Below are 69974 nucleotides of genomic sequence, written 5' to 3'. Positions count from 1 at the left end.
AATGTTTGACCATCCACCAAGCGTCAATCAATTTGCAGGTAATGTTTGACCATCCACCAAGGCGTCAATCAATTTGCAGTATTCTCACGGGTGTTACAGTCCATGTATACCATAGTTCGACCGATCCACCCGCGTCACCATTGGACAAACTTTGTGTGTATCCCCTTGTTTTAAAGAGTACTGCAATGACTAGAACTTACGTTGACTCTCCACGTAACGGTCGATTAATATACTATGGTTTTACCATGGTCTTTGGATTCATCAAACAAACACGTAGTTAACTGTTGCAAGCGAAATACTTGCAAAGAATAACTATGAATACTTGGTGATAGTAAGAGAAGCGGTTAAAACAAATCCCGGGAGGACCAGTTACGTTGATGGCTGAGTTATAGTTCAACTGTGTTTCATTCTTAGATTAGCTTATATTTATTTAATACTCGATCGATCATGTTCCCAGAAGGATCAAATTTTTTGAGGTGCAAACTTTTTTTTTGGAGTGTAGAATTTGAGGAAAAGTTTGAGCCTTAAGGGATTTGAACCCTCTTGGCACATGATAGATCTAGTGGTAAAAGGATGTTAAAAGGATCTAAGCTGGTTTCAGTTGATAGTAACAATGTCACATTTTTAGTTCATCATTATTATCTATATGTTTGAGATTAACTTTAAAATTCACAAAATGCTTTCTTTGTTTGGCATGACAATGTCATTATCTTCTTTAATTTAGTCTTTGTTGCTTGAATGGTTTGTACCTCTTTGTTTGTGTGTTTATGTCTTTGAATTTGGATGATAATGTTTTTGAATGGTAGAGTTGTTGTGTTATATTTTTATGTGTATGTAATTGTCTCATAGAAATTAGTTGGTGATGAAGAAGGGAGACAACCATGTCAATAGTTTGTAGGAGGATTGATACTGCACATATATTTCATTTAGTTTTAAGTATCACAACTTATCATAGCTAATTAATTCCCAATAGTGTCCCACGAGGGATTACTAAATATCTCTAGAAGATTGGTTTTAATAATTTATTGTGTCAAGATTACTCTTGGAATTTTTATTTTTTTCTTTGCTAATGTTTAAAATAATTTATTTCCTTCAAGAATATTTTGATGATTTTTTATCTATTATCTATTCAACAAAGTCAAGAAATAATGTATTTTTTTTTTTTTTTTAATGGGTGACTATGTATTTCATTTAATTTTAGGTATCACAACTAATGGATTCTCAATAGTGTTTGTTAGGTCCCTATACTACTAGTGTAACCCCTTATTGTTATTAGTACAACCCCCTTATTATATTGTTGTGCCCATGTAGTTCCCATATTGTTATTATCATGGCCCATAGAAGCCCACTATTGTTATTATTGTGCCCTTACATTACTATTGTTATGTCGGCTCCTATTATATTATGACCCCTTAAAATCCTATATATAGAAAGGATGTCTTGTCATTTGTATCATCCAAGAATTGTTCATCTGTGTAATGTAAAGGAGGTTGCCCCCTCGAAGAGGCTTATTTTGAAGGCGTTTATCTATCTTTTCTATCTTTTTGTGAGTTGGTTTCATAATATTTGGTATCAAAGCTTTGGATTCTCAGGTTTCGCTGCTCCAAACAGGTCATCGTGGAATTTTCACTATAATGTTTTTTTGCGACGTTTCAGAAGTTCAAAAAAAAAAACAATTTGAGACGACGTCTTGCTGAACCTCGGGTCCGAATTTCAGATCTTGTCTCACTATATTTTTGAAGATATGATCTCAGGAAGTTAGGGTTTTTGCAAGCTCCAGAATTTCATCTCAAACAGGTCATCGTGGAATTTTCACTATAATTGTTTTTTTACAAAGTTTCAGACTCTGAAATTAAAACCCATTTGAGCCATAAACATGGTGAAGCTTGGGCCCTAATTTCATACCTTGTTTTGTTATATTTTCTGAGATACAGGGCAAGAAATTTATGGTTTCCCCAGGCTCCCAAATTACATCCCAAATAGTATCAGATTGAAATTTCGTAAGAAGTTACAGAAAGAGGACAGACTGTAGTTCTCGGTGTATCGGTTTCAAGTCCTAAGGTGGAAACAGTGACACATGGTACTTCATACAAGTTCACTCTACTGAATTAGTCTATAATTAGGTCATCGTGGGAAATTTGACATAACTCTTCCTTGAAGAATCCAATCTTGATCAGATTTGCGGGGTTAAAAAGAGGACTCAAAGGGCTACTACAAAACGCAATTTCAGAACTTAGAGATCTGAAATTACAAAGTTACAGTCATTTCAAGATCGAGCTCCTAAAATCAAGAAAAGACAATATGAGGAAGTTTGATGACAATGATTCGTTAAATTGTATATTAGAGGTGGAGCAATATTCTGATCTACATGAGGTGAAATTGTTACAAAAGCTATGTATTTCATCTTTATATTTAGAAGCGAATCAATTTTATGGTATGAAGGGCTTTGTTGTCATAAACCACTTGTCACGTAGTCAATTTTCACGGAGGAAATGATAGCACATTATGAGGATACAAAGAGAAACACCTTCTTTAGCCAATCGATAAATCTCAAACAAAAGTGTTCAATCGTAGAGCACATTGAGGACTTCCAAAAATTGAATATAAGGGAAATGATATTTCAGAGAAGCAAAGGATTGATTTCTTCACAGGGACTTTAAAGGATAACATTCAACATGAGGTTCGTCTTTGAGAACCTGATTCATTGGAGAAGGCATTCAGGTTGGCAAGAAACATTGAAAGCGAAATTATGGAAACAAGGAATCCCACCACTCACGACTATAATTATGGAAGTGTTTTTTCTCCTAATCTTCCACAATCTACAAGGTTTACACCACAACAATTGGAAGAAAAAAAGAAAGAGGGCTTTGTTACAATTGTGATAGAAAATACACTAAAGGTCATAAGTGTGCTGAGAATAAATTATTTTACATAGATTATGAAGAGGAGGGAGAAAAGGATCAAGAAACATCAAAAGAAGAGGATATACACCATGAACCAACCCTAGAGAAAGAAGAAATGAAACCGACCATATCTTATAAAGTATTGGCAAGAATTACCACTCCTCAAACTCTCAAGATAGAAGGACATATCAAGAAGAAAAAGGTTCAAGAAGTGAAAGATCACATCGAGAAAGAAGAAATGAATTCGACTATATCTTGTAATGCATTGGATGGAATTACTACTTCTCAAACTATCAAGATAGAAGGGCATATCAAGAAGAAAAATGTTCAAGAAGTGAAAGATCACATTGAGCATCAAGAAATGAATTTGGCCATATCTTGTAATGCATTGGAAGAAATTACCACTCCTCAAACTCTCAAGATAGAAGGACATATCAAAAATAAAAGGATTCAAGTAGTGAAAGATCAAATTGAGCATCAACAACAAGTTCTACAACTTTTAAAGGATAACGCCACTTGGGTGCAGAATCGAATGAAACAACAGGATATCAACATCGTAGTGAAAGAAGTTTTGATATGGGCGATTGGGTATTTTTACGGCTACATCTCAAGCAAGATATTTATGAGAAGGAAATGTTGGCAATTCTACATGCACTTAATAAATGATGACCTTGTTGGCATTATGACACAGATGTGGCACTATGGCATAAGTGTTGTCCTTGATGGCAACTCACTCAAGTGGAAAATCACTGTTCAGGCTCTCAAAATGATAGAAAATGAGATACCCGCATATGCGCCTAACAAAAGCTGCGGACTCGCAGGTGCTCCGAACAAGAAGTGCAGACATACCCGCAGGTTCTCCGAAAAAAAGGTGCGGATGTCAAATTCACTGACTTTCATGCAGAGAAGCGCGCGCTCATGGGAAATTTTATGATTGATCCATGGTCTTTAGTCCGACGTTTTTGATCATATGGTTTTGGTCTGTGGTAATGCATCTAAAATATTGAACCCTGGTGTTGGGTCCCTTGTATTGACTTTCTATGGTTTTGATCCATGGTTTGAGTAAGGGCTTGCCTATAAAAAGGAAAGGAGATCAATTGGCTAGGCACTCATGTGTTGAATATCTTAAGACGAACAAGATCTGAAATACTTGTAATCGGTTGGTGAGTTATAGTTGAACCTGAGCATGAGAAGACAGATCAATTGAGGGGTCGTGATCTCTTTGGTGCATGATCAGATCTGTGGATCTGACAGTCTGTGGCATATTGGAGGACTGATAATTTGGCTCTATTCGGAGGTCCGCAGGCGATCCACAGCGCAGGTGCGGAGGTACGCAGTTCAGATACGGGTGCAGGTGCGGAGGACCACAGTTCAGACACGGGTGCAGTTGCGGAGGTATGCAGTTTAGCAACAACTGCAGGTGCGAAGGTGCGTAGTTTAGTGACAACTGCAGGTGCGGAGGTACGCAGTTTAGCAACAACTACAGGTGCGGAGGTGCGCAGTTTAGCAACAAATGTAGGTGCGGAGGTGCGCAGTTTAGCAACAACTGCAGGTGCGGAGCTATACAGTTTAGCAACAACTGCAGGTGCGGAGGTAAGCAGTTCAGCGGCAGGTGCAAGTGCGGAGGTCCGCAGGATCGAGTCAGACAAAGTGCGGATATCCGCAGGATTATATTGGTGAAGTTGTGGACTTTTCTTGAAACATATTTTAGCTGCTTTTGTCTATTACTGCAATGTTCTGGGTTCAGAATAGGTGTCTGGTTATTGGTATTGTTTTCTGTAGTCTGAGAAGATAGTGGTTGATTGTGGAAAGGAGATTGGTTGATACACATGTACCTGATGTTTGTTTGATGTTCATGGATCCAGTCTGAAAATTTATGAAACGTGGTCCCTAGAAGAAAAGAGAAGGTTGAAGCCTTCAGTAGGTGAACACCTACGTACTAGTAGTTCAGCTAGTACAAGAGCCAAGGGGGTTGTAGCTCCCTTCCAGGAGAATCTGGAAAACGAGAGAGGGTTGTAGCTCTCTGTAGGTTGCAGCCTGCGTACTAGTAAAGGACTGCACCAGTACAGAATCATTGTAAAAAGAAGTTTCTAATTGAAAGAAGATAGAGACACATTGCAGCAGGTGGTTTTCACCCACATTGGGTTTCCACCTTATGTCTGGTGTTCTTTGGTGTAATTGTCTGTTTTTCTTGTTCCTGTTCATTATTATTCAAATTAATGGTCAACATCTGAAGAATAAATTAAATTATAAATCTAGAGGGTATATAGAAAAGAATTTCATAATACTGATTCACCCCCCCTCTCAGTATTATTTCCAATAATTGGAATCAGAGCAGGTCCTTCAGAAGAAGCTTGATCGCTTGAAGGAAGATCTATCATCATGAGCAACTACGAGAGAGAAGCATCGATCAGGCCACCAATTTTTGATGGGAAAAACTTCGTATATTGGAAGGTAAGAGTCACTGCCTATCTTCAATCTCTTGGTACAGAAGTCTGGGATATCATAGATACAAGGTACACTTTTCCGTCAGCAACACCTACAGATCCAACTGGTAAGAAGCAATATGAAATGAATGCAAAGGTTGTCAATACTCTATTAGGATGTCTATCTCAATCAGAGTTTGTCAAGGTTATGCAGTACAAATCCACAAAAAAAATATGGGATAAGATCGTTCTGAGCTATGAAGGAGATGAACAGGTAAAACGAGCAAAACTTCAAACCCTCAGAATTCAGTATGAAAATCTCAAAATGTACAATGATGAAAGTGTGGCTAACTATTTTCTACGTATAGATGAGATTGTTAATTGTATGAAAAACTTGGGTGAAGAAATAAAAGAGGCTGTTGTGGTTGAAAAGGTACTAAGATCTTTGTCCTCTAAGTTTGAATCAAAAGTTTCTGCAATAGAAGAAAAACAGAATCTACAGCAACTTACCATGTCACAGCTGCACAGGATTCTAACTGCTTACGGAATGAGGAAAGGAGGACCATCAAACAGGAGAGAAGTTGCATCAGGACATATGTCAGAAGAAGAGGAAGAATCAAATTTTGTCAAGAACCTTCAACGGGGTGCTAGAAGATTCAGAGGTAAGTTACCTTTCAAATGCTTTGCTTGTGGAAGAGTTGGTCACTATGCTACCAAGTGTCCTCATAAGGATAAGCTTGACAAAGGTAAGGAACCTGTTAGATGGAACAAGAAACAGAATGTAAATAAGAAAAGCTATTACACTCATGAAGACAATGATGGACTTTCCAATAGTGATGAAGATGAACAAGGTAATAATTATATACTTTTAATGGCCTTTGAAGATGATGATTTCATGGATGCTATAGATGAAGAAGGTATGTATGAAGAAATTTTTAAACTCAAAATTTGTTTAGAAGAGAAAAGTATGATTATTGATACTCTGCAATTCCAACTGGCTGAAAGGGAAAAACATCATAAAAGTTGGAATGTGAAATTGTGGGTCTTAGAAAAGAGATTGAGAAAACAAAAGCGCTTAATCTTAGATTTGTTAAAGGATCTGAAACTCTAGATGAGATTATCAATGTGCAACGTTCTCCTCTAATCAAGACAGGTCTGGGATATAATGAATAAGCATATCAAGTGCAGAAACCATCCACCTCCAAAATTTATCTTGATGCAGCAAGGAGGAGTGAACAAATTGACAATCGACAGTAAAGGCACTATGGAGATCACCAGGTAAATTAGGGACAATTTACCTCAAGAATGAACAAAGACTACCAGGTAAATCGGGGGCAATCTACTTTAAGGATGAACAGAAGCTACAACCAGCCACAGGTAAAACATTCTCAATTTTCCTAAAGAATGGATGTCGATAGAAACTACAATCATTCGGTTGGTAGATTTGATAATCGAAGGAGTTTTTTCAATGGCCAATGTTTCTCTTGTCATAACTTTGGTCACAAAGCAGCTCAAGGTGTTGCCTATAAGACAATCATGACTAGAGATGCTCAAAAACAAAGAAGTATGACTGGGATCACGAAAAGAACCTACAATAACTTTTCTGCCCTTGAGAATGAAATTGAATGTTCTATTTGTAACAACTTCGGTCATGAAGATTTTGAATGTAGGAGCAGGTTTCGGCAAACAAAGGAACAAGCCTCAAATGCCAAAACATGGAGAATGAAAGAATTGCAACCAGAAAGATGTGGTATAGCCTTATATGCGGAAGGGCAAGAAAATCAATGGTACATCGACAGTGGATGTTCGAAACATATGACGGGTGATAAAGGAAAACTTCAGTCATATAGTGCCTTAGAGAAGGAGAAGAAGGTCTCATTTGGAAATGACACCCTTGCGCTCATAAAAGGTAAAGGTTCTATTCAGTTGAAAGAAAAGGTCAAAGCTGGAAATGTTATGTATGTTGATGGCTTAAAGCATAATCTATTGAGTGTCAGTCAGATGTGCGATCAAGGAACGGAGGTAATATTTCGATCAAATGGATGTAGTGTTCGTGATCTTGATACAGGAAAAACAGTGATCAAAGGCATAAGGACTCAAAATAATTTATACATATTCAAAGAAGGACAACATCAATGCTATCTAAGCAAGAACGATGAACACTGGTTATGGCACAGAAGATTGGGGCATCATAGCTTCTCACAGATAAGGAAAGCATGCAAATACCAGGCAGTTCGTGGTCTTCCAGACATAAGAATTCCAGACAATACAATGTGCAAATCGTGTCAGTTTGGTAAGCAAACCAGAACTAACTTCCCTGAGAAGGAAGGATCAGCTAGCAGGCCACTTGAACTTGTCCACACTGATGTATGTGGTCCATTTAGGAAAAGATCACCTCGAGGAGAAGAATATTTTATATTGTTCATTGACGACTTTTCCAGGATGTGTTGGATAGGACTTATGAAGCACAAAGACGAAGCCTTTGAAAAGTTCAAATCATTCAAAGCCTTGGTGGAGAACGAATCAAATCACAAAATCAAATGCCTCAGGTCTGATAGAGGTGGGGAGTTTACCTCAAATGAATTTTTTGATTTTTGTGAAGAACATGGAATAAGAAGGGAATTCTCTACAGCTAGGACTCCTCATCAAAATGGAGTAGTGGAAAGGATGAACAGAATGGTTCAACAAATGGCTCGTTCTATGCTTGATGAGTCTGGAACTCCCTCAACCTTCTAGGGTGAAGCCACATTTGCTGCAGTTGTTATTCTCAACAAGACAAATATCCAGGTGAACAACACTCAAACTCCTCATGAGCTCTGGTATGGTGAGACTCCTTCGGTAAAACATTTCAAAATTTTTGGAAGCAAATGCTATATTAAAAATAATGATGAAAATCTTGGCAAGTTTGAACCTAGAGCAGATGAAGGCATTCTCCTTGGTTATTCTCCTCACAACAAAGCATACAAATGTTACAATAAAAGGCTTGGAAGAATTGTCGACAACATTGATGTAGTGGTGGATGAAGAAGAAATCACTCCCAAACAGGTAAGATCTGAAGACTTCGAAGATGATGAGGACTATCCATCAACATCAAATCAGATTCATGATGAAGAAGAAACCCATGAGGCACCAGAGGAACAAATAAGGATAGAAGAAAAGACTCCATCTAGGTATGTTCAAAAGAATCATCCAGAATCTCAAATTCTGGGGCAAAAGGAGGTAGGTATACAAACAAGAAGAACAATTGGAGAAGCTTCAAGCTATTTGGCATTACTCTCCTCCGCTGAACCAAAAATGTAAAGGAGGCATGCAAAGATGAATGCTGGATCAAGGCAATGGATGAAGAACTTGAGCAGATTGAAAAGAATAACACTTGGGAGTTGGTTCCTAGACCAAAAGATAAGAATGTCATAGGGACAAAATGGATCTTCAAAAACAAGTTGAATGAAAATGGGGAAGTAATTAGAAACAAGGTCAGACTTGTTTGTAAAGGGTATGATCAACAAGAAGGAATAGACTTTGAAGAAACTTTTGCTCCCATTGCTAGACTTAAGGCCATCAGAATGTTCCTTGCTCTCTCTAGCTTTCAGAAGTTCAAAGTATTTCAAATGGATGTGAAATTAGCCTTTCTGAATGGAGACTTAGAAGAAGAAGTGTACATTGAGCAACCAGATGGTTTCATCCTTAGGAATGATCCAAATCTTGTATGCAGACTAAAAAATGCTTTCTATGGTCTTAACAGGCTCCAAGGGCTTGGTATTATCGTTTGGACAAATACCTTCATCAACAAGGTTTTTCAAAAGGATCAACAGATAGCAATCTTTATATAAAAATTGAAAATGACAAATTACTAATACTTGTTGTGTATGTAGATGATATTATCTTTGGCAGCAATGAAGAAGCTATGAGTCAAAACTTTGCCTTGGTAATGCAGAAAGAATTCGAAATGTCATTTCCTGGAGAGCTGACATATTTTCTTGGTCTACAAATCCAACAAAATTGAAGGCATTATCTTTTTATCTCAAATCAAGTACCTCAAGTAGATCTTGAAGAAATATGGCATGGAAGATTCGAAACCAGTATGTACCCCTATGGTTATAGGATGCAGCCTCAATGCAAATGATGAATCAGCAGCAATGCATCAACCAACCTATAGATCCATGATTGGAAGTCTGCTTTATTTGACAGGTACCCGACCAGACATCATGCATGCAGTGGGAATAGTTGGAAGATTTCAGGAAAATCCAAAGGAAACTCATTTTCAAGCAGTTAAGAGAATCTTCAAGTATCTTCAAGGAACTCAAAACTATGGCTTATGGTATCCTAGAGATATAGATCTCACACTTCATGCTTATACAGATACAGATTGGGACGTAAGCGTGGATGACAGAAAAAGCACTAGTGGTGGTGCATTATTCATGGGTTCCAAATTAGTATCTTGGTTTAGCAAGAAACAAAGTTAAATAGCATTATCTACAACTGAAGGAGAGTATGTGGCTGTTGCATCTTGTTGCACTCAACTTCTTTGGATGATGAAAACTTTGCAGGATTTTCAAATCACTTGTACTCCACCTATCTCCATCATGTGTGATAATACAAGTGCTATTAGCATTTCAAAGAACCCATTCATGCATTCAAAGACCATGCATATACCTATCAAATATCATTTTCTTTGGGAACAAGTGCTTGAACAAAAGGTCAAGTTGGAGTATGTTCCCTCTAAGGAACAAGTTGCTGATATACTCACCAAACCTCTGCCCAGGGAGACCTCTGAATACCTCAGACAAAAGCTGGGGGTAGTTGATGCATCATCTTGATGTTGAATCTTGTCTGTTTCAGAGACTGTTGGTTGTACGCGAGTTTCATATGGGGCATATGCGTACATGGATTGGTCAAAGACCAACTGGCACAGGTTCAGGGGGAGCATATATTCTTCTAATAATGCATTGTTGGCATTATTGTAGAAGATCTTGCAAGAGAAAGTATAGAATGAGAACATGGATGCTGATCTAAATAATGTTGCTAATGTTTTGTCTCTATGTCTTATATTTCTTTTGTCAAGGTCATGTAACGGCCTATTTTGGTTTCCCCTCTATGCCTGGGATGAATGATATAATGTACTTGATTTTCATATATAAATGTCTGATGTAACCCCACTTGGTTGGGTGGATGATACCCACTTGGTTGGGTGATGAATGTATGTATAGAGTCTTTTGGTGATGGGAAGGTCATTTATGGTGTATGGTGGATTATGGTTCTTCTTGAAGAAAATTTCTTTTGCAGATCTGCCATATAGTCAGGAGGAGCACGATCAGCACAACAGAGCAGAGTTTTCAGCATGTTCTTAGGGGAAGCACAACCCTTTGCCCTTGATGACAAAGGGGGAGAATGACTTTAAGGATCTTGGGGTTGCCATCAAGTCCAAAGGGGGAGATTGTTGGCATTATGACACAGATGTGGCTTTATGGCATAAGTGTTGTCATTGATGGAAACTCACTGAAGTGGCAAATCACTGTTCAGGCTCTCAAAATGATAGAAAATGAGATACCCGCAGGTGCGCCTAACAAAAGCTGCGGACCCGCAGGTGCTCCGAACAAGAAGTGCGGACATACCCGCAGGTTCTCCGAACAAAAGGTGCGGACGTCAAATTCACTCACTTTCATGCAGAGAAGTGCGTGCTCGTGGGAAATTTTATGATTGATCCATGGTATTTATTCCAACGTTTTTGATCCTATGGTTTTGGTCCGTGGTATTGCATCTAAAATATTGAACCCCGGTGTTGGGTCCCTTGTATTGACTTTCTATGGTTTGAGTAAGGGCTTGCCTATAAAAAGGAAAGGAGATCAATTGGCTAGGCACTCATGTGTTGAATATCTTAAGACAAACAAGATCTTAAATACTTGTAATCGGTTGGTGAGTTATAGTTGAACCTGAGCATGAGAAGACAGATCAATTGAGGGGTCGTGATCTCTTTGGCGCATGATCAGATCTGTGGATCTGACAGTCTGTGGCATATTGGAGGACTGATAATTTGGCTCTATTCGAAGGTCTGCAGGCAATCCACAACGCAGGTACGCGCAGTTCAGATACGGGTGCAGGTGCGGAGGACCGTAGTTCAGACACGGGCGCAGTTGCGGAGGTATGCAGTTTAGCGACAAATGTAGGTGCGGAGGTGCGCAGTTTAGCAACAACTGAAGGTGCGGAGGTACGCAGTTTAGCAACAACTGCAGGTGCAGAGGTGCGCAGTTTAGCGACAACTGCAGGTGTGGAGGTACGCAGTTTAGCAAACAACTACAGGTTCGGAGGTACGCATTTCAGCGACAGGTGCAGGTGCAGAGGTCCGCAGGATCAAGTCAGACAAAGTGCGGATATCCGCAGGATTATATTGGTGAAGTTGCAGACTTTTCTTGAAACTTATTTTAGCTGCTTTTGTCTATTACTGCAGTGTTCTGGGTTCAGAATAGGTGTCTGGTTACTGGTATTGTTTTCTACAGTCTGAGAAGATAGTGGTTGATTCAGTAGTTGATTGTGGAAAGGAGATTGGTTGATACACATGTACTTGATGTTTGTTTGATGTTCATGGATCCAGTCTGAAAATTTATGAAACGTGGTCCCTAGAAGAAAAGAGAAGGTTGAAGCCTTCAGTAGGTGAACACCTACGTACTAGTAGCTCAGCTAGTACAAGAGCCAAGGGGGTTGTAGCTCCCTTCCAGGAGAATCTGGAAAATGAGAGAGGGTTGTAGCTCTCTGCAGGTTGCAGCCTGCGTACTAGTAAAGGACTGCACCAGTACAGAATCATTGTAAAAAGAAGTTTCTAATTGAAAGAAGATAGAGACACATTGCAGCAGGTGGTTTTCACCCACATTGGGTTTCCACCTTATATCTGGTGTTCTTTGGTGTGATTGTTTGTTTTTCTTGTTCCTGTTCATTATTATTCAAATTAATGGTAAACATCTGAAGAATAAATTAAATTATAAATCTAGAGGGTATATAGAAAAGAATTTGATAATACTGATTCACCCCCCCCCCTCTCAATATTATTTCCAACAGACCTTACCTAAGACAATTCAAGGTAAAAATGGATCACGATAGTCTTAAATACTTTTTAGAACAAAGATTATCTTTAGAAGAACAGAAAAAATGGGTCACAGATATGTTGGGTTATGACTTTGAAATCATCTACAAAAAAGGGAAGCAAAATGTTGTTGTATATGCACTCTCAAGAAAGGATGAGGGTGTGGAAGCATTATTTTGTGCTATTTCTATTATCCAACTGGATTGGATAAACGAAGCAAGGGATGAATGGAAGAAGGACAAAGAAGTGTGATCACTCATTCAAAAGTTGCAGAAGATCCTAGTTCAAACAATATTTCTAGAACTTGATGAGGAAGGAAAAATCATATTGGAACCTCGAGCAGTCACAGAAACAAGAACCCGACAGCTACGAAATCAATCAATTTCAGAGTATCTCATCAAGTGGAAGAACTTACCAGCTGAAGATTCCACATGGGAGGACAAGAATTTTATACAAAAGCATCAAGAACTACTCAAGCATTGAGAACAACACTTTTTGAAGGAGAGGGGCTTGTTAGATCCCTATACTACTAGTGTCACCCCTTATGGTTATTAGTAAAACCCCCTTATTATATTGTTGTGCCCATGTAGTCCCCATATTGTTATTATTGTGCCCCATAGAAGCTCACTATTGTTATTATTATGCCCTTACATTATTATTGTTATGTCAGCTCTGATTATATTATGACCCCTTAGACTCCTATATATAGAAAGGAGGTCTTGTCATTTGTGTCATCCAAGAATTGTTCATTTGTGTAATGTAAAGGAGGTTGGCCCCTTGAAGAGGCTTATTTTGAAGGCGTTTATCTATATTTTCTATCTCTTTGTGAGTTGGTTTCATAACAGTGTCCCTAAGGCATTAGTAAATATATCTTGCAGATTAGTTTTAATAATTTATTGCATCAAGATTACTCTTGGAAATATTTTTTTTCTTTGCTAATGTTTGAAATAATTTATTTCCTTTAAGAATATTTTGATGATTTTTTATCTATAGTCTATTCAGCAAAGTCAAGAAATAATGTATTTTTTATTTTATTTTTAATGAGTGATTAGAATTATAAAATCTTTACATTATTTGTTTCTCCAAACAATTACCATATCTCCTTCAAGAATATTTTGATTTGTTTTGAATGCTTATAAATATATATTTTCCTCTTATAGATATTATGAATACATTATTATATGCAATTATCTATTAGTAATTTTAAATATACGAAATTTTGAATATATTTTGAATATATGTAATTGTCTAGTAATAATTAGTTGGTGATGTAGAAGGGGGACAATCTTATCAAGGATTAATTTACACTTTGCAGGAGGATTTATTTTGCACATCTATTTCATTTTAATTCTAGATATCACAACTTTTGACAGCTAATTAATTCTTAACCGTGTCCTTTTAAGAATTACTATATATCTTGAAAATATTTTTTCTTAAAAATCTACAACTTCAAGATTAATAACATCTAATGCAAGAAATCAAATAATATTAGAAAACAACATCTACACTGAAATCAATGCATCTAATGAAAATAATCAAATGTGATTAGAAATCAACATCTACACTAAAATTAATGCATATAGTGAAAGTAATCAAATAGGATTAGAAATCCAACTCTACACTGAAATAAATGCATCTAGTTCAAGAAAGAAAAATGGATTAGAAATCAACATCTACACTGAAATCAGTGCATCTAGAGAAAGCAATCAAATAGGATTAGAAATTAACATCTACACTGAAATCAATGCATCTAGTGCAAAAATATTCTTCCCTCTCTCTCCCCTCCATCTAAACTTGAAAAATATTTTTAATAATTTGAAATCTCAATATTAACAACATCCAATTCATCTCATGCAAGTAATCAAATAAGATTATAAAACAACATCTACTCTGAAATTAATGCGTTTAATGCAACCAACAAAATAACATTAGAAATCAAAATCTACATTGATATCAATGCATCTAATGTAAGCAATCAAATATAATTAGAAATCAACATCTATACTGAAATCAATGCATCTATTGCAAGCAATCAAATAGGATTAGAAATAACCATCTACACTAAAACCAATGCATCTAGAGCAATCAATCAAATAGTATTAGAAATAAACATCTACATTGAATTCAATGCATATAGTGCAAACAATCAAATATAATTAGAAATAAACTTCTACACTAAAATCAACGCATCTAGTGCAAGCAATCAACTAGGATTATAAACCATCATTTACACTGTAATCAATGCATCTTGTGCAAGAATTTTTTTCCTTCTCTCCCTCTACATCTATATCTATATCTCCCTTCATCTCTCCTTCTTTGTCTCTCTATCTCACCCCCCAAAAACACACACACTCTCTCTCTCCATATATATCTATCTCTCCATCCCTCCCTCACTCCCTCCCTCTCTCTATCTCTCTCTTCTTCCCTCTCTTCACCTCCCATCTATATCTCTATCTCCCTTTCCTCTCCTTTGTCTCTCTATAACACCCACGAAGCATACACACTCTTTCTCCATATTTATCTATCTCTCCCTCCCTCCTACTCTCCCTCTCCGTCTCTTCCCATTCTATTTCTCTTCGCTCCTACTCTCCTCTCTCCCTCTCTCCCTTATCACTCCCCCTCTCTCTCTCTCTTCAATTTTCTCTCTTTATGTATTTCTTCTTACCTACCTCTCTCTCCCCCTCCTTTTCTCCTCTCTATCATGTCCATTCTCTCTTCCTTCCTCTCTATCCTTTCCTCTCCCACCTCACTCTATATCCCCACCACCTCTCTCTCTTCGCCCTCTAACTATGTAATTATCTCCCTCCCTCTCTCATTTCCGCTTCTCTCCCACCTTCCTTCCATCTCTGCTTCTTTGTCTCTCTATCTCACCCAAAAACATACACACACTCTCTCCATCTCTCCCTTGTCACTCCCTCTCTCTCTCTCCACTTTTATCTCTCAACATCTTTCTTCTTCACTCCCTCTCTCCCCCTCCAATTCCATCTCTCTATCCCTCCCTCTCTCCTCCTCTCTCTAGTCCTTCCCCTCTCTCCCTTTCTCTCCTACCTCCCTCTCTCCCCCCCTCTCTCTCTGCCCTCTAACCTTGTCATTATCTCCCCCCCCCTCTCTCTCCCTCTATCTTCCCTCCAACCTTGTCAATGTCTCTCCCCCCTCCATCTTTGTGTATCCCCTCTCTCTCTTACCTTTCTCTCCATCTCTCATCCCTCTCTTTCTCTCTCTCTCTTCATTCCTCCTCTTCCCTCTCCTTTATTGTATCCCCTCCTCTCCCTTGTCACCCCCCCATCTCTCCACGTCTATCACTCTATGTTTTTTTCTTCCCTCCTTACATATATAAAGCTAATATATATCATGCTATAGCAATATACATATTATAATATAACAAATTGAATATTATATTAAATTTAATATTGCATTAATCCAAATTTATTAAATTTAATCATACTAATATTATAATATATTAATATTAATATTATAATATCAATATTATATTTAGTGACGTTTTCTACATGGCATGATAACATAATTTATAATAAAACTACATCTAATTAATATTTTCAAATATTACAACTTTGATCTGGAAATATTTGTCTTTAAAGTTTTTAATGTATCCCTAGGATATGGCTTTTTTTTAAAGATTCATTTTGCAAATGTTTAGTTAAAAGAAATATTAAAAGATTCTCGAGGAACTATTATAAGCATGAGATAATTTACTATACATTCAAATACATAGTTATATTTTAATAATTAATATTAGTCCATTAATAAGATTAAAAAGTTATATATAATTTAAGATTGGCCTAAATTAGTGAAAATTATTTTTATTATTTTTTTAGGACGTGACATACTTACACATCGGGGTTATATGAGGCTATAGAATGTGCCTCTCGGCACAATCACCTAACATTTTACTTTTACAGATTTGCAACTCAATTTCTAACAAAATTAGATGGGATATTAAATGATCACATTATATTCCAATCATTCGTGGAAGCAAACAAAACTTAAAATATCCCACAAAAGCATACAAGCTCTATTAATTGATAATAATAGTGATTTCTCAGTTAGTACAATGGATGTTTGTATGTTTTGCGTGCTCATTGGAACATGAAGGAGATACATTTTTAGATTATTTGGCATCAAGTGAAACTGAAGGATTACTTTGGAAAATTCATAGCAAATAGAACATGGAATTTTTGTACAGGAGCATGGTGACACCTCTAGGTCAAAACAGTTGATCAAAACATAATAAGCACAAGGAGCACTTACTTTGTAAACACTAAAATAAACATGGTTGACCATGGTCGATTTTCATATTGAGACGATCCTTGTCACAATGTGACGGACCATGGTTCATTTTCATATTGAGAAAATCATGTCGCAATGCGACATTCAGCCATGGTTGACCATGGTTGGCTATGATTGACCATTGTTGACAATCATTGATATTATAAACCCAAGGGAACAACAAACCCAAGGGATTGGTATGATAAACCCAAGGGATTATGAACCTAAGGGAATAATATTAAACTCAAGGGACTAATATAAAAACCCAAGGTATATAAACTCTAAGATAAATATTATAAATACTAAAATAAGCATGGTTAACCATGGTCAATTTTCATATTGAGAAAATCATTGTCACAATGCGACATTCGACCATGGTTGATCATCATTGATATTATAAACTCAAGGGAATAATAAACCCAAGAGATTGGTATTATAAAGAAAAGAGATTAATACATTATGAACCTAAGGGAATAATATTAAACCCAAGGGACTAATATATAAACCCAAAGTTTATAAATACTAAGATAAATATTATAACACTAAAATAAACATGGTTGACCATTGTTGATTTTCATATTATGACAATCCTTGTCAAAATGTGACCTTTGACTATGGTTGACCATGGTTGACCAAGGTTGACCATGAATGACCATGGTTGACTATGATTATCATATTGAGACAGTGTTTGTTATAATGCAACGTTGGACCATGGTTGAGACAATGATTTATTTTCATATTGAGGCAATCTTTGTCACAATGTGATGTTGGACCATCATTGACCACAATTGATTTTATAAAATATCGTAAACCATAGTTATACATGATTGAATTATAAAATATGGTTGACCATAATTAATAATATAAACCCAAGAGAATAATAAACCCTAGTAATTAATACTAAAAACCAAAACATGATATTATTTAAAAAATTAATTCAAAATTATTAAAAAAATAAAAAATAAAAATACATTTAAATTGAATTATCTCAAATAACTTTAAATTATAAATGATTAATACTTATATAAAAAAATGGATTAACCATTTTTCTAAACACTTCCAGAAATTAATAAATAAAATTAATATTACTAATTTTTTTAAAATGTAACACAATATTCATATACATGATATACCCATCTTATCACAATTAACCACTAAACTAATAATATATTTAATAAACATCTTACAATGAAAAAAAACGGAGTAGTCTACCTACGCGGTAGAATGACCCTTTTTCCGGCACCGGCCGGAAAATCGTTCGGCTTTGGCTGCGGGAGATCTCTCCCTCCACCATCTCTCAATTCCACCACCCTCTTTCTCCGATACCCTCCCTGACCGCCCTGACATTCCCTCACAAAACATCCCTGACGACCGATCGGGATGAGCTGGAATTCATGCGGAGAGTAAAATCGCCGATTCGAAATGGTCACCCGCGCCCCATTCAACCGATACTCACTACCCGCTCTGCGCTGCGCTTCCGCTGTGCTGGCTTACCCCTCTGCGATTCCGCACTGCAGCTCGGAGGCCAGGTACTCCTCGCTCTCCTTAATCGATTCCCTATTGAACACACATAAAACCTTGATCCTGCCTTCCAGTGACGTTATATCAAATTCGAGGAATGTGGAAAATTGCATAAACTGGTGCATTTTTGATTCCATCATCTGTATGTCTCGCTATCTTCTCCTCGACCCATATGGTTTGAGCTCCCCAGGGCCGTAGTTATTGGAGAGGGCTGAAGCTATACCCATGACCATGACAGGAAGACGACCATGGATGGCCATGAAGATTGTCCAATGTTGGACTCAGCAATGGCAATGGGGGCGAAGCATGAGCCAGAAGGCGAATGTGAAAGTGAGGACCAGAGACCACGCCTTTGATGATTACATGGATGTCTATAAGAAGGTGAGAAACGTAGAGAAATTCCAGAAGATAATCCTATCTCAGCCTAACCAATCCATCTGCATCGCAAGGCTCGACACTCTCGCCCGACGACACGGCATGAAGATGTTCGAGTCGGGCGGTTTCGTCCTCAAATTCCCCCACATTTTCGAAATATTCGAGCACCCTGTTCAAAGGCTGCTGTGGTGCAGATTAACCTCGGCTGCTCTCCAGCAGATAGAAGAAGAAAAGGCGGCCTTGGAGGCACAGAAAGAAGAGGCAGTGACCAGGCTCCGAAAGCTTCTGATGATGACCGCTGGTGGCAGAGTCCGGTTGGAGCATGTGCAACACATGAGCCAGGAACTTGGTATGCCCGAAGATTTCGAAAGCTCCATTATTCTGAAAAACCCTCGCTACTTTCGCCTCACAGGCGAGGACACAAAGTATGCCAAGACCAAGTATCTGGAGATTGTTGAGCGTGATCCTCAATTGAGTCTGTGCGCCATAGAGAAACTAAGAGAGCAGGAGTACAGAGAACGCGGTAAGAGTGAAGAAAATATTAGGTTTTCATTTATTGTCAATTTCCCCCCAGGGTTTAAGATCAGCAAGGCTTATAGAATATTTGTATTCAATTGGCAGAGATTGCCCTATTGGTCTCCCTACGAAGACATAAGCAGGCATGATCTCAGGTCCCTCGAAGCCCATAGGCGTTTGGAGAAACGAGTGGTTGCTACAATCCACGAGTTCCTGAATCTCACTGTTGAGAAGAAGATTACATTGGAGAAGATTGCCCATTTGAGGCACTCTTTCTATTTGCCTAATAAGCTGAAGAATTTCCTCCTGCAGTATCAAGGTATTTTCTATATTTCGACTCGCGGCAACAAAGGTAAGCTTCATACCATTTTTCTCAGGGAGGCTTATAAGAAGGGGGAGTTGATAGAGCCCAATCGTCTGTATTTGGCTAGAAGGAAATTGGTAAACTTGATAATGTTGAGTCCTAGAAAGGCTACCTATGATGAGAGCTTGGTGCATTATATGAAGGACAAAGATGATGAGCAAGTCACAAGGGAGTATCTTGAAAGAAGCGTCAGATTGGATGCAAATCTGGCTTCAGAAAAGATTGCCAATTTAAGCCAAAAGACCTCTGAAAGACCTGGACAAGTTTCTTTGGGGCACGGGGCCAATGCATTTGAAGATTCACAGTCCATTGGTAGGTTTAAGGGGGACAATGCATTTGAAGATACACAGTCCATTGGTAGGTCTACGGGGGATATAGACATGCAGTTTTCTAATGGCTCAAGAGAGAATATTGAGGAAATTATGGCGAGAAGAAATCAGTAATATTGGACAGCAGGCATCTTGGTTTTCTCGTTGGGGCAAACAGAGTTGCAAATCAATTTATAAAGAGTGATTAAGGTCAGGCTGCAAATGCATATTTAGAAATTAATCTTCAACTGGCTGCTAATAAATGTCTTAAGTTACAGTATCGGGAAAGTTCCTAGAAGTTTCAAGGCCCAAACAGTGACCATTCGTCAAAATCAAGATATTGGAGAGAACGCGGACATTTTTATGTTGGTTTTTAGGTTCCTCATTTGCGTCAAGTTCTGGTCGCTGCAGCTTGACTTGGAGGTATAATTGTAAGCTTTTGCTGGATGGTTGCAGCTCGCAGCTATATGGACCATGGCTAGGCCGTTTAATTCAGATGATAACAGAGTCTTTGCATTGGCAATCTTGAGATGACATTTGGCTCAAATCCGTTTGAAAGATTGCACCATATTCTGTCATAAATGATTAAAACCTAATATGGTGGACGTTGCAGCTCTCAGCTATATGGAGCATGGCTAGACCGTTTAATTCAGATGAAAACACATTATTTGCGTTGGCAAGATGGGGTTTGGCCCAAATCTGTTAGAAACAATGCGTCATATTGTGTCATAAACTTTTGATTAAAACCTATCGTGCTGTACATTGCTTTGAAAACCCTTGTGACTCAGGCTTGTGGGCAAGAGACACTTCCATTTGATGTTGCAGGCAAACTTTGCTCCATTGTTGACAATCTTGATCGGTGTTGTGTGCCAAGAAGTGATGTAAAGGAGAAAATTGAGTTACACTTATATTTTTTGCCTTTTAACTAATTGACAATGAAGTTTTGTAGTCTTATCCCAGTCAATTGTTGCTCTACAAAATGCGGCTGTGATCTTTAATGTAAAACCAAACTTTAGTTTTTTAATTAACAGGGATTGCCAATTGGAAAACGTGCATATTTTTAATCGATGGTGCTGTCTATGCTTTATAATGTTGAAACAACATTCATTTTCAACATTATATTCAATCTTTGGGACAATCGAAGTTGTTCGTTGAAAAATTTTAGAGCATCACCTTCCTACGCAGACGATTTTCTTTGCTCTGTTACAGGTTCGTTCTGTAGTAAATTCTGTTTGGCTTCATTTTTTTTGCTATTTGGTTTTTGTTTGGCTTTTAGGTTTTTTCCAATTCTGTGTTTCAATAGAGGCCTAGGCTAGTATCCTTTGTGGTAGAATTTAGCATCATTGACTCTGCCATAGTATACATTCCAGACCTTGTGACGCTATTAGTGCCAAAGAGGGTTATTTTCTTTTTGCGTTTCAGGGAATGGTTATTTTCAGAGAAATTGATAGTCTGTATCCGCTTGTACTTTGGGTACCAAACTGATCATCTAGATTTCTGCATGAAAATAAAAGCAGATAGCTTCATGGTATGCTGGAGAGTGACATATCTGATGCCAGGATTCAGGTAAAGCATTCAAAACATGAAATCATGGCTTTGGTTTTGCTAAATTTAGTTACAGTTCAGAGTCACGAGTTCATGGCTGGTGAAAGAGGTCCAAAGGCCCTTTAGAGTTTGTCCAATAAATAGGTAGATTCAGGGTTATACAGCTATATGTAGCATTGGATGACTTAGGAATTTTTCGGCACTTGGCTCTGAAGCCATGTATTGCTACATGCATTTTCCACCATTGCAAAGTAGACAGTCCAATAAATTTCGACGTTGTAAGTTACAAAGATTTCAATAGATCTTTAAGTTGTCTGCTAATATGCTTCATGCTTGACAAATCTGCATTTGTTTGAATTTGGGATAAACAATACCGTTTTCTCTTGTCACATTATATCTTTCATACTTTCCACATTAGAGATGTTTGGGCCTCTTTATTCTTGAGTCTTTCCTTTAGGCTGGTAGTTGCAGTCACTGCTCTTTGTAGCTTTTCAAGGCTCTCAGAAATAGGTTTACTGAAATTCAGAGAAAAATATTTATATATTCTTATAACGAGGCTCACTAGGTTCCAAAACTGATTAAGACCGTGATACCCAGCTGGTGGGTGCTCTCCACATGGTACAGGGAGCCATAATGGCAGAAGATATAAAAGGATATCAGGGCCCCTAGAGGAGAAGTCCAAGAGAATGGAATAAGGGCATCAACCCTGCTTCAGCTCTAGTATGCTCTGTTTGGATTTTAACTTTGACTCAAGGATGCAGCATGCAGGGAAACAATGTTTAAAGTAAATGTCTGCAAATGTTAGTCCTTGATCTAAATTGCATAATTGTTTTTGGCTCTGAGAAACTGAAGGGGCATCTAATTTATGACATTTTCTGTTGCTGCTATTATTTCTAGATTATAAAGACTGAATTTGTCATTTCTTTATTCTTCAAACCAATGAAAAATTCAGTTTCTTAATCTTCCCTTTTTTTCAGGGATCGTCCCGCTCTTCTATTGGATTTCTTACAGTGTCTTAGCCAGAGGCTTCACCCAATATACAGAAGGCTTGCATTTGCTATGGGGTTATAGCGAGTGAATCAAGGCATAGAGAGGCATTGATTCTAAGAACTAACCAAAGTGTTCATTACAAACCCGAGAAAGAACTAAGAAAACAGGATGGCATTCTGGGACCTTCTGACTGTGGCATGTATGCCCATTGTGAACGTTCTTTTCATAAGTGGTCTTGGGGCTGGTCTGTCAACTCAATATGCTGGAGTGCTAACGGAAGAAATTCGGAGAAGTTTAAATAAGGTAAGGGTTAACCTGCTGCATAAATATACTGATGTCTACCTATTAGTTCAGCATACAGGAACTTCAACTTTTACAATGCCATTGGTGTTGTTAACTGTGAATTGGGTTTGCATATTTTAATGTTGTTTGAATCGCAATGTCACCTTCAAGTTTCAACTAGTATAGTGCTGTTGGCCTTTTAGACTATACAAAGCTATTTACTGAGATAATTAGGCATAATTGACTTGTGAAAGAAAACAAAACTAATTGAAATAAAAAAAAGAGAGGGAGGTGCTTGTGCCAGTAAGATATGGTGATGAGAGAAAACAATCGGGAGGATAGATTGAGTACAGAATAGTTTAATTCATTCAGGACCACATAAGTGCTGTCGCCTGTGAGAGTGTTTACTTGCATAATCATGGAATTTTATGTATGTCTCTCAACAGGTCGTATTCACTGTATTTACACCAGCTCTTATGTTTGCAAGCCTGGCACAGTCAGTGACATTCGATGATCTCATTTCCTGGTATGTAATATTTTTAGTTTCTAGGGCATTGATTGCAAGGAGGGCTTCCTTTTATATTAATAAAATTGGTTTTTTAATGAGCATGGAATTGTACCACATACAATCTTTTGATATGAATTTTACTAACAGATAGTGATATAATAGAGATTTCTTATTAGATGAAATTGGTGAAAAGGAAGTCTCTAGGACTGTATCATAGGAATTTTTTTGATAATAAATTTTAATTGGTAATATTGTAATTTTTTTTATTAAAGATCAAATTGACAAAAAGACAAACTAGGAGAACATCAATATGGGAGCAATAATTGAGAAATAGATCTGTCTACAGCAGAGCTATAGCTATGATAGAGACAGATCTGTTTCTCAATTATTTTTAACACCTCCCCCTTAATTGAGGAATACATACCATATCCATTATATCTCTACAAATTAAAATGTTGGTCTTTCCCAAAGGCTTAGCAAAATATCAAAATCATTATCAATAATCTTTTCCTGATTTTCCATCAAGTCTTCTCTTATGGCTCTTCTTTTCAACATTTGTCATGGGTGGCTTCTCTTTGCTTGGTCTGAAACTACAACTCAATTTGGATTTTTCATTGTGGGCTTCATCCTTAAACTTTCTGCTCCTTCCTATTGCACCTGAAAAAATTAATTGCTGATATTCGTATAAAAAGAAATTCATCTACCAGGATACATGGCTTTGCCAACCGCTGTACGTGCCAGTTGTCTAGGAAATCAACATGTTAGGCTTCCATTTACTCATAACTTGGTCCCAAAAAATCTGAGATTAATATACTTTTCCCCATTTTAATCAAAGATTCATCTAATTTGATTAGCATATGGGTAAACCTTACCACATCCATACCTACCATGGTAGTTTATTCTAAACTTGATATAACATCCTCTCTGTACATGAGAGAAAATCAGAACATGTGATTAGATAAGCCATCATGCTACAACATGTCTACCTGAAAAACAGGGCATCCAACTAACATGAGGAATACAATCTGCCTATCACTAGGCTTTACAACTTGAACCAATTCAAAAATAATTGTCTTTTTCTTTGTTTGCTAAGTTGTGTGAGTCCTAAGATGACTGCACTCTTAACCTTTGGCTTGAGAAACTGCGACCCATGGGCATATAAGCCATCAAAATCACCCTGGGATTGCACCTAGTCTGGGCCACACCAGCCCTTAACTTGGTTGGATTTTTTCCCCCAAAAGTTTTGAACCGGTGACTTTCACATCACAGAGTGCTTTAACAGTATACCATCACCATCTATTCTATGCCCCGTAGGAAATTCAAAAGTAATTGTTAACCTATAAAGCCTCTAAATATTTAAGCATGACACAAGGTTGACTTGGATTATTCCGAAATTCTTAAATAACCTTGATTTAGCCTTTAAAGCCTATAAATATTTAAGCATGACACATGGTTGGCTTGGATTATTCCTTAAATTCTTAAATAGCCTTGATGAAAGGTGATGAGGAAAATAATAACTTCAGAATATATTATATGTACCTTGGATAACAAATGTAACGTGGCCATAATCATAGAATAGGTTCCCCATGTAGTTAAAGAAAATAATATAATAATCAGGTTAGTAGGTATAGACTCCCTATAAATACCCATGAGAAAGTATAAATAGACATGGGAGTGGAAGCTATAGTTCATGTAGAGACAAAGATGATTTTATCAGCTCCCACTTAGTAAATATGTCATTGTCCAGAGAACATTTTTTAAAGGATCTGAGATGAATTTAAAATAATGATGCAATGAAGCAAACTGTAAAATGAAACAGAGCAAACAATCATGGGTGCATTATTATACATGGTAATTGAACTATGATAGGTTTCTTGGAGTAGTGACGACTTAACTTTTAATGAAAAAATTGAAAATAAAATGTAGTCCTACAATTCACAAAGATATTAGTTTTCCTTGTGACTTTCATATTCTCATGTCAAAATGTCAAAACTTTTAAAATTATAGATGGAAAGAAATCACATTAAAACAATGAGGGTGTTACTTATATAATCAAAATTCAATCAAGCTTGCTTCCCTCGAAGAAGTAACCTTAAGTACTAGTTTCATGGGAGAATATCTACAAGAATGAGTGAGCTTCCTAACAGAGAGTTGTTGGTACTGCTGCTTTTGTCAAAATCATGGCCATCACAAACAAAACAATAGTAAACTAGCCCTAAGAAGAGGTTATTTGACTCAAACAATAGGCTAGAAGATGGAAGATCAATTGGGCAACTTGTTATAAGTCCAATTTCCTATGCTTATATATGAATAATGAAATTATTGCAAAATTGATTGCATGTATACCCTGAAACTTAGCCATATGCATTAATTTTGGGCTGGAGGGGTACATTTGGAGTATATGGAATTTCTAAGTGACATAATGAAAAGGATAAATCTATTTTAACATTTTGAACAAAGAAAAGAAGATGGTTCTCGAAGACCTTGGTCTAACCCTGAGTTGTTGTCTCAAATACATGGTTGGTAGGCTGTAGGGGAATCAAGAGAATCAAGATTCTTTTGATGTTTAGATTACGATTGAAACAATGGTAATTCTCAAAAGAGAGATTTAGAAGACATTAGTTCAATTTTTTCCCAAGAAAGTTTATTTTAATTGGTCAAAGAGAAAACTTTCTGTTTAACACACTTTGCTAAATGTCTTGGACAATAGCCAAGTACAATAATCTTGTAAGTTCTGACTTGATTACCGATTTCTTCACTTACCAATTTCAGTTGGATAAGTCTTGATGAATTTGAATCAAATTCTTGTAGAAATTGTTCTTTAGCCATGCCTAGAAAATTGGGCATTTCCTTTGAAAATAGATGCTGTTAACTTTTCTGCTAATATTCCTTGGAGATTCTACTATGAAGTCATAATTTATTGGTATTCCTATGCCCCACTTTTTAAAACCATCTAAATTTACAAAGTTTCTAAAGGCGCCATCCCTAGAAAATTGGGCATTTCCTTGGAAAATAGATGCCGTTTTCTTCTAATATTCCTGGAGATTTTACTATGAAGTCATAATTTATTGGTATTCCTATGACACACATTAAACCATGTAAAATTACAAAGATTCTAAAGGTTATGGGAGAGTGTTTGCTGGTAGCCTTTATTTCTGAAACAGAAGAATTTTCATTAATATTTGCTTCTTATCACATTATTATTCAAAATGCCCTGTCTATTTTTTCTATATTGCTTTTTCCTTCCTTAAAGCTAGCTGCATTTTTCTTTTTTCAGGTGGTCTATGCCATTCAATGTTTTTCTTACATTTTTCATTGGAGCTATCCTCGGATGGATTATTGTTAAAATAACCAAGCCTCCAGAATATTTAAATGGCATAGTTGTTGCAAACTGCTGTGGAGGTATGTGTACTTATATCTGTTGTATTGTACAGTTTTGAACATTTATAGCATAGGTTGTGCAGTTTTGAATATTTATAGTATAGCTGATTTTAGATGTAACATAAGGAAAGACAATGGAGCAACTAAATGCATGTTCTTCTGTTATGAAATGAAGGTTAAAAACCAGGTTGATCTTTGATGTATTGATCCAATGTTCCTTTTATTTCAAAAATAGTTTGTTGTGTTATATTCATTTGTCTGTGAAAGAGCAGACAGCGTGATTCTTAACCCACATTAAGTTGTCTCTGTTAATTAGTTTTCTGAAATAGTTTAGCTGAAGGAGAAACAGATTACATTTTTAAATTAACAATCCCAAATTTTGAAACAGAAGGAACTGCATCCTGAATAACGTTGTCAAATTCTAATTGTATACAGGAAACATGGGAAATCTTCTTATCATCGTTGTTCCTGCATTGTGTCATGAACGGGAAAGTCCTTTTGGAGAGCCTGGCATTTGCAAACTAAATGGGATAGCGTATGTTTCACTTTCTATGGCGGTATGATTCTAACTAATTTTCTGGACTTTAAACTTAGCATTGACAATGTTGCTTTATTATTAGTAACCCAATTATGCTCATTTCCACACTTAAGAAGTTTACTTCCTTCTGTAGATGATAAATCCAAGCAGGGTGTATCCTTTGTTATTTTCTGATTGTTTCAAATTGGCTTTCTAGATTGGCAGTATCTTCACATGGACTTATACCTACAATCTTATACGATCAGCAAGCCTAATTAATGAAACGAAGGAATTAGAAAATGGACTTCACGAGAATATCCCAAATATCAATTATTTAAATGCTGGAGAAACATCTAAATTTTTGCAGAGAATAGTAATTATTCCAGCAGTGCCAAGTTCTGGAGGAGATTATCCTTCTGATAAGCCAAAGGCAAACGGCATGGTAAGGATTTCATTGCCATTCAAGAATTTCAATTAAGAGGTTGGAATATGCAATCTAAACGTTTGATTTGGAATTATTCTAGCATTTGTTGAAGTCATCTTCATGCCTTTGAAGCATCTTCAAAATGAAGGTGGGCTGTGTATCCATTGTAATCTCACCATATCTTCTTATTTAGAAACTCTTGATCACCTTCACATTGAACGTGTACCATGGTTTAAAATATTTGAATTTGAAATTGCTTGTATCCCTGAACAAAATTTACTTGAGTGAGAATTTTTTGTTATAGTTGAAACTTTCCTTCAATGTGGGAACAGTCTAATCACAGCACTTGGAAGTTCTGCTTAGACACAATTTTTTTTGTGTAAGAAGTTGTTGCACTAAGAATGCATATATGATATTTGAGGAGGATTATCTTCTTATGTGTCATTTCCAACTTCACTGAATGCCACTAAGGAGAAAAGAAAGATGTTAACAATAGTTGGTCAGATTTTGCTTTTGATAGAAAGGCAGAATAGACAAGCATCTATGTAGTTTTGACACTATGTTCTGAAGCATATTTGATTAAGTATTAATTTTTTCCGGATCATACTGACTGAAATATATTGTGCTTTTCTTGTAGGTGGTATTCCATTCCTCGGATGAAAATCCAAGCTGTTTTCAAACCTTTCTCAGAAAAGGTAAACACTACATGAATGAAACTGCAAATCTAATTCTTGAGGAGTTAAAAGCACCTCCTACCATTGGTGTGGTAAGTCGTTCAGATATCAATGTGGATGGTTTTTTCCTTCTATATTTGTTGTTTTCTACTTTTAGAATTGCAATGAAACTTGTAAAGGAGTTGCTTGAAAATTGGCTGTGTTTATCCTAAGTTGTCAGAGAGTCTAACATCTAAAAGAAAATCAAATAGAGTCAAAAATATGAAATGGGCATGTTGAAACCAATTTTCCGCCAAGTTTTTGAGATGTGAGGACGTAGGAGTGGGAAAACACATCCTGGGGATGTGTGGAAGCACCCAGGGACATCATAGGGGATGTTAGGTCTCCAACATTTGGTACTTCACTTAAACAGCTAAAAATTTAATAGTAAAACATATGAAAATTGAAACATAAATCATTGAAGCCCATGGTGTAGCTGAATTGGAAATCGCCATGATATGAAGTATTATGTAAAAAATAAGAGTCAGGGTTCAAATCCCTGTGGTTCAAGCCAACAAAAAAAGAGAAACATAAATCATTGAAGTATTATAAGCTAGTGCATAGCTATATTAACCTTAGATCTAATAAGCCCCAAGAAAGATCAAAATAAATAGAAACATAATTCCTTCTATGATTAAAAGATAAGGGGCTAAGACATAAGGATGTTGGATCTATCTGGTTTATATAGGCTTACTTTTTTTTCAATGTAGTTTATTAAATTGCAAATATGACCCTTTTGCTTGGGCTGTTGATGCTGCAGATACTCCATGCTACTCTAGGTTCTAGGTGCAAATTGCAATAACAATGCACCAATAACATACATCATTACATAAACTATACAAAACTATACATGTAATGATGTAACTAATTATGATTCACAAATCAACTACCTCTATTTTATTTCTTAGTATATTTACAAATTTTAGCTGCAGATCTGTCTTAATATAACTAATATAAGAACATGCCAACGTCAATTTCTTAAGGCAATACCCCCCTAGACTTCTTTGTATGCAACTATTGCATGAAAGAATAAGGACCAACCGTGGACATGTCATGAAATCAAAATGATTTGCTTTCTGTAGGATACTCCTTGGCATGCCAACCAACTGAAGGTGTTTCATTAGGTGCCTCCTCATCTACCTATGTATTAACTTACATACAGGATTGAGGAACAACCATGGGAATGTCCCTATCAAGACTGCTTGGGAGCGGGAGCGGAAGCGAGAGCTGGGAGCGACATTTTCAAAAGCTCCTGGGTCGAAAGCGAAACAGGGAGCAAATCTTCATATAATATATACTCTTATATATTTTGATGCATATATTTCAACAAAAGCATGTAGACTGATGAGTTAGGTATAAAAAGCATAAAAACATGGATTAAACCATATAACATCAATCATCTAGAAGTTATAATCTTCATCAACCATGTCCACAAGTTAGTAACATACAAGTTACAACATATTGAGTCTCATGATTGAAGATTCATCAATCTTAAAGTTTTGAGCTTTTAAAATTCAATATATAACATTTGTCATCATTGATCACTAAATTTGTACTTGTAACCATTACCATTACCAAGTAACCAAACTATAACAAAGAATATCTAACATGAAACGAAATGTTTCAGCTTTCAACTTTCATGAAGTATCATATTCCTAATTCATTATCAATGAGTTATAATTGCCAACTTCAAACTTAAATTGTCATAAATTGTTTACAAAAATTATAGTAATAAATATGAAAGAGTCAATAGTTATAAAAACTACTAGAAACTAGAAAAGACAAGTAAATTTATTGTCTACTGCTTGGGACTCTTGCCACGAGAAATGTCGAATTTATGAGGAGCTCGTGGTGTACTGGGAGTCTCCTCCCGCATAGTCGGACGACCATGTCCAAAACTAGAACCAGAAGATACATGACCTCCACGTGAGGATGTAGATGGAGGTGGTGGCAGGAAAGCTTGTGGAACTGGAGCACTGCTACTAGATGATGGGGGTGGCATGGCTGCTGTTGTTGCACTTGCTTCATCATCATCTTTCAAAGGTTTTATTTTTAATTCTTCTAGATGTATAGTTCCATCCTCCAAATTATCTTCCTTTGGATTTTTGTCCCAAGTCAGATATGATATATCAGCACGAGCCCACTCACAATAATATGTCAAAAACCTCAAGTTGTTGTGCACAAAGCACAAAAACTAAGCTTTCTGCCTCGTTTTCATTGAGGTTGTTTCTTCTCACATTATGGATGAAGCTATAGGTGCTCCAACACCTCTCTACAGAGCAAGTATTTGCAACCTGTGAAAGCACTTTTTTTGTTAATTTTTCCAAAGCACCTTGGTGCCATACATGTCTCACCATGTGATAGCATCCAATCTATCCCTATCTTCCATTGCATGCAAAGAACCAAACACTTTAGTGATAGTGAAGTATTTTCCTAATTCTCCATGCAATTTAGCACACTCCTTGTCAGGGACTAGCTTGTCTAATGTTGTCATATGGCCATTTTTTATCTCTGGATCTGTATGGGATTCGGTCCTAACCCCACCCCTAGGTGTAGGTTTGCACAACCAAGATGGAGAGTAGTGTTTTGGCATAAGGATATATGCCAAGGCATGTAGTGGAACGTTAAGTTTATCCCATTGTGCACACACAAAATTGTAAATATGATCATACAAATTGGGATCTTTTGACTAAAAAATATATTTTATTTTCCCCAACATGTTATCCATCTACTCATACACCTCCCCAATCACTGGTGCATCTGTATTTGCAAAATGAATCATGGGAGAGCGACCAGGGGGGCACTCTCCCGCAGCCCTGGTCCTATCTAAATTAGAATTATTTTCATTCTAAAAAACACTGCCTATGTATTAGGTTCACATTCATTTATTTTTTTACTCCTTTTGTCCTTGGTTGAAAGGGAGCATGGGAGTGTCATTTTTTTTGATGTGGATAAATTCGCCACTTCCCTCCCTTAGAGAAACCACGTGCTAGGGTCACGGGGAGCATATCCCCTACCCTTTGGAATGCATCCCTGTGTAACATTGGTTGAAACAATATTGCAGGGTTAGGGGGAATGCAAACCAGGTACTAGTCCGTGCTCTGGAATCACCATTAAAAAGAAAAAAAAGGTTGATAATAAAGCAGATTTAAATGACAATAAAGTCAAAGGGGAATAGGTTATAGACTGAAAACTCTAGGCTACTGACAAATGAAAAACACATAAAAGGTGAGAGAAACCATTATTTCACTGTTTTTTATTCGGTGCCCCCATATTAAGCATTGTGTGTTTAAGAAGCAATAAAGGAGGAATTTTCCCAGAGAGTATTCTTATCAATAGTGAGCAGTGTGTGAGTTTGTCAAGAAGAACCAATTTTTTTTCAAGCGGTGGGAATTTTGTAACAATTGGTTAGTTTTTTTTCACTTCATTGGGTTTTATCAAACATTTTCTCAGGCTTTCATTTTTCATTTAAATTTTCTCATGAATGAACAATGGAAGGCCTAGGGATGCAATGCAAAACTTCCTTTATCACGAGAATAATGTTACCAAAAGTGGAACATCTTCCACAATCCCTTGAAGTTTACTGCCTTCATCAGAAATTAAAAGCACTTATTGTATGAAGAAACTTTTGATAGATGCACTTGTGGATATGTTTGATATCAAGGGTGTGGTGGGTGCTGATTTTTATATAGCAAGGTTTTTCTTTGCATGCTATATCCCATTTGATGTAGCCCATTCCCCATGGTCTAAGCAAATGGTCTGTCATTGATGATGGTTTTGTAGGGTATAAAACAGATAGCTACGAGAGGCTTTGCACAGTGTTGTTTAACAAGAAGAAAGCATGCAGTAAAAAGGTTATGGCCCCTTTGAAGGTGTCATGAAGAATTAATGGATGTTCCATTGTGATGTTTGGAAAGACACCTGAAATCATCCACTTTTGAACATCATTGTATCTTTAATATCTTGCCCCTATCTTTTGAGAGCAACCATTTGTTCAAGGAAAAGCAAAAATCTTTGTTCTTGAATGACTAGTTATTTGAGGCTATTGATGAGAAGGGGCCACCTAAGGTTGTGCAAATGATTACAAAGAAAACCCCCCTTAGCAAAGCTGTAAGTCTGATAGTCCAAAAGCAATACACACATATTTTTTTTTTAATGTATTGAATAACGCACTAAAGGACATTGACAAAACGACTTGGATTGCCAAGTTAATTGAAGATGGGTAAATACTCAGATTTTTATATGTAACCATCACCAATCACATTTTCCAAAAGTTTGACAAGGTGGACTTGCTTAAGCCAACCTATACTAGAGTGTTTCATACTACATTATTCGGCAATGGCTATGCAATTTAAAAGGGGTTTTATGTATCACTGTCATCAATGACAAGTGGGCACTCAGACATTGCCTCTGAGAGGTGGGCATTCAAACATTCTCATTGAGGTGAGGCGTAAGACTCTCAATAGTTATTTTTAGGATGATGTTAAATTTGTAGTTGATTTCATTGAACCACTATGTGATATGATCCACTACATGGAAATAGATAGATGATGTTAAGGAGAGATATATGAAAAGCTAAAACATTAGTTGTGTGAGTAAATTAAATCCATCACCAATAAGATAGATCCTAACTTATATCCACGATTAGAGTGATGTATAAATGGGCATAAAACAAGTTGATCGCACTTCTCCTTATGACATCTTATTCCTTGAATCCAAAATATGATATGATGAAAGAAGGTCCCCTTTCAAAAAAAAAATATGGGTAATGGAGGGATTCCCGATTACAATGAATAAAGTTGATTGTATAAGAGAGGAGGCATCCATCATCCATTGTTAGTGTTACCGAATTTTTACGTGGCTAAGGTGAGGTTGTCACAAAGGAGGCTAAGTATAGTAGGTTAGTCTGCATGGATTCAATGGACTGGTGTGCACTTCATGGTAGACATGTCCCGAAGTTACAAATATTTGCGATATGATTGCTGTCACAAGTAGCTAGGTCCTCAGCCATATGGGAGGAATTCTCCTTGGTGTTTTTCACTCAATGAAGAGAAAATGATTAGGATCAAAGATGGAAGAAAATCCAGTTTACAATAACAATGCCCTTCAACTTAGTTCTTGGAAAAACCTCTGGTACTGTTGTCACTCACTGCTTTTTAGTCACGAGTTTCTTTAAATGCCCAATAGCAGTGAAGTTTGATGCCAAATTCTGAGCCACATAAGCTAATAGAGCTAGATGGGACCCTCTCCATTGCATAGTACTCGGAAAAAGCTTTCCAATGGTATATAGAAGTCTAAAAAAGGGTTCCTGGATCAGAAGTTAGACCCTATTGAAGAATTCCTTTGAAAAACTCAGAAAACAAGAAAAATGGCTAAGTCTGAGGGAAAAATCACAAGCGGGACCTGGGAGCTTCATCGCAACCGCATATCTGCGTCGGCAGGTCTAGGTGGGTAAAGAGCATTGGCAGGATCCTTGGGGCACATGACTAAGGTTATTGGCATATCGCAGTGCCGAACGTCGATATATTGTTGCATCGCCGGGGAAGGGCTGAAATGTGTTAACAAAGAAACTCATGAAAAACCAAGGCGAGAGCTTCCCCTTTCTCTCACCTCCAGGGGGCATCAGCGATCGGCGATTCAGCGGGGTTTCAACTTAAAAGGACATGCAAACCGTTGATAGTGCGATAATATGGTGCATCGCTGGGAGGCCGAGAAAGCCAAATACAACGAAAAAGCATGAAAAAATAGGGTCGGGTAGGCCTTTTTTGCTCTCTACTCTCCTCCAGGGAGCCACGTGGCGGCCTCGAATTGGCCCACCGAGCTGACATGGCAGCTGACGTTAGCAATGATGTGGCACCTATGGATGATGACATGGCGGGTGGACACGTCTCACTTGTTTTTGGCATTTTTAGGGGTCCTATGGGGTTGTTTCCGAGTGCCACATGTCACCACTCACAGGGTGACACGTGGCAGTGATGAGATCAGCAGGTTTATCGGAGATCGGCGATCGACGGTTCATTGTTTTAGGCTTATTGATGATTTCGATAAGGAAAGGCCCTAGATGCGATATATAATGAGCTGGGATTTATAAAGATTTCAGGTCTGGGAAATCAGTCGATGTGGGACTTTTGCGATATAAAGAAAAAGCCCCCCCCCCGCATAGTTATTGAGAGCTTTAGTGCCAAACACATGGGCCTTTGGTTCTAGCCCCCAGTCGTATAAGGAAATTCATAAAAAGGGCTATAAATAAAGGGGGCCTAAGAGTCAATTGAAAATGTCTGCTTGTTTGTTTGTTTTAAATAATTTAAAGGCCCGCAGCATGGTACATCGATAGCACTGTACAAAGATTTAAATGGGCGGATGGGTTGGCAATGGTGATATTAAATAAGACATGGGGCCACTGCAGATCGGTATGGGGAGAATTCAGGAAGTTTTAATGGCACAACATGGTGCTCTACTTCATCACGCAGCAAAGGACCACTTAGGCACACACCTTTCCCACTCCACTCCCTACTCCACCGAACAGGTCACTCAGTCATTTAAACGAGAATTGACAGAAGTCATCCGAGTAGCACTGAACCACCTCAAGCAGCTGAAAAGAGCCTGATGACAGCAACAACGTGGCTCTATCCAAGGCCTCCACTGAAGCAGCAAGGGGACACCTCCTCTTTCCTCTCTCGATTTTCTTTCTCTGTGCATTTATTTCTGCATTTTTTCCAAGAAAGGGATTCGATCCCTGTTAAAATCTTTAGGTAGGTGGTAGCAGAGCCTTACATAGCCGAGACAAATAGTCTAACATGAAAGTTGGGGCTTGGGCTCAAATATTTTCATTGTAACTCAAACCTCTCCCCTTCTTCTTATAAATAGGGGATGGAATCTATAACAAAGGTTCCGACATTTCTTACCCTAGGGGGGTCTAAGTTCTGTGGTACCATTTGCTTCTAATATGTTTATTCATCGGGGCTTCACTAATATCGTGTTGAATGTATGGATTGATTATTTGGACCCTTTGAGATAAACAATGTTTCCCTGTTGATTCCAAGCATGATTAATGAGCAGGATGTTCCTCTCGGTAATCTCATTTCATCTGTGTTTTTCTTCCTTTGAAATAGTATAATGAATGTAGTTGGTTCCTCATCAATCTATGAATTTATCTTAGTTGCTCATAATAGACAGTACCTGTGCTTATCACATAGCTATATGTGTTATTGACTAGCGTTGCAGTACTTGTAAAATTACAGATTTACTTGTGCATTTGATTAACCTGTATTAGCCCAGGTCTACGTTCGCTTTGGCAGAGAATGACACCTATGTCGTGTTTGATCTGAAACCTTCTTTCGCATGCCCCTATTTCTATCATTCCACTGGAAAACTGTGGATTAGGATTTCGTGTTGTTTACAGCCCTATCCATCGAATTCCACTTTCTGTTGGAACATTGTTGCCTAGCATTCTGTTTGTTACAACCTTATGCATATTTTTCCTTCCTTCCTTTCCTCCTCTCCATCATTACTATGACTTCAGTTTTAAGCTGTCTCATTTCTGTGTGTTGGCCACCAGAGGAAGAAGCCATTTCTCTTTGAGATTACCCCAATATACCCCCAGCATTTGGATCCATGAGTTGGCTTGAATCTACCTCAATGAAGGCTTATTGAACCAAGCCCCTCCTATTACCTTTTTATGTGACAATTGGAGTGTTGATAACCCCTCACAGATAATCTCTTAAGCACTCCTCTATTTAAGATGTCCTAGGCACTGGTCTACAATCAACCCAGAGGTTGTCTCTAGGAGGATTTCTATCTCCCCTGCAGCACTTGTGCTGCTAGTGCGATTTGAAGTGACAACATCTTTCTGGCGCAATTGCCGGGGAACGAATTAGAATATTTTTCCCTGGGTACGACAAATTTTTACATTCCCTCTGTTAGGTGAGCAAGGGAAGTGTGGGTTGAAGATCTCTCACCTTGATGACTCCACTGTTTCATTCTATGGTAAACATCCTGGCGACTCCACTGTCTGAATTTCTACCTCCTTTGATTTATGATTCATATGATTCAGAGGAGGATGATCTGGTTACAAATTGTCAATGGGATCCACTTACAAACAAGTGGGGAGAAGGCTCCCAACACCAAGTTTTTCAAGAAAATCCCAAAGCTAAAGGACCACGCAGAGTCTGCTACTGCCTATGGCAGAAAGATCCCTGCTAGGGATTCTTAGTAGTTTCCCCAATCTACGACTCTTACAGTTCAGACAATGAAGAATTTGTTGCAGATTTCCAAGAGGATTGGCCATTGAAAAATGGGTAGTAAAAGATCAGCAACAAGTTTTCCTTGAAAAAGCTAAAGTTGAGGAGTTGGACAGTAATTGTGGCTGCCTTGACCAAGAAGATATTGGTCAGCAGAGTGTTTGTGAAAAAGAGGCAACTGCAAATTTTCCTGGTCAATTCCATGACCATGTGGCTAGGTACATGAGCATATTCTTAAGCCAGCGACAGAGGTTGTTTCAGCAACATGTATCAGGTTCTTTGCTTGAAGACTTTTCATGGTGCATGCTTGTTTTAATTTTTACTTTTCAGCAACATGAAGGCACTAGGTCTAGCACCCAAATGCTGGCTTGGCTCCATTGGAGGGTTGAACTCACTTAGGTGAATTGAGCCCTGTGCATAAGTAGGAATGGATATAAATAAGATCACTAGCTGAGCATTTACTTTGTAGTTGTTAGAATTTTTATTTTTTCATTTTAGTTTGATGAGGAAAGTACCCCAGCATATAAAGTCCCATGGAGATTTTGTTGATTACAAAGATGCATTTATTACTGACTCCATGCCCAGTGGTGAAGGATACTGGTCTGCAGGTTCTCAGCACCTTGCAAGCAAAGGCAATGTCACCAGTGGGAGCCAATGTTGTCACTCACAGCTTTTTAGTCATTAGTTGTTGCAAATGCCCAATAGCAGTGAAATTTGATGCCAAATTCTGAGCCATATAAACTATTAGAGCTAGATGGGACCCTCTCCATTGCGTAGTTCTTAGAAAAATATTTTTGGTGGTATATAGAAGTCTAAAAAAGGGTTCCTTGATCAGAGGTTAGACCTTATTGAAGAATTCCTTTGAAAAACTCAGAAAACAAGAAAAATGACTAAGTCTAAGGGAGAAATCGCAATCGGGACCTAGGAGGTTCATCGCAATCGCATATTGGCGTTGGTGGGTCTAGGTAGGTAAAGAGCATCAGCAAGATCCTTGGGGCACACGGCTAAGGTTATCGGCATATCGCAGTCCCGAACGCCGATATATTGTTGCATTGCCGGGGAAGGGACGGAAAGTGTTAACAAAGAAAATCATGAAAAAACCAAGGCGGGAGCTTCCCCTTTCTCTCTCCTCCAGGGGGCCTTGACGATCGGCGATTTGGCGGCGTTTCAACTTAAAAGGACCTGCAAACCGTCGATAGTGCGATAATGTGGTGCATCGCCGTGGGGCTGAGAAAACCAAATACAAAGGAAAAGCATGGAAAAACAGGGTTAGGCAAGCCTTTTTCTCTCTTCTCCAGGGGGCATGTGGCGGCCTCTGATTGGTCCACTGAGTTGACATGGCCGCTGACGCCAGCAATGATGTGGCACTTACGGATGATGACGTGGCGGGTGGACACGTGTCACTCGTTTTTGGCATTTTTAGGGGTCCTATGGGGCTTTTTTTGGGTGCCACATGTCACCACTCACAGGGTGACACATGGCAGTGATTACATCAGAAGGTTTATTGCGATCGGTGGTTCTTGGTTTCAGGCTTATCGGCGATTGCGGTTGGCCTTGGATGCGATATATAATGAGCTAGGATTTATAAAGATTTCAAGTCCGGGAAATCGGCCGATGTGGGACTTCTGCGATATAAAGAAATAGGCCCGCCCACATAGTTATTGGGAGCTTTAGTGCCAAACACATGGGCCTTTGGTTCCAACCCCCGTTCGTACAAGGAAATTCATAAAAGGGGCTATAAATAAAGGGGGGCTAAGAGATAATTGAAAATGCTTGCCTGTTTGTCTATTTTAAATAATTTAAAGGCTCATGGCACAGTACACTGATAGCACTGTACAGAGATTTAAATGGGTGGATGGGTTGGCAGTGGTGATATTAAATAAGACATGGCACGACATTAGATCGGTATGGGGAGGATTCATGAAGTTTTAATGGCACGACATGGTGCTCTACTTCGTCATGCAGGAAAGGACCACTCAGGAACACACCTTTCCCACTCAACTCCCTACTCCAAACAGGTCACTCAGGCATTTAAAGGAGAATTGACAGAAGCTGGCTGAGTAGCAGTGAACCGCCTCAAGCAGCCGAAAGAGCCTGATGATAGCAAGGACGTGGGTCTATCCAAGGCCTCCACTGAAGCATCAAGGGGACACCTCCTCTTTCCTCTCTCAATTTTATTTCTCTTTGCATTTATTTCTGCATTTTTTCCGAGAAAGGGATTCGATCTCTATTGTAATCTTTAGGTAGGTGGTAGCAGAGCCTTACAAAGCCGAGACAGCTAGTCTCGCATGACAGCTGGGGCTTGGGCTCAGATATTTTGGTTGTAACTCAAAGCTCTCTCCCTCTTCTTATAAATAGGGGGATGAAATATATAACAGAGGTTCTGTAATTTCTCACCTTAGGGGGGGTCTGAGTTCTGTGATACCATTTGGTTCTAATGTGTTTATTCATGGGGGCTTCACTGATATCGTGTTGAATGTATGGACTGGTTATTTGGACCCTTTGAGATAAACAGTGTTTCCTTGTTGCTTCCAAGAATGATTAATGTGCAGCATGTTCCTCTCGGTAATCTCATTTCATTTGTGTTTTTCTTCCTTTGAAATAGTATAATGAATGTAGTTGGTTCCTCTTCAATCTATGGATTTATCTTAGTTGCTCATAGAAGACAGTACCTGTGCTTATCACAGACCTATATGTGTTATTCACTAGCATTGCAGTACCTGTAAAATCATAGATTTACTTGTGCATTTGATTAACCTATAGGACTTGTATTAGCCCATATCTACGTTAGCTTTGACAGAGAATGATACCTGTGTCGTGTTTGATCTGAAACCTTCTTTCGCACGTCTCTATTTCTATCATTCCTTCGGAAAACCGCAGTTTAGGATTTTGTGTTGTTTATAGCCCTATCCATCGAATTCCACTTTCTGCTGGAACATTGCTGCCTAGGATTTTGTTTGTTACAGCCCTATGCATCTTTTCCCTCCTTCCTTTCCTCCTCTCCATCATTACTACGACTTCAGTTTTCAGCTGTCTCATTTCCGTGTGTCGGCCACCAGAGGAAGAAGCCATTTCTCTTTGAGATTACCCCAATATACCTCTAGCATTTGGATCCAGGAGTTGGCTTGAATCTACCTCGGTGAAGGCTTATTGAACCAAGCCCCTCCTATTACCTTTTTATGTGACAATTGGAGTGTTGATAACCCCTCATAGATAATCTCTTAAGCACTCCTCTATTTAAGATGTCCTAGGCATTGGTCTACAATCAACCCAAAGGCTGTCTCTAGGAGGCTTTCTATCTTCCCTGCAGCACTTGTGCTGCTGGTGTGATTTGAAGCGACAATAGGTACTATGAAGGTACTGCTAAAAAATAAAATTAATTCATGGTGCAATATCTGTCTCCCATAGCTTTCGTCACCCAATGAACTTGGTGTATTTGGGAATCTAGATATATATGTTTCAATTAAAGTTGATTCATGTATTTGTGTTGTCTGATATTCTATTGGTTATTGCAGGTTGCAGGATTTATCGTTGGAGCAATCCCACAGGCAAAGGCTTTACTTGTTGGTGTATCTTCTCCTCTTCGAGTAATCCAAGACTCCATTTCTTTACTGGGGTATGCATCTCTATGATCAATCTTTACTACATCTTGTGTAATGTTGAGTTTTATTTTATAATAATAAGTAAACATTATAGTTGCTACCTCCGATAGTTCATGGTTGAAGGTATCGTTAAAAAACATAAGCATTCAGTTCTTGAATCAGCTTACTTTCCTTTTTCTCAGCTTTTTCGTCAAGTATATTTGTTTCTGACCATTTCAGAATTTATTGATATTCGGTTGTTGGGAACCAATATGAAATGCTAGAATCAGGCATTTACACAACTGAATTTCTGATTGTTTTTGTGTCTTTGGTGTAGAGATGGAACCATCCCAGGCATCACCCTTGTATTGGGAGGAAATTTAGTCAAAGGTACTCTACATTTGTCTTGAAAATGTTTCTAGTCCGAATGTAGCATTGCTTTTTATGCTGGATGTGAAAGCTTTTGATTTTGTTGATCTTAATAATGCATTATGATGAACGGTAATATATTTCCTTTTCCTTTTCTTTGCTAAATGATGTCTGATCCAACGCATGGCTATCTTTGCAGGTTTAAGCTCTTCAAAGCTAAGACCTGTGATTATTGTACTGGTTATATGTGTGAAGCTTGTATTACTTCCATTGATTGGAATATTCGTAGTTAAAGGAGCCTCCGATCTTGGGTTATTGCCAGAAGATCCATTGTATCACTTTGTTCTGATGATCCAATACACAGTCCCACCAGCTATGAATATTGGTTAGTAGCATGGTTCACATATCTCAACTGTACATGCAATTTTAATCACATGATTTTTCCAATTCATCATAATATTTTCATTTCAACTATCCTAATAGTTACTTTGACAGCTCAATTTTTTTTGTTAATTTTAGGAAGTCCCAACAATGGGACATGTTCTAGTCATTGTTGTTTTATTATTTGATCAAAGACTGAAAATTATAGAAATTAAGAACTATCAGGTTACACCAAAATCAAGCAACTTCTCTCCAAAATCAAGCAACTTCTCTCATGCAAACAATTCTAGTTTGATCAATATATATTTCTAATTTTCTAGTCTTTCATGCAATAAGCATATGAGTTCTTTCTGACTAAGAGGAGTGAATTTGTGGTAATGCAGGAACAATGGCACAATTACTCAATGTGGGGGAACATGAGTGCTCTGTGCTTTTCTTATGGACTTATCTTCTGGCAGCTTTTTCCATCATCTTCTGGTCAACAGTCTACATGTGGATATTGTTTCCATAAAAAAAAATAAGTTCATTTTTTAAAGCTCATTGGATGCATCATTCAATGAATGTTGAAGACTGATTAGTGTTCATTGGTTCCATTCATTCTTTATATTTATATAATGCATTGTGGAAATTCCCTTCTAAGAATATCATTCATGTTCTTCCCACTTAAGATGGTTCAATATTTCTCTGGAAATCATTATATATTCTTACAAACCATAGACAAGTTTATCCATGTTCCGTTATTCATGGGAAAATTGTAAACTGGAATCAGTTGTCTAGAGAAATTTTGTAATTTCTGTGTATCATCTCAGTTTGTTTGGATTTGCAGTCAACTTGTATCAAATGTTGTTTTCCACATTGATTAATGAAAATTAAATTTTGATTGGTCTATGTTACGAGTGAGATCATGATAGATGTAAGTTGCATCAGAAAAAGCAAAGTTCTGGCATGCTATTATCATGATTTATATAACTGGGTACTAAAATATTATATGCTCCAAATCTTGCAAGTTGCTCTCTTATGTTATTATTTCACAGTGGACAAAGCATTTGCAAGGCAACATGTAGTATATTGACTTCTAGATTCATTGTATCTTAGCCACAACTATGGCTGATTTCAACATTGCCAGATGTCATTTTCACACATTATATGGTAGTTGGCATACCACTACTGTGACCCTTTCTTAACGTAAACACTTATCGTAAGTTTTACCTCTAGTGTTCATTGTTCTCCTTCACCACACCATGGCACACAACAGATCTGTACAACATTGATTTCTATGTAGCATGAAAATTTGTAGATGACGGAAGAGCACTTGAAAGACTATGAGGAACCCCACGATTTTCGTAGATCCAAAAGTGAGGAAATATGCATGCATGCACCAACCTTAGATATAAAGTGCTACTTTTATCATTAGTTAAATTGTTGCTAAATAAGATTTCTAGTTTTAAGAAAAGTGCTGATCCCTGGGAGACAAAGCATTGGTTTGTGTCCTTTACTGCTCTTGGAAGGCACAATTGACTTGAGGACTGAGGCACCAGTCAACAGTCAACACCCATTGTAAAGCACCTCTTCTTATTCTATACAAACAAAAGGGTGCTACAGTATTCTTGAAAGGCACAATTGATTTACAAACTGAGCCACATGCATTCATTCATGGTTGATACTCTATTCAAGGCACATAGGGCTAAGATGTTTCTTATCTAGGGAGCTGCACCAATCAACAACATTCATCGTATAGCCCCTCCTTTTATTCTATGAAAACAAGAGGGTGCTCCACTATTATAGAGTGAATTTTGATATTGCTACTGATTAGCAAGTTCGCTAAAATTTTCCTTTTTGAGTTGATAAAGAGTGACGTGATTGATCATTACAATTTTGTAGCTTGTTCATTTTCTTGATTTATGTATAAGCAAATTTGCTAAGTCACATGGTACAAGGAGATGGAAATATAAGTGCCTAACACTAGACACAATGACCTCAAACATAGGACACTAAGCACATCATATATATAAAATAACTTGCATGTACAAAAATGAAATATAGACATAAGTATTCAAAATTTGTTAAAAGATAGAACATTTAGAAATTATTAATACATCATGATTCATACACAATACAAATTCAACCATTCATCTAGTAACTAGTAATACATAAATGATTATCAAATGAAAAACATGAGAAATTAGAACCATAAACTACGGTTTTCTCATTAAATCATCAAAATCAAAATGTGTTGCGTAGGTAGGTACTCAATGATTGATACTATAGTTGGGATTGCTGATGAAAAATACAAAATAGGGTAGATTCTAGAACCATAGATGGAATAATCTTATAGCTCATGGCTATAAGTGCTCCTCCTTTGTGTCAAAATCATCAAAATCAACATCACTACCACTACTTTCTCCTCCATCCTCCTCATTTTCTATATCTATTTAATATCATCATATACTAGTTTGGAGGATAACCCCTCAAGAGGATCACCATTATCAAAAGTTATTGACCCTAGCACTAGTTCATTAAGATCCAATTTGGCTAATCCAAACTCAATATTATGTTCCAAATGCATATGGTCAACAAATATCTTCCACATCATTGTCTTTACTTCCAATCACTTCTCCCTCTATTTGTAAATAGAATGGAGGTTCGTGTGCACATACATCATTTTCTTCACCTTAAATTGCTTAGGGCTTCTTTTCTTCAAATTGTACAAATTCTCGTGTGTACTCCAATTCCTCTCACAAAGAAAGGATGAGATAACCTAAGGGAGGAGGCTAAGTACTATAGAATAGGGAATGCTCATTGATGAGTTTCTCATCAAGCATAGGGCTTCTCAACATCCCCATATTTGAGCATCTTAGCCTCAAAATTTGTGATTACCACTAGTAAACTCTATGGATCTGTCCACCTCATCAAGGGATGCTCTATCTTGATATATCCTTCTAAAGGCATCATTTCTCCCTTGTGAAATGTCTCCGTCCATGTGAGGAGGAAATTTTCGTGAAGTCCTACCATTGAGTCAATCATAACTATAGTATTTTGGGATTCAATGAGTGAGCCAAACAGTACAAATGTGTGCAATTCTTATTCCACGTGTTGATAAAATTATCTTGTATGGTGGTGAATAAGGTCTTTGTTGATATTGTTGTGACAACCCTTTTTGTCAATGGTATTGTAAATATTGTTATGAGTTGTAAGTCATGTAAGTAATACTTAATTATAAATGATGATTGGCTGAGAGGGAACAAAGATTTAGAAGTCTGCATGAGGAGTCGTCGTTTGTAACCATTACCTTTCATTTAAGTTATCACCTAAATGCCTATTGAGAGGGATGGCATTGTTGTGCAACCATTAATTGAGGAGAATGGGTGCTTGAACAAGAGGACGAGTCTGCAGACTGCCTTGTAGATCATGTTCATAGATACACACCTAGGATGAAAGTTAGGGGTGGGTGGGAGAGGAAGAATTTTTTTGGGAGGAGAAGAACGAGGGATTGGTGTTTTCTCTTTCCTTTGTATTCCCTAAGTTCACGAGGCCAACATTGTGCTTATGTATCATTGCTTGAGGACTAAACATGCTTGTGTGTTGAATGCAAGAATAAATTTTAGTGGAATAGTGATGCTCTGGTGATAATCGAGTTGCGAAACCCGCAGGGCTTGTTGAGAATCTCCTGAGTCGTGGCTTGACCTGGGGCTGAGACACCATTGGAGACTCACTGGTTGAAAAATTATTGATAGGTTGAGGTACCCCAGTGGTAGTCGGATTGATAACACCTGGTGTAGCCTTGGGGCCGAGAACACAGGTGCAAATACCACTGAGAAGTTTTGGACAAATGTGCTCTTACTCCTACATAAGTAATAAAACTAATAAACCTCCTTTTTATTCATGCATATCCTTCTCTAAGACTAAATTGAGACTTTTAGTTCCCTACTTGAACCCTTGTGTTATTTTTTTGTTAGTTGAGAGCCATTGTGGTGTTATCGCTGGGAGTTGTGGAGAAACACTTTAGAAATGGGCTTTGTTCCTTGTACGTGAGTGATTGGTTGAGAACTCCTAAGCAATTTACCTCCTCAGTCTTTAAATCCAGCTTGGAGGTGGTCGGGTGCAAGAAAGAATAGGAGTGTAGTGAGGCTATGGTTGGGTGGAGAACTGAGGTCCCACTCTCAGTCATCAACCATCTACTTCATAAGATAAGTTCCTTACTTGTGTCAATGTGTATCTCAATGCAATGTAAATGTCTATTGCTATTGTTATATAACTTGTGTTGTTGATGAGGAATGTGTATTCCTGTGCAATATGATAAGATTGATGCCTATTCATTGCCATGATGTGAGAGATATGTGGAATCTCTTTTTCATTGGTTAATTTCTTGTATTGAAATGGCTTGTATCACTTGGCCTTGGGTTGTCAAATTATTTAAAGGAATTCTCTCTCTCTCTCTCTCTCTCTCTCTCTCTATATATATATATATATATATATATATATGATTGTAAATGGTAGGGATGTGGAAGATTGCCATCATATTGCTAAGGGACTGATATGCCAATGTGTTGAGTTCCCTTAAGAATATAACACAGGTACTCCTAGGTTGTTACGCTGCATGACCTTGCCCTAAGCTTCATAGTCATAGCTCTGGATAGGGGAGGCCATGAAATCATAGCCTTTGTCTATGAGAGCAGTAGGCTCTTTATTATTAATATAGCTCAGGAGGGATAGCCCCAAATCTGTCTAAGTGTCAAAAAACGTCCCCGTTTATATATATCTGTGTGTGTGTGTGTGTGTCATGTTGTGGCCCTTTGGGAGGCCTTATCCCATTTTGTATGTCTGCAAGGAGGGCATGGGCGAAAGAAGAAATATTTCTTGTCGTTAAGATGAAGACATTTATGTCACGCCATAGGCCCTCATGGGTGTCATCCTTGTATGTGTTTCGTTAAGAGGGAGAAGGGCGAGAGATTGAAAGACTGATGAAGAACTATTCCGTCGTGAGAAGGGAACATTCACATCCCAATTGCGGGCCCTTGGGATAGTCGACCCATTGGATTGTGGTGAGAGGGATCAGGGAAAGATTACATGGATGTCCGAAGGCTAGGATCCTTCATGATGCCTAAGTATTATAATGGGAAAATGTTGTTTTACATGCATAACTGGACCTCAATGAGACCCAAGTTGAAGGATGAGGTGGCAGAGTCATGTGGAAAGGTGATGATGTGGTGTGTAGATGGCATGACACATGGTAGGTGCCAGAGGCCTTTTTGGAGGGCCAAGTGGCCTAGATTTGAGTGGCAAGTGGAATCCTTGGAGAGGACCACATGGATATTATATATGATGTTAGTGTGAGATCATCATGGGATGACATTGACACGATGTCAACATGACGTCATCTCGGGACCTCAGGACCTCAAACCTCAAAAGGAAAGAGAGGAGCATCATCTGAGGAGACCGATATTAACAGAGGCTTGGGGACAAGAAATCTCCTCGATACTCGACAAGAATTTATACGTCTCAAGAGATCAAGACCTCGAACCTCAGGAGGAAGGAGAGGTGCATCGTGAGGGTGACCTACAATTGACAGAGGTAAAGGGATGGGAAGTCTCCTCAACACTTGACAATATATTTATGTCACAAGGTCTTGGGTATTGAAGTTTCTTCGCTGTGGTAGTGCATGTAGCAGAGGACGTCGATGGACGAGAATAGTTTTTGATAGAAGATAGTCAAAATCTTCGTCCCACCTCGGAGGCTAGCAAAGTGTTATATGTTGTGGGCCCAAAAAATGCCTAAAATCCATTATAACATGGTTGGGCTACTAAATAGGTTAAGGGTTAGTCCAGTGGAGCCCAAACGAGGGGGTGACGTGGAAAGTGCCACGGGAGGCAACTAAATGGCCAAGTTTGATGATGTGGACCTACCAAGTGAGGTGGGGTTGCCACGTGAGCGTTACGAGGGAGTCACGTGGCAATAACTGGTTGACGTGGCAAGGGGTTAATGATCAAACTTCAAGCGGCCATAACTTTTGATTTGGGTGTCAGATTAAGATAAAATTTATATTGATGGAAAGCTATCGACAAGCCGGTTGTGATGGTGGTATTACATTTTTTTTCGCGGGAACTCGAAATTTTATGAATCTTGTAAAAGTATTTCCATGACAAGACTATTAAGGTTGAGTTAAGACAAAGTAACACCTCTCATTCATCTTGATTTATCTAAGGTGGTGGGAGGGTGCGTTACAATCACATGCTCAAGGTATTCATTTTGTAGAATGATATGGTCTTCGTAGATTCAATCATGGAATCCCACCCCTAATAAACATCTCCTAAGATGGGTTGGTCTATTTTAAATCCCTAGATAGACCCCATGTTAACCATAAAACCTTTAATTAAGCCCTATATATTAAATTATTATATTCTTATGTAGGCTAGAACCTTTCATTGTACCCTTTCATTATAATTGTACCTTTTGTCTCATATACACACACAAAGGAAACCTAGTCATTGAATCATCAAATCTTGTCTTATACAATGTATTTATTGTAAAAGGATGATTCCTCCTTGAAGTGGATTGTACTTATTGAATTCTTATCATTTTTAATGCACCTAGTTCATAACATTTGGTATCATAGCATATGGACATAGGGTTTTGCTACTTCAAACAAGTCATTGTGACAATTTTGCTATATATATATATATATATATATATATATATTTTTTTTATTATGGGAAATGTCATACCGTGAAATTTGAGGCAATTAAGGAAATATCTTAAAGTACATTTGATTAAAATTTCATAATTTGGTTCACTATACTTTTAAATATACACCCTATGGAATTTAATGTTTTTGACTAGTCTTAAATTAGTTTCAAATGAATGATATTGGAATTTTCACTACACACTTTCTTTGGGAATTTGTAGAAATTGAAATTTTGAGGATGTCAAGGAAGCATATTTAAGTACAAGTGGTCAATATTTAATATTTTATTTCACTATACTTTTGGAGATATACTATATGGAAGTTTGGATTGTGACTAGTCTTGAAGTCATTTTCAAACAAGTCATCTCAGTAGATTTGATGTAATGCTTCCTAAAGAAGTTTCCAATTATGAAATTTTTAGGATTTTGAGGAGACACACTGAAGTATCTCAAGTAAAAATTTCAAAATCATATTTGAATAATTGGACATATGACATGCTATATAATTTCAATTTTGGGAAGAAACAAAAAATCAACAAGTCTAGGGAAAGTTATCCTAATTTTCACTTGGCACATCAAATTTCGATCATACCCATAGAATTTTAGAGAAGAAATATCAAAATACTATATGCCAAAAGTGCATACCCTGAAGAACTCAAATTTCAGATTTATATTAGAACAAAAATCAACCATCCAAAAAATCTCCAAATTAGAGCTCAAAAGGTACATAACTTACAAGTAGAATATTTTTTTATTTTTGGTGATTGAAATTTTTTGATAAAGAGTATTATTATTTTCTAATATGGAAAATGGGTATGCAATAAATACTATTGGTATTCCTCATAAAAAAAACTCAAACATGGCATCCAGAGAAAGTGAAGACTTAAAATTCATGTTCATGCTCTCAATTGAGAACAAAGTTAATGAAATGAATGACAATACATTGAAAAAGTTGGATATATAATATTCTCAAGAAAAATTTAAAAGATAAATGATAGATGAAATGCAAAAGATAACAAGGAAGAAATACAAAAATCCATGAATTCTAGGGAAAAACTTTTCTTGAAGATACTTTCTGAAAGGGATATGGAGATCCAAGGAAGTCATAAAAATAGGAGAACAATTTTGTTGGAACTTAGTCATTTATGGGTATTATTTTATCACGATTGGAGAGAAAAAATATTGAACCAACCTAGATCCATCTTAACTTTGGATCTAACAAGCATTGAGAGAGGGATCAAACCTTTTTGCATCTCAAGATATTTGTATCTCAAGATATTTGAACCATCTCGGTGCTTGGTAGATCCAGAGTTAAGATAGATCTAGGCTGGTTTAATTCCCCCTTTTAAATAGACTATATTCCACATGAATACCATGCGAAATACCATGGGATTTTATAAACCTGGAGCTCAAAAACCATTGGTAAGTTGACCAATTTAAGTCTACCTTAACTACCCAACAAAAATTAATAAAAAAAATCATAATATAAATTTTTTATTTTAATATAGGGTTATTTATAATTTTATTTCAAATTTACCTTAAATATTCAACAAAAAATGATTAAAAAACCAATATCGTAGAACTTTTATTTTAACGTAAGGTTATTTTTATTTTATTTTATTTTGAAGGAGTCAAAATGTTTATAGGACACAACATTACAACATCTCTTGTATAATGGGCTAGAGTTCCCCTCTTGCGGCAATTAAAACAAAATATTTATAAAATATTTTCATTTTGAAATGAGTTATGGTTTTTTGGCATCTAGTATTGATGGTATTGGCCCATCATATCGTAACAATGTCTATTTACAAAGCCTATTTATAAGTTAATAATATCCAAGGCAAAATGGTTTGAATATCCATGGTTATGAATCTTGTTATACTGTAAGTTTATTGTATGTAGTAAATTAAATAAATCCATACCTTTTTCCTTTTAGATTTAATTTGAAAAATGTTATTTGATTTTTTTTTTTTTTAAATATTTATAAAATATTTTGATGATGAAATGATTTATGACTTTTGGGCATCTTGTATTCATGATAAGCCATGATATTGGCCCATGGTATTGTAATAGAGCCTATTTATTAGCTAATAATATCCATAGTATAATAAGATGAATATCTATAGTTATGAATTTTGTAATATTATAAATTTATTGTAATAACTTTTTATGTGCTTATTAATTAAATTTAAATATGGTAACATCGTTATTTTACACCAATATATCTCCCTCATACCTTTTTTTTCTTTTAGATTAATTTTTTAAAATGTTATAAAATTAAATAAAATTAAATATTTTAAAAACGTTGACATACAATCTTTCTTACATTACATCTAACACCTACACATCTCTCCCATACTGGATTGTAGAGTGCCTTTTGCCTGCAATCGTAGAACTATAATCATGATTTATTACTCCAAGACTACGTCATCAGGTCTTCAATTTGTTATCACTAAGGGAAAACCCTGGCTGTAGGGAAAAACCCTAAGGTAACCTCAAAACTTCTTTTAGGTTGAAGTTGGCCCTTCAACCCAGAAAGATATTTCTCCATAAAACTCAAATACCCTATGATCAATGTAGTAGAAGGTTTTCTACGATTGATGTATGGATGAAATTGGTTGGGTAGTTTTTGAAAACATACCATTGGGCATAGTGTCTAGTTCTTAAAACACGTGAAATTACAGATCTAACGAGCGAGTTGTACAAATAATGAAATTCACGAGTTCTTTGACTGTTTTGGATATTTAGAAGAAAGGAGGACTGGAAGAAAACATAGTTTATAAATGACTAGAGTAAAAAATATTAATGACTGATAATTTAAGAGAGAAGCATCAATGAAATCCAATCTCATAAACTAACATTCTCATACATGGAAGAAAACAATTATATATCAGAGAAACACTGACAGGGAGATGTAACACATGAATTTCCTACTAATTGCTCATTAAACATTGTAAATACATTTAAGATTGCTCAAATATATTTAGATTACAAATATGTTTTTCAATTAATTTCCAACCCCGTTTCATTATTCATAAACTGTTTATATAAGTCTTACATAATAGCTTGCATGATAATAGTCACCACATAATTATAAAAACTGAGATATTTTAAATATCTTTCAAGTTCATGTATGCAAAATATAAACTCAAATATTTTTTCTTTCCTAGAATAACTATAGGAAATATGTTAATGTTTAGGCAAAATAAAATATCAAGTTAATTGCTTCCCTTGAAAGTAGAACAGGTCCCTAAACTGTAGCTTAGCCTCCTCGTTGGCGAAATAGGTCCCTCTGCAAACTCTATCAAAATTTCTCCTTTGTTCATCCTATTTTCATTAAGTTCTGTTAGGAAAAATGTTGATAATGTAGATGTCAACATTACTGGTTTTTTGTTCATAGTTTTTGCTAAAAACCAAGATGTCAACCTTTCCACCTGTTTAGATATTGTTGACAATGGAGATGTCAACGTTTTTTGCTTGCCCCAAAATCGCTCACAGGAAGACTGTCGTCCTTTATCCTGTATCGTTTTCTTATAAACCACTATGCATAGTTTTTAGTTAAAAATAGTTGATAATGGCCCCATCAAAATTATCAAAAATGCTGACAACGGGATGGTCAACTCTCCTAACTATTATGTTGTGTATAAAAACTATTGAGTTGACTGTCAATGATAAGGTGAAAAATGTGTTTTCATTGGATAGGTAGGAAAAATATGAGTCTTAATACCTTGGCATCCTAGCTGAGAGCATTAGTAGCTTCAAGCAACGCATCTACCTTATCCAACCTCTATTTTTTACTCTTCCTAGTCTCCATGGGTCTTCTTTCTACAACTTCTCTGTTTTGACTCATCTTAGAGTTGGTAGGCTTCTTCTTCCTATTAATAATCAAGTCCTTCAGGGGCATATCATCAATATTGATTATCTCTTTGGCCAACTCTGGGTTACTTTTATGTTTGATCTTGTATCTCAGTTTGTTAGTTGGTTTGGTATGTATGTTACCTTGCTTGAATACACTAGGTGAAGGCCCCTCTTCTTTGTTTTCTATCCCTAGTTTTTTTCACCTCAGGCTGAGAAAGGTAAACTTCAAGGCAACATCAAACCACTTAGCCTCGTAGCTAGCCCTACGGGGCGGGAGAGGGTTCTCTCTGGTCTATCTCGATAAAGATCTTCAATGGGTGAGATAACCAATAGGGTAACACTGATTTTAGGCTAGTAAACTGATCAAAAGGGTTGATTTAGGAGTTTTAGGGTTTTTTGGTGGCAAATTGAGGAGGTGGCAATTTTGGGTGCGGGGATTGGACATAGTTTCTGCAGGGGTTTTCTTTGGGGCGAGGTAGGAGACAGTATTGATGCCTTAGATTGAGGTGAATGGATGAGAAAGATAGGTGAGGAGTTAAGGAGAGCAAACAATAACTTTGAATTCTCCTTAAACAGTAGAAAACATTGAAATTAAACAAACTTAAAAGCAGAGCATGACAATCATGAATTCTACTTTAACACTTCATTTGTTTAATGTGCAGAAGGAAAAGAAAGGAAATGATTCACATAACACACTTACAAGTACATAGAGAAACACACCATCAATACATGTAACCACAAGAATCCCAAAAAGGACTGCAAAACCCTGGTCTTCCTTAGCCAAAAATTGCAGAGATACAGTGAATAATACAATGATAGCTTATCCCTCAAGAGTCCAACCTCTCCAACCTCTGAAAATGACTAATAAAATACATAATATAGGCAAGCTAACACCTTTCCTTGCCTCTAGGGGTCGAGCTCATCCTTCTAGGAGCTATTTCAACCAATTCTAAACTAAGCACTGAAAACTAGACAGTCAAAACAACTTGCCTCTATAAACTAGGAAACCAATTCATTCATTTAATTTTCACCTATCTCATGAATGAATCTTCCAGAAGAGATACATAAGTGTAAAAGTGTCATAAATTTACATCATTTACAACAAGAAGGATAAAAATCAACTCCAAAAAGTCAAACACAGTCAAAACTGCGTTTTGCTGAGCTGTAGGCTGAAATCCTGAGCAATTTGCTTGACGGGTCGCGCGCCTTTGGGACCACATTTGGGGCACTTCCAGGTGTCCAAATGAGGCAAGAGTAGGCTTTTTGGAATGGTATGTGCGTCTACTTTCCAACCCAACTGGAATTTCTGAATTTGGTTGTCATTTGCCCCTCCAAAATTGCAATCTCCCAAGACTACTTTCTGTGTGTCAAAAATGTGGCAGAAAGTCATTTTTTGCTTGTTTTTTGACTTTTAGGAGGCCCAAAACTTCATAAAATCTCTTGGCAATGGGTGAGCATGTGTAAATTTTCATGCCAAATCCAGAAATGCTGAGTTTTTTGAAAATAGAGTTGCCAAGTGAAAGGGTCGCGCGGGGGGTGAGACCCGTCAAGCGGAAAAACCTGTTTTTTTGCCTTAAAAACCAAAAATCACCCAAAATGCTCAAAATTTCTTGGAATTTGTGCTGGGGCTGAGCTATTTAGTGCCATGCTCCTTCAAGGAAGCCTCGGCCAAGATGTGGAGGGGGTCGGACCTTTTTCTTCGTTTTTGTGCTTTGGCCAACCTCCTTGGATCTGGCGATTGCAATTTTGACATTTCTCTAAAACCATGACACCTGTGCAAAAAGTGAAGGAGGTTTTTCTTCTTTGGCATGTTATGGACAAAAACCTCTCTCAGTTTTCCAAAATTCATCTTTTATTGCTCTGGAACATCATTTGAGTGCGACTTGTCCCGATGTGTGAAACAAGGAATTTTGTCGAAATGGAGCGAAATGAAGGGGATAAGAGGCTTCTAAATTCTTGGGGAAATTTTGGGGAGTGGGGAGGGATGTTAGGAAGCAGGGGAAAGTGGAATCACGGAGATCGAGTGAGGAGAAGGGGTCCAAAAGGGCAAAACACAGGCCCAACCTAGAAAATTGCCAGGTTGTAGCTAGAAACTAGGGTTTGTGCAAAAATGAGGAATTTGGGGGATCTTAGTGATGGAAAGTGTTTGATAAGGTACTTTAAGGATAGGGGAAGGTGTATGAACATCAGGATACAAGTTTTGCTGATGATTTGACCGTCCAAGAGAAATTGCCTTCAAAACCCTAGGAGAGGGAAATGACCTTACCTAGGCGCAACTGAAGCATGAACAAGGTGTACAATGACTCATTAGACACTGAGATGATAATGAAAACCCTATGAATGATGATAGACTCAGCTGAATGATGACATGGACTGACATTTGGACAAATTTAGAAGGAGTGAAAACAAACCCTAGACCTAATGCCTAGTGACCAAATTTTGCTTGAAAACTCTTTGAAATGACAAAATTTGACTGTGACACTCTGAGACCACTTTGTAAGAGCATATTTGATCACTGGAGGAAGGCTGGAAAGAATGACACTAACATTGGCTCCAATGGGGATGGTAGCTCCTTGGAGGTGCCAAGAACCGCAGACCTCTGGGAGAGCAGACCAGTGCTTTCAACCATTGGGCAATGGAGTCATTATTTGACAAAAAATACAAGACTTTGACTCATTTATTGACTGAAACCTGACTCAATTATGAAACCTACATGACTGAAAACTGACTCACAAATGACTCATGACTGACTTAACTAAAACAAGAACTTACAAAGCTTATTGAAGGGCAGCAATCCATCAAGATGTGAAATCATGATAACAACCACCTGTGTTTCTTACAAGACAATATACATCAAACTATGTCAAAATGCCAAAGCAACCAATCAAGCAGATGCCTTCTTGATTGATTCTCCTGATTAGATCTTCTGGTCAACAATACAAACCTATCACTGGGCATCCAAAAACATAGTTGACCATGGCTGCAACAAAACACTGTAAAAATCACTTTCACTGTGGGCTGCAACAAACTTGCTAGAGGATCGTGAAAAACATGAAGATTTGCCACTGCCACCTCTCGCTGAAAGAACAAGGTGTCCTTTGTTTCAATTTCTGATCTGCCTTCATCATGTGCTTCAGTGAAAGTATGCTCATGGGCTTCAAAAAACTCTGAACAAATGGATGGGCAGATCTCTTCTTGGAAAATCATTTCAGCACATGAAACATATGAAGAGGAATCTGAATGGAAATCCTGAATGTTTTGTTCTTCTATGGTGTGAAGGTGCTGTAGGTCATCTTCATATGATATCACAACCAAATTATCAAGTTCCTTATTACATTCTTCAATATTATCAAGCACAATATTATCATTTACATCGTCTACCACAAATTCACTCAAAGAAACTTTTTCACTTGCTTGAGCAAAGATCTCACCTTGTTGTTCATGAGCTGACTGAATGACCTCCTCATGAAGACTCGGTTCTAATGACAAACTGGCAACACGACTGAGAACATTTGAATCCATACTGCTGTCTATGATCTCAACAACAAAATTCTCCTTTTCAGGATTCAGCACAAGGTATTCTTGGTCATCATGATCTGAATGTTGATCTGAAATAGTTGTCCTAACATTATCACATTCTGCAATCTAGTCTTCTTCTGTGGGCAGATCTGAAACAAGCTCTTCTCTTTCATCATCTTCCACTATATGACCATCTTCAGCCTGCTGATCTTGACAAGTATCCTCTAAGATTTTTGTGTGCTGCTGAAATGGATTCTCATACAGAGCCTCCATAATCTCAACGTCCATAAAATTATCATCTTCATAATATTTCTCAAGGCTTTCAATAAAAGTTGAAGCATGTTTGCAACAGTGATGAACTAAATTTATTGATGGATAACATGCTTGATATCTTTCAATGAACAAGGCATGGAAATCCTTTAAACAATAAATACAAGCATGCGGCAAACTTTCATACCAAGATTGGGCTTTACCTTCCAGAGTGGCCATGAATATCTTCATCAAGCAATCTTCAGGAAAATCAACCTTCAACTTGCGAATATGCATATGAAATCTAACTAGATGTAAAGCAGCATCCTTCTTACCATCATCTTTAAATGTAGGCAAATTCCTTGACCAATCTACCTTCGGAATTTTATTCGGAAAACCTGGAATGTGATCTCGGTTCATGGGAGCATATCTTCTTGTGATTCAGTCCATCTTGAAAATCTCACAGCTACTGATCTCTCTGCAGTGAAGTCACCATGAAGCATTGATCTCTGGAGTTTTTCAGTGAAGGAGTCGCCAGTGAATGATTTCAGCCTTTCAAGTGTCTGATCGTTGTCTACCATCAACAATCAGATCTGAATTTGATCCATGTACTGGGGTAAAATGCAAATGAAGTGTTGTATTCACAAGCTCACGGAGATGGACTGAAGCAACGTTTATCTACTTCCGCTAATGCAAAGCAAAAGCGTTTCGAAGGCTACCTGGCATAACTTCAGGCTCCGTCTAAGACTTATGAAACCAACACATCAATCCACATACAAGTTTGTTCTCCCCAGTATGGTCGCCAATATGTTAGCGCTTGAAATTTCACCTCAGGCTGAGAAAGGTAAACTTCAAGGCAACATCAAACCACTTAGCCTCGTAGCTAGCCCTACGGGGCGGGAGAGGGCTCTCTCCGGTCTATCTCGATAAAGATCTTCAATGGACGAGATAACCAATAGGGTAACACTGATTTTAGGCTAGTAAACTGATCAAAAGGGTTGATTTAGGAGTTTTAGGGTTTTTTGGTGGCAAATTGAGGAGGTGGCAATTTTGGGTGCGGGGATTGGACACAGTTTCTGCAGGGGGTTCTTTGGGGCGAGGTAGGAGACAGTATTGATGCCTTAGATTGAGGTGAATGGATGAGAAAGATAGGTGAGGAGTTAAGGAGAGCAAACAATAACTTTGAATTCTCCTTAAACAATAGAAAACATTGAAATTAAACAAACTTAAAAGCAGAGCATGACAGTCATGAATTCTACTTTAACACTTCATTTGTTTAATGTGCAGAAGGAAAAGAAAGGAAATGATTCACATAACACACTTACAAGTACATAGAGAAACACACCATCAATACATGTAACCACAAGAATCCCAAAAAGGACTGCAAAACCCTGGTCTTCCTTAGCCAAAAATTGCAGAGATACAGTGAATAATACAATGATAGCTTATCCCTCAAGAGTCCAACCTCTCCAACCTCTGAAAATGACTTAGAAAATACATAATATAGGCAAGCTAACACCTTTCATTGCCTCTAGGGGTCGAGCTCATCCTTCTAGGAGCTATTTCAACCAATTCTAAACTAAGCACTGAAAACTAGGCAGTCAAAACAACTTGCCTCTATAAACTAGGAAACCAATTCATTCATTTAATTTTCACCTATCTCATGAATGAATCTTCCAGAAGAGATACATAAGTGTAAAAGTGTCATAAATTCACATCATTTACAACAAGAAGGATAAAAATCAACTCCAAAAAGTCAAACACAGTCAAAACTGCGTTTTGCTGAGCTGTAGGCTGAAATCCTGAGCAATTTGCCTGACGGGTCGCGCACCTTTGGGACCACATTTGGGGCACTTCCAGGTGTCCAAATGAGGCAAGAGTAGGCTTGTTGGAAAGGTCTGTGAGTCTACTTTCCAACCCAACTTGAATTTCTGAATTTGTTTGTCATTTGCCCCTCCAAAATTGCAATCTCCCAAGACTGCTTTCTGTGTGTCAAAAATGTGGCAGAAAGTCATTTTTTGCTTGTTTTTTGACTTTCAGGAGGCCCAAAACTTCATAAAATCTCTTAGCAATGGGTGAGCATGTGTAACCTTTCATGCCAAATCCAGAAATGCTGAGTTTTTTGAAAATATAGTTGCCAAGTGAAAGGGTCGCGCGGGGGGTGAGACCTGTCAAGCGGAAAAACCTGTTTTTTTGCCTTAGAAACAAAAAATCACCCAAAATGCTAAAAATTTCTTGGAATTTGTGCTGGGGCTGAGCTATTTAGTGCCATGCTCCTTCAAGGAAGCCTTGGCTAAGATGTGGAGGGGGTCGGACCTTTTTCTTCGTTTTTGTGCTTTGGCCAACCTCCTTGGATCTGGCGATTGAAATTTTGACATTTCTCTAAAACCATGACACCTGTGCAAAAAGTGAAGGAGATTTTTCTTCTTTGGCATGTTATGGAAAAAAACCTCTCTCAGTTTTCCAAAATTCATCTTTTATTGCTCTGGAACATCATTTGAGTGCGACTTGTCCCGATGTGTGAAACAAGGAATTTTGTCGAAATGGAGCGAAATGAAGGGGATAAGAGGCTTCTAAATTCTTGGGGAAATTTTTGGGAGTGGGGAGGATGTCAGGAAGCAGGGGAAAGTGGAATCGCGGAGATCGAGTGAGGAGAAGGGGTCCAAAAGGGCAAAACACAGGCCCAACCTAGAAAATTGCCAGGTTGTAGCTAGAAACTAGGGTTTGTGCAAAAATGAGGAATTTGGGGGATCTTAGTGATGGAAAGTGTTTGATAAGGTAATTTAAGGATAGGGGAAGGTGTATGAACATCAGGATACAAGTTTTGCTGATGATTTGACCGTCCAAGAGAAATTGCCTTCAAAACCCTAGGAGAGGGAAATGACCTTACCTAGGCGCAACTGAAGCATGAACAAGGTGTACAATGACTCATTAGACACTGAGATGATAATGAAAACCCTATGAATGATGATAGACTCAGCTGAATGATGACATGGACTGACATTTGGACAACTTTAGAAGGAGTGAAAGCAAACCCTAGACCTAATGCCTAGTGACCAAATTTTGCTTGAAAACTCTTTGAAATGACAAAATTTGACTGTGACACTCTGAGACCACTTTGTAAGAGCATATTTGATCACTGGAGGAAGGCTGGAAAGACTGACACTAACAGGTTCATTTATGTCTGCAGGGGAAAATTCTGAGGGTATTTTCGAAGGATGGGAAGAGTCAATACCAACTACTAGGTTCTCTAGGGATGTCGGCTTTGCTTCATGAAGTCGGGCACACTTTCTTTGATACACCTTAGGTATCTTAGGACCAAATGAGGTATATGGGATCCCAAGGGTTTTGTGACTGGTAGGGAGTTCAACAGGAACCTAGCCTCTTGTTTTCTTGACTTTTCTGGTAGTCTATGGTCTACCTCTTTTTCTCCTAATGGGTTGAGGTTGAAAACCTCCCCAGAAAAGGAAATGATTCCATGTTCTCCCTAATTTAGCTAACTAGTTTTCTATTAGCAATTTAATTAATGCCTTATGGTATGTGAAATGAAATGAAGGATTAACTCGGGCTTTGTATCTAGCAGCCATATGTCTCAGGCTATCTAATAGGTAAAAACATGGATTAATTCTGATCTGTCCAGCTAGATGAGATACAAAATAAAAATGATACAAGTTCACTCTATTGTATCGACCTTGATAGGTAAAATATTATTGACAAAGGCATAGGGGGTACATACCACTAGTCTCGTAGCCACTCCTTTCCAACTCGAACCCTCCAATTCTGCCCTCTGTGTTCTTCTTTGAAGAAGAAGGGAACATTGATTCCTGCCAAAATGTGACTGTGAAATATCTTCTCACCATCCATCGGTAAGGCCGTGGCCTCAATAATGGTGTGCTCCATAACTTCGAACAACAGACTTCCCACCTCCAAACGGTTTCCATTGAACCCTTATGCAAAATACTGAGCCACCAAGTCGTGGTAGTCAGAACACCGGTAGAGAAATATTCTCCACCCTGCTTGCTGAAACAAATGGAGAATATCAGGGTAGATGTCCAACAAATCTGGCCTCTTGGGCTTAGTTCGGTCTAGCTTACCACCTTTTCCCATTCTGGTGTATGTTATCCTTGGGATTTGATCCTGAAACCTTGCAACAAAAATATCTATCAATGCCAAGTGTGAAAAACCCTGGATTAGTCACCAACCAACTACTTACATGACAGATTGAGGTGGATTGACATAATGGTGGAGGTAAACAGGTGAGGCAGTTTAACATATGGTCGAGGTAACATAAGATAAGTGGAAGATCAAATCATTTCTTGGTTATGATTGCGAATACTATTCACATCATATGAAAGAACGTGTTACATGACCCTTTTACTGATTACAACGGATAAAACATGATTTAACCCTATACTTTACCCCTTCAAAAACAATGGAGACATGTTCAAACAAAATCATTGACGCTGACGTGGTCAACACAATCACCACTTTTTAAATTTGAAAACTCATTTTGGCATTGACAATTGGCCTATCAACCAAAACGAAAAATGGTTCTACCCTTGTTGTCAGTGATTTCTTTCTCAAGACCATATCGGATTTCAAAAAACGCTGATAGCCCGCTGTAAAAAAAAAGGTTCCCTATTTATTATAATTTTAAATGATGACACTGCAACTGTCAGGATTTTCTAAAAAAATTTAGAATGTGAACTGTTTATTGTGATAACACAATTCAACACCAAGGAGCTACTACATTTTAAATAATGATATGCAGAATTTTGATGGTAAGAACCATATAACATGGATATTAGAGATGGATAAATACTTTGATATACACCATCTAACAACCTTAAAAGAGGTAAATGTTACATCCATGTTTTTAGAACAAGTTCAATTTGTATGGTATCAATGGCTTTATGAAAATAAAAGATAATTCTATTATATTTTGGTCTATTTTTAAAGAGGAATTCATATCACATTATGAGAATATTAAGAGAAATACATTTTTAGTTAATTGGTAAATCTTCAACAAAAAGTTTAGATATAGAATAAATTGAACAATTCCAAAAGTTGAGCCTTAGGGTAAAAAACATTTCAAATGATAATTTTTAGACTTCTTCATGAAAAATTTAAAGGAAAACATTAAAGATGAGTTATGTTTCATTGAATCTAAATCCCTAGACAATGGTTTTAATCTAGTAAGGAAAGTTGAAAATAAAATTATCACTACTAGAAGAGGTCAGTAGCAACTATAGATAACATCATGCTCCCTTACGTAATATGACACCCCTTTTATTTTGACAATTTTGTGATGTAAATGAAAACTTATTGTAACACCCTCCTCCCAAATCTACCTAAGTTAACTAGTTCGTTGGGGTAAACATGTGATGAGAGGATACTATGATCTGATTCAAATCTCCATGTACAATTAAGGAAGTGGAACTGACACTACACAACCAATGTGACCTTCCACACATGCCACAGAACCTATATGCACCAAACAACCTTTCTAGGTGACCAACCCCTGAGGTAAATTAACATTTTACTGACCCAGAGCCTCAGTCGCACCCATGACATGGGCATGCATGCGACTGGGACCCTCCAGTCACTCTCATAGCAAGGGCCTGCAAGTGACTGGGGCCTTTTTCAACTAGTTTTGAGCCCGTGATCCTAGATTCTATGCCACTTTTTCAAGGCGAGGACTCAGGCCATTGCCCAGAACGCCATGAAACCTTCAGGAATGAAATGTAACACCAAAACAATGATATTAATGTAAATAATCAAACAAAGACTTAACTGGACCCCTACTAGCTATGATGGGAATTTAGTCAAACATGTGACAAATATGCAATCTACAGTTTATAACAACATATCTGAACATAGGGGTCTCATACTTATCTTAGAATCGCTAAGAAGCATTTATGCCTTATCGCATTAGCTACATTATTCTCTATTAGGTCATATATTCATTGTTCATTCATTTAGAAATCAAAACATGATGAGAGCCATACATCATCACTGTCATAAAACATACTCATATGCAATATATAAACAACAAAAATAATAAGGATATAACAACGATAGATTCCACATATAAACCAATAAATTTACACATGATATACAAAGGATAAGGAACTATTATTAATGAATGCAAAATCCAACTAGGTTTGGGACTTCCGCGAACCACCCAACCGTAAATTGGTTGAACCAAATATTTTTGTCAGCCAATCACCCTTGTGCCATATTCCAGGCATGAATGTGGAATTCATAATTAGAACTCAACTCGAGCTTCTCGAGGCTACACCACCTCACCCTCATCAATAGAATTTGTCTTTACGACAACCCATAGTTCGGTTTAGAGGTTACTAGGCCAAGACTTTACCATAATCCACAATCTAGTTTAGGGATCACTAGGCCATGTGTTCTTTCTTTTAGATCCCACCTCACTCAATTTTGAATACATTTGACAATCCAGCTCAACCAAAAAACATGAGAACCCCATCACACCATGGATATTTGGAAATGGAAAGGAAAGGTTAAAAAATATTGTCACACCTGGAAAAACCCATGCCAATGACATCAAGAGAACCAAGAACACACATGCATAACCATGCATGTCAAAACTAGCAAGGAAATCATACATGCAACTAGATACCTACAAATAATCCCATTGTAACTGCTTGATCCTACTTTTCCTTGCTTGATCCTTTCTTTCCTTTTCCTTATTTTCTTTCTTGATCCAATGTTGAAGTGATCCAAGAAAACACTAACTGTCCAAGAATGAGGGAAAGAGAGAGTAGAGAGAGAGAGCTCCAAAACAGAACTGACAAAAGGTTACAAACTGATCCTCAAAAACCTTTTTATTAATGAGGCCTCTGTTTTCTTCAATTTTCCATTATTTTCCTTCATTTTCCTCCTCACATGCAACCTGTGACCTTTCACCTTCCTCTTCTCATAATTTCCATTATTTTCATAAATGAAATGTCAAATAATGCCTCATGCCTTTCCAAAGCCTTTGTCATTTCCTTTTCCAATTTCCTTAGCCATAATAAACCAAATGAATACCTACACTAGGATGTTTTTCCCAACATTCAACTTGGAATAAATACCCCATGACCATGGTTAATATTTTTCCTTTATTAACTTTTATTACATGGAATTTTCACTAGGGATGTTACAAACCCCCCCACCCAAGGAAACACCGTCCTCAGTGTTCAATGACACCTACAACCAACAAGACTATTGAAAGAAAAAAATACTTCCCATGGAGCTTTATAACTTAGCTTTATGTCGTATTTACAATGGTCAACATGCTGAGAGAGTGGATCTTGGAGTTTTTGGCAATGTTTTGCAATTTTTTCGAAATGTATTAGCAATGAGTTCTAGTACTTCATGAAGGTAAATTTACAACTTGGAGGATGGTTAGATTCATATTTTCCGTCCCTTGATGAAAATATTTTGTTATCAGTGGAATATGGAAATAAGGATGAATTTAATGATAAAACTAAAGAGATTATTATGCATGTAATTTCAATATCTAATAATTTGTTTGTGGAACATTGTGATATTTCAAAAGAAATGTTGGACATGTTGCAAAGTTTGTATCTTGGAGGAAATCTGCAGATTCCAGGGTTGGAGAAAAATGCAAAGGATTAAACACATATTGCACTGATAAAACAAGCTTGCTCACAAGATGAAGATGAAATCCCTAATGATAACAATGATGACTCAAGTGAAGATCTAGAGGGACAACAAGAAGAAATCATGAGTAAATATGAAGAGCAATCAAAGATTATGGTCCTAGAAGCAAAAATAAAAATACTCGCAATTGGAAATAAAGATGAACAAATGTTGCTGAAAAGGAGTGTGCATTCAAAGAAGATATTTCAGATCTGAAAAATCAGATGGAAGTGGGAAGAAAAAATGAAAATGGAATGAGGAAGCAGTATAAGGAGCTAGAGGATGAGTTCAAAAAAATGAAGGTTGAAGCAACTTCTACAATAGAGGAATTAGAGAGGATTAGATCCAATTCTTAAGCAATAAGAAGAAATTATGAAAATGTGGGAGAAGCCAATAGTAGCATTAAAAATGAGAATCAATGGCCATGTAAGAAGCAGAAGAATAAGAGAAGGAGGCCAAAGAAAAAGATTAGAATTGGGAAATGTTACAACCGTGGATTTCATGGACATATAACATCAATTTGCAGTAATGAAGAGATCAAACCTTCTCACCAAAAGGAGATGCAACCTCAAGCATACATGCAAAGTAGATATCCATCTATCATATATAATAGTCCCTTTTATGGTTAGTGTTTCTCATGCAATGATTTTGGCCATAGGGATATTGACTACAGGGCACATGCAAGGAATACAAATCAGATCAACAATGGATATCAACCTATTCCCCTATTCCTTGGTCATATTAGATGTTTTGTGTGTGACAATATTGGCCATAAGGCCAAGGATTGCAAGTTGTCGATGTGTTACAGGAGATCCAATCAAGAGAGGAGAATATGCAAGACCAACCACACAAGAATAAAAATGATCAGTAGATGAAAGTTTGGACGAGAAAAGAGCATCAAGGAAATCCCATCAAAAACTAAGGCATGCATGGTCTCAGGGGGAGCATATGGTTGCATCATGAGTTGCATGTAGATTTTTGGATGTGCAACCATGTCATAAAGAGTGAATATTGAGAGATGCATGTGTTTAGAGGGAGTTCATGAGTTTTGAAATGAATTTTTATTTTTTATCTATCTATTTCCAGTTTGATTATAGTTGGATCAGCTATATTTTTACTGGTGGTTTTTGGAGCAACTACATGTTGAGGTGTTTTTTAATGTTCTTGGAGGTATGGAAACCACATGTTTTGCCTTATGTGGATGGTCAAGGTGTGATGGAGGATCACACATTTAGGGGGAGCATTGTTGCTTCCTAATAGTGTTGCAGATTGTTGGCACTATGCTCACCTTGGAGGAGTTTTATTGTGCTTACTTGACATGAGTGTGTTGCAGGAAAGATGCTTTTGTTGTTGCTGCCATATAGTTGCAAGATCATATGCTTGCATGACATAATTTGTGTATTTCCTTTGATAAGATAAATCTCATGCGTTATCATGCATATGTAGCTTCCATGGAGAATCAGATGATGTGTTAGAGTTGGCTCATCTAGAGTATACACCTTATTTCTTATGTTTTCTTTTCTAGATGAATCATGCATGTTGTTGATATGTATTAGATGGTTGAATCATATGTTTCTATTGCATGGAGAGAGAGTATGATGCCACTTATGGCATGTTGGATATTCATATGTTTGATTCATGTTGATTTATATTGTTGCTTATATATGGAGAGAATGTTGTTGTTCATGATGTTTTAGTATGATGGATGTTGATGCTAGGATTCTACTCTCATGGGGAGAGAGAATGAGTTGATGGCTTGAGGTTGAGGACATCATTAGTTAATGTTGTTGTTGCATATATTAGTTATTTGGATTTTGCTGCAGATGTATTGCATACTGGCCATATATTGATGTTGTTAGAGAGATTACTTGTATTCGTCCATATGGTGCTAGTGATTTTGTTGTTGCTAATTCATTTGTTGCTCAGATCTTATGATGAGCCTCATGGATGCTTTGTCATGATAAGCATATGTATTTGCTCCAACTTCCATGGCATATTGCTATGTTGTTGTTGTTAGTTGATTTTGTTGCTAATGCCCACGTGGAGCATGATGGTTGCTAGTGGTTATCATGATTTTGTTGCAAGATATTCATTATTGAGATGGTGATGGGCAAGGTGTTGAGTGGCCATGTACTAGCATACGATGTTATTGGTACTTCTACTATTGTTTCTACATATTGATAGATTATGTCATTTCTCGTGGAGGTATTATATTTGATGCACATGCCATACATTGCATTTTTATTGTTGTTGTTATATAAAGCATATATCATTGTTCATTGATGCCATGTACTCATGATATATTATTGTATTTGGCATGCATCGATGAGAGCACACTTATGCGTAAATGTAAAATCCATGTAATTTTATTATTCTATCTTGCTAGAATATTACTCATGGAGAGACCCATGGTGTCTAGTATATTTCGTCAAATTGGCTATGTATGGGCTAATGGGTGTCATGTCTTATTTTATATAGCATTGATGTAGCCCCACTACATTGGGTGCATGATGTAATCTTGGGTCATTAGAGTCATTGGTCGCTGATAGGTTTGGTATAATGGAGTCATATGTTAGTCCTATGTGCTTGTCACAACCATGTATTTGCTCCATGAAACATTGTATATGTATTGTACTTCATTGTATACCATTGCTCAAAGTCAGTTAGAGTCATGGTTCATGAGAAGTAGTCTCTTGCTCTTAGCAAGGAGGCTTATTGTGGTGAACAAGATATGTTTCTTCAGTAGAAAAGAGAGGTGTTTATAGCTTCATTACATGCTTAGGGGGAGCACATTAAGTTTGAGTGGTTGCATGATATTGGCTAGAGGTGTTGACAACAAAGTTTCTTGTTTCATACGCTTACCTTCTAGGCGATACTTATTTTTTTGCATCTGCATAGTTTTGAGCATGACAAGGGGAACACTTCTCTTATCCGGCACATTATTGGCACTATCTTTAGTGTTGGTATGACCCTTTTCCATTGATATCAAAGGGGAAGAGAATTTGGATGGATAGAGATCAGCTTCAAAGTTGCAGCTTTAGTATTGGAAAGTGTATGGAGACCAGCCTAAGATGTTGGATATTAGATTGAGGTTGACATCAATGCCAAAGGGGGAGCTTGTTGGCATTGATGTCAACAAGGTCTTGGTGTTGTTCATCATATGCCTTATGTCTACCTGATGATGATTAATGGTCCTCATGATGTTTGATGAGCGGTTGGCTTGTTGGTTTTGTTGGTTGGTGTTGAGGTCAACATACTTGTGGCATGACTAGTGGAGGAGATTTGGAGGTTGAGTAGAGATGGATTCAAGACATGTTGTGTTGGTTGAAGATGTTGTTATTGCATATGGTTGGATTGTTGCTACAGGTGTTTCATATGCTTCTATATGTATTGGAAGCATTGGATATTTTGCTACATGTGTTGAGATGTTGCTACATGTGTTGGAGATGCTTCTATAGGTGTTGGAGTCTGTTTGATGGATTGATGTCGTTGTTGTAGGTGTTAGAGATGTTGCTTCAGGTACTAGAGGTGCTTGGGCAGGTTATTATTGTTGCTTGTGGAGATGGAGGTGTTGGTCTTGATGAGGAGTTTGGCAGACTAGGGACTGCATATGACTGCTTGTTGCAAAGTTTCTTGGCCTATGTCAATAGTTGCAAAATTTTCACATAGGCTTGGAGGTGTGTTTAAGAGTTAATGAAGTTGTCCAAGAAGTTTGGTAGAGTTCTGAGCTTAGTTGACTAAATTTTCCTTATGCTCTACCCGAGTTTCTCCCATGCAAGCTTGTGCATGCAACAAAGAGGCTCCAATTACTGGGAAGCATGCTTGTGCATGAGTCCATTCGAAATCAACTAGTGTTGTGCCCGTAGCTAAGGCTTCAAATGAGTTTTTCTCTGGATTCCTCACACATTTTAGTGAATTTTTGTATTGTGGCAATGTTCTTGATAAGAAAATTTTGGTATATGGTTAGAAAAGGTAATGGAGCTTCTAGAAGTTGGTTAAACTTGAGAATATCCATCAAGTAGTGGAGAGAGTTACTTGATTAAGTCATTGAGATGAATCCGGGTCAAATGAAGCATATGAATAGAGTTTGTGGAGCTGAATAGTTCTTTTAAAGTATTGAGTTGAACACCTCATTTCACCCATATATTGGTGGAAGCTCAATGATAATATGGTTGATTCTCTTGATGTGTTGAGTGAGTGTGAGTGTAGAAGATTGCGCAAGTTGTGTGAGGGTTGTGTGATGCAGATTTTCTGAAATAGTTTGCAGGTGTTGCAGTAGTTTGCCGAAGTATGTTTCAACCATTATTTTTTTGCAGCAAGCGAGGAGGTGATTAGAGTTTGATTGCAGGAGTATTTGGAGATTGTTTTCTCCTAGCGTATTCTTCAGTTTACTATTTGTGTGCAATAATCGTTTGAGAGAAGTTTTACTTGATGTAAAGAGGGTTTTAATTGATGTGTTGATCAGATTATTTTATGTAGTGTGTGGAGAGATTGTTGTTCTTAGTTTGTGATGTGGATTTGGTTTTTGATTGTTTGCATTAATGATACATTTTTGTAGTGCTCATGTTGAGAAATTCTTGGTTCCAGTATGAAAATGTATGAAATGAGAACCACATAGAGGAGTGGAGTTGGAGGACTCTGGTGAAATTAATATAAGTGAGCAGTTTTCCCAATCTAATGGTGGTTGGATTGTTCAGAAGAAACTAGGCAAGGTTTGTTGGTCATGGTGGCTTCCAGCAGATAAGAGTCTGTAGAGTTGATTGATAGTTCAATGGTAACCAGGTGAGGATCGTTGGTCATGGTGGCTTCCAGTAGATTGTAGTCTGTAGATCCGCATGAGTAAGAGTCTTCATTTGATAATAGCCAATTGTAACTCTATCTAAGGCATTTGCTTAACATAATAAATATTTGAGCAGAGTAGCAGCAATGGGTGGTTTTTTTCCGTGCAGAGGGTTTACCATCAGAAATATTTGTTTCCCTTGTGTTGATTTCTTTCATGGTTTCATATTTGACGCTCCGATCTCTACTTTTGTGTTTCAGTTTATGCATGATTAATGAATAATAATTTGGAAAAAAATTTATAAGTGTCTTCACTAATGATTCACCTGCCCCTCTTAATAGTGATCTAGTTTCCAACAAATAATACAAAAATACAACACTCTCACCACTCTTTCTATTCTAAATTTATATTTAAAACAAAATTACTATCAAAATAAAAATGATAATTTGTATCATAATACTTGGAAAAATAAAATCACTATAAAAATCAATCAACCATAACTAACAAAAATCTAAGTTATTAACCCTCTAAACCATACCCTTTAATGGTTTACCTTGAAAACCATAATTCCAAACATGAAATTCAAAAAACAAATTAAAACTATACCCTATAGATTTTATACATTATTAATGGTTTATAATATTAAAAAATAAACCAAATGTCATAAAGTATATACGAAAGTTACAGAATAAGGATCTTAAAAAATTCTATAAATATTAATTTTAAATCTATTTTTCATTATAAAAAACTACTATTATATGATTAAAAATAATGCATTTAAAGATGTTTGAATCCATCAAAAACATAAAAGAAAACAATTTTTCAAAATTACAAAATACATTTTTTATTTTACTATATTTGTTTTAATATTTCATTTTTCAAAAGCATAAAAAAAATATTATAAACTGAATCCTTCATTTTCCAAAAACGTTAAATATATATATATATAGAATCCCATTTATCATGCACTTTGATTTTTAAAACTTCAGAACCTTTTAAAATGTAATCAGCTTATAAATTATATATATATTTTTTTTCTTCTATCATATTTCTACGTCCTTTCCTAAACAGTATGGCGGCCATACTCTCTGTGCGTTATATATATATATGCGCGCGCGCGCATTGAGCGTTAGGATGATGTATATTTGTGTGAGAAATTCCTAGTGATTTCAGTTTAAAATTGTGAAGTCAATAAGGAAGAACAGGATGTTTTTAGTGTGGGTGTGCGGCTACGGCGACAAACCTCTGAACACAGAGGTGGTTCCGGGCGCTTGCCCTTCCTGCGGGGGCGCCGTCAGCGCATCCGATGTGCAGAGGGAATGGAGGTGCTGCTTCGTGCCTGTCTTTATCAAGACGCAGCGTAAGCACACTTGCAGTCGCTGTGGCATAAAGCTCGTTATTCCCCACTGAATTTTCTTTCAGATTTCGGTTCTATGAACATTCTTACCTTTGAATGTAATTGCAATGATAATTAGTTACTTTGACCAACTTTCTTTCTGCCATTAATTATCTTTATCTGCTTGCTCCTATTAGGACTTGTGAGGCGTTTTGCCTTCTTGGTTGTTCTTTTACATATTAAGGTTGCCCGGTTCTTGCCTTTGCTGTATCTTCTACATATTAAAAAAAGGGTGGGGGATTTTTTTCAATTCTACCTTGTTTAAGGGTTTGCTTTGTTCACTGACATCTTTGTTAATATGATGGAATGGCTTGTTGGATTTGCTAAATACAAATGGGTAATGGAATGGATTGTTGAATTTGTAATCACACTTGGCAAACACAACTAACTTATATTGTGGGAAGCACAACTAACGTATATTGTAATGGTTTATAATATTAAAAAAATATATGCATATTTTATTAGTTTAGTCATATAAGTGAAATGGTTGATGAAGCATGATATTTGTAATTATTATAGTTATATAAAATAGTCATGCACATCCACACTTCGCCAAGGAGGGTGATTATAAAAAATAGATTTTGTCTCTAGAAATCTCTCAAAAAATAAACAAAAAAGCTCTAATTCAAATGGTTGATGAAGCATAGACGTGATATCTGTAACTATTATAGTTATATAAACTAGTCATGCACATCCACACCTCAATCGTAGGCCAAGAAGGGTGACTATAAAAAATAGACTTTGTCTCTAGAAATCTCTCAAAAAAAACCAAAAAATCTCTAATGCAAAAAGGAAGTTCACCCTCCCATGTATCATAGCATGACCTCTATCTAAAGCCATACAAAATTGCCGCAAACAAATGGCAGACCGTTAGATACGTCGCGGCTTCTGCACCAATGAATCGACCTAAAACAAAAGAGGGCAACTAATGCACTGCCTAAGACTAGTATAGAGTGCAATGGTAGTCACTAATAGTAAGAAGCACCTAACCTCCTCTACACCAAAAGAAGTGATCTGTAGCTATCCAGACACCTGAAAATATGTTTCACGCGCTACATGATCACCAACATATCTCTGAAAGTAGACAAATTGACTCTTTGGTGCAACA

General features: G+C 37.2%; 2 protein-coding genes and 1 long non-coding RNA gene across 5 annotated transcripts; all 3 read left to right on the top strand.

Annotated features, from left to right (window-relative positions):
• Positions 1 to 18066: 18066 nt before the first annotated feature.
• LOC149241653 (protein PIN-LIKES 5-like) lies at positions 18067 to 41578 on the top strand. 3 transcript variants are annotated; one of them, XM_089374029.1, is made up of 11 exons: positions 18067 to 18220; positions 22298 to 22613; positions 23039 to 23118; positions 26378 to 26502; positions 26917 to 27038; positions 27216 to 27440; positions 28060 to 28188; positions 39891 to 39991; positions 40294 to 40346; positions 40525 to 40710; positions 41090 to 41577. In XM_089374029.1, the coding sequence occupies exons 2-11, from the start codon at positions 22479 to 22481 to the stop codon at positions 41215 to 41217; spliced, it is 1284 nt and encodes a 427-aa protein (XP_089230155.1). In that variant the 5' UTR covers positions 18067 to 18220; positions 22298 to 22478; the 3' UTR covers positions 41218 to 41577. The 3 variants fall into 3 exon arrangements, with proteins under 3 accessions (XP_089230155.1, XP_089230156.1, XP_089230157.1); XM_089374030.1 differs by lacking the exon at positions 18067 to 18220 and having other exon boundaries at positions 20978 to 22613; positions 27366 to 27440; positions 41090 to 41578; XM_089374031.1 differs by lacking the exons at positions 18067 to 18220; positions 27216 to 27440 and having other exon boundaries at positions 20978 to 22613; positions 41090 to 41578.
• On the top strand, positions 18141 to 20400 carry LOC149241655 (protein ROOT PRIMORDIUM DEFECTIVE 1-like). The gene has a single exon (XM_089374028.1). The coding sequence runs from the start codon at positions 18438 to 18440 to the stop codon at positions 19908 to 19910; it is 1473 nt and encodes a 490-aa protein (XP_089230154.1). The 5' UTR covers positions 18141 to 18437; the 3' UTR covers positions 19911 to 20400.
• LOC149241654 (uncharacterized) lies at positions 20843 to 22049 on the top strand. Its single transcript, XR_016246592.1, has 3 exons — positions 20843 to 20984; positions 21293 to 21341; positions 21918 to 22049. It is a non-coding gene; the product is annotated as an uncharacterized LOC149241654 (long non-coding RNA).
• Positions 41579 to 69974: the final 28396 nt, after the last annotated feature.

This window comes from Pinus tabuliformis, chromosome 8, assembly GCF_031772625.1.
Source record: "Pinus tabuliformis cultivar Carrire ecotype Pingquan chromosome 8, CPIR1, whole genome shotgun sequence".
NCBI classification, from domain to species: Eukaryota; Viridiplantae; Streptophyta; class Pinopsida; order Pinales; family Pinaceae; genus Pinus; species Pinus tabuliformis.
The sequence above is the reverse complement of the archived record's forward strand: the minus strand, read 5'-3'. Positions and strand labels throughout refer to the sequence as shown.

What these genes read in the sequence shown, in the direction of transcription:
- LOC149241653 (XM_089374029.1), top strand. Translation starts at nt 22,479, where the DNA reads ATGGCATTCTGGGACCTTCTGACTGTGGCATGTATGCCCATTGTGAAC. An exon ending in TTCGGAGAAGTTTAAATAAG is followed by an intron (nt 22,614 to 23,038) that starts GTAAGGGTTAAC and finishes GTCTCTCAACAG; the next exon opens with GTCGTATTCACTGTATTTAC. An exon ending in CACCTCCTACCATTGGTGTG is followed by an intron (nt 28,189 to 39,890) that starts GTAAGTCGTTCA and finishes TGGTTATTGCAG; the next exon opens with GTTGCAGGATTTATCGTTGG.
- LOC149241655 (XM_089374028.1), top strand. Translation starts at nt 18,438, where the DNA reads ATGACCATGACAGGAAGACGACCATGGATGGCCATGAAGATTGTCCAA.